The 72,089-nt window shown below is 41.8% G+C and overlaps 2 protein-coding genes and 1 long non-coding RNA gene across 3 annotated transcripts; 2 read left to right on the top strand and 1 right to left on the bottom strand.

The window, feature by feature from the left end:
- The first annotated feature begins 32,128 nt into the window (after positions 1–32,128).
- DEFB116 (defensin beta 116) lies at positions 32,129–36,725 on the top strand. Its single transcript, XM_028523892.2, has 2 exons — positions 32,129–32,246; positions 36,326–36,725. Exons 1-2 carry the CDS (start codon positions 32,180–32,182, stop codon positions 36,535–36,537), a joined length of 279 nt encoding a protein of 92 aa, XP_028379693.1. The 5' UTR covers positions 32,129–32,179; the 3' UTR covers positions 36,538–36,725.
- A 398-nt stretch (positions 36,726–37,123) lies between these two features.
- Positions 37,124–49,696, top strand: LOC118496908. The gene is made up of 2 exons (XR_004899467.1): positions 37,124–37,165; positions 49,393–49,696. It is a non-coding gene; the product is annotated as an uncharacterized LOC118496908 (long non-coding RNA).
- Positions 49,697–53,412: 3,716 nt separating this feature from the next.
- On the bottom strand, positions 53,413–55,263 carry LOC114506099 (beta-defensin 115-like). Its single transcript, XM_028523602.1, has 2 exons — positions 55,170–55,263; positions 53,413–53,567 (listed from the first exon to the last, which is right to left on the bottom strand). Exons 1-2 carry the CDS (start codon positions 55,261–55,263, stop codon positions 53,413–53,415), a joined length of 249 nt encoding a protein of 82 aa, XP_028379403.1.
- Between the last annotated feature and the right edge of the window lie 16,826 nt (positions 55,264–72,089).

Below are 72,089 nucleotides of genomic sequence, written 5' to 3'. Positions count from 1 at the left end.
TCACTCAATGCACCTTTAGATTCTTTCCATTTTTGGCTATTGCAAACACTGCTGTTACCCTAGATGATTTTAAAGGTACATTCTACTACTTTCACAGATGATCCAAGAGCTATTATGCACAAAATGTTCCAGAAAATAGCCACAGGGACTGGGAGTGTGTGGAGGAAAGTTCTCTGGGTCATTGTTTATGAGGCTGCTGTGTCTCTGTTCTAAAACCAAAAAATTATAAGTCCATTTTCTTTATAAATATAAAATTTAAATATCCTAAATAAAGAATCAATCACCCAAATTCAACAGTGTATGAAAATACCTCATGATCAAGTAGGGTTTAACTCTGAATATAGACTACCATCCAACATTAGAAAATCTTTTAATGAGATTCACCATCGTCATAAAATTAAGGAGATAAATGACAGAATTATGTTATTTAATGCAGAAAAATGATTTGGTAAACTTCAATGCTAAACCCTAAACTCTAGGCAAAGTGGGAATCGCAGTAATTTCCTCAATTTGGTAAAGGTTACGTATCAAATTCTAGAGCCAACGCTACTAATGGAGAAACTAACATCCAATAAGGTCAGGCAACAAAAATGCTCTCTACTATTGCTATTGTTTGAAATAACAGTGGAGGACCTGGTCAGTGTTTAAAGGGAAAAAAAGAAAAGAAAACAAAAGTATGAAGATCAGAAGGGAAGTGATAAATTGTCATCCATTCTAGCAGTTATGATTATAATAAAAAAGGAATTAACAAATTATTATTCAGTAGCACTTCTGGACATCCACAATAACTAACTAGGAAATATAATAAAATATATAGCATAGCTATTAAATATCTGATTTAAACTAAGGATATGTAAGACCTCCATGGGATATATTTTAAAATTCTAACAGAAACATGTGAGGTTGGGTGGAATACCTTAATTATTATATAGATTCACATTACCCTAAATTAATCCATAAATTTAATGCATTCCTAATCAAAATACAAATCAGGTTTTTTGGAGACTTTATTATCTTATTTTAAAATTGATCATGAAGAATAAAAACCACTGATAACTAAGATTACCTTTTAAAAAAGCAAGACGAAGACTTATTCTTCCAGACACTGACAGATTATAAAGTCACACCATTACAAAGAATAAAGCATTGTCACAAGAACAGAGAGACTAGTAGGACAGCACAGACAGCTTGAGACAGAAACGTGCTTAGGCGGAGAAGCTAGCATGCAATAACAATGGCACCGTGCGTCAATGGAGAGATTATTCAGCATGCAGTGTTGGGATGACTTGCTCACTCCATGAGGAAAATAAAAGTGGATTTACACATTCCAGCTGGTGACTTGAAGATCTAAACTTGAAAGGCAAAGCTAAAAACTTAGGGAAAAATAATGTCAGAGATTTCCCTTGAGACGGAAGAACGGGGGTGAACTTCGACAAAGTCACCAAGCACAACACACTGGGCAAACTACTGTTGAATTTGACTAGACCAGAATTAAGTATTTTTGTTCGATGAAGAGCATGTCATGGGCAAAGTTCACAGACAGTTCACGACAGATTGGGGGATAATATGCCCAGTGACTAAAGCTGACTAAACAATGATGTAAAAAATGAAGAACTCCTAATATCAACAAGAAGGCATTACCTACTCAGTAGAAACCATGGGAAAAAGATATAAATAATCAATTAACAGAAGCGGAAAAAGTCACTTGCTTATTAATCATTCAACAAATAATTGTCATCATTTTGGGTCAAATAAACTCTTACAACAAATATTCGTTGAGTTTGACTATATGCCGCGTGCTGTCCAACACGCAGGAGGATACATCCATCATGAAAATAAACTCAACTGGCTGCTCTCTTGCAGATCTGTCTTTTTAGGAGATAAATATGAGACAGTAAGAGAAGAAAATAAAACTTTCTTTCTGTTCAGTACAGGCAGGTGGAATGACAGCACAATGGAGGACTGTGAAGCAGGGAGGGGGGTGGACAAAGTCTATGGTGGGAAGGGAAGTGATAAAAGGTCTCACTGAGAAGGAAGGGAGTGAGCTGTGGGGTTAACCGGGGAAAGGGTGGGCCAGACAGAGAAAGCTGCAGGTGCAAAGGCCCAGAGACAGGGTCTACCCCAAAGTTCCTGAATGGCTATGAGGTGGCTGTACAGTAAGTTAGGTGGAGAATGTTGGAGAAATGTAATGGAGATTGAGATCGCAGAGGGTCTTGCAAGTCATTGAAGGGAAGCCTTTCAGATATTTTGATCACAGGATTAGATGAAATGCACATCAAAACAATAGTGTGATATTCCATCGCCATCAGATTGGTAAAAATGCTGTGTGTTGGGGGGATCACAGTGACGTGGTGAGCCTTGGGCACTACAGGCGAGAGGTGTGATATCCCTGTCCCTACAAATGTCACTGACTTTTATTCTTCTTCCTGAAATGTAGGGGCTGTCCAAGATAAAACATGAAGGCTTTAGGCTTCATCATCTCAACTACTCCCTCCAAGGGGGTCACCCCAAATGTATATCTCCTACCAGAACACTCAGACATGAAACCCCAGGACATGTAACATATCCTTCGCTACTGACATGCTCTGAGTCTTCATGATTTGTGGGCTGCTTTTACAAAATCTTGCACTTCCGTCTCATTCCTAGTCTCAACACCCCCATCAGAACTGAAAGCAGACACGAGCGACCCCACATAGACCGACAGAATTATTCCTGATCGTGTCTGGAATTGCAATGGAAAAATTTCTCAAAACCCCAACGGCCAGTGATTTCTACTGGCAGTATCGCGGAAGGCACATAAGGGAACTTCATGAAATAAAATGTTTTACACTTACATTTCCCTTGGCCTTTTGACCTCAAGAAAACTATTCTATTTAAGTCTTTGTCCTAGTATGTAAGGATGCTTATATAAGTATGCTCACTGGTATGTTGTTTAAAAATTAGAACAGTTTAAAATGACTGTACATTGAATTATCGTACAGTGGGATTTTACAATGAGGCAGATCTTACCTGATGCCTTGGAAAGATGATCACAGAATATTAAGCGAAAGAAGAGCGTCGTATAACCATTATAATGTGTTACTTTTTTATAAGACAGAAACACATAAATTCATTTGTATGACTTTGTTCATACACTGAAATGTATCTTGAGAGATACACAGTGCACTTTGAAGAAGAAACTATTCAGGTCCACGTCAGCAGCAGTTTCAAAGTTCTGCCCATAACTTTAGATATACTTTACAAAGCAGTAATTATTAAAACTCTAGACTTTCATTGCTAATTTTTCAGTGCAGCTCTACAGATCTTCTCTGACCTGTTTGCCAAATTCCGGAGTATGAAACAAGAGATCTCAGTTAAAGCTGTAACGGGACTTTTAGGACCAAGAAAACAGGAGGCGAGTGGGCTTTGCAAATCATTTTCCAGAGCTGACACGGCTGGCAAGAGAACTGAAGTGAAGCAAATTCTCACCTGTTTCCTTAGGTGCTAACTCGGAATTCAGACCAGGGACAACTTTGGATGTTGTGTTTGCCCCTGTCTATTGAGGAAGGGCTTGTCCTATCCTTAGGCTATGCCTGCCAGGGGCATCGTCCCAAGGGGGAACCATGGAGCCGCCCAGGTTAAGGGGTACAGTACCACAGGGAAGTTTCCATGGGCCAGAACCCCTTCTGGCAACCTCCATTTCTGCAGCTTCCCGGCCTTCTAATTACCTGGGATCACTTGTGGTAGGAGCGCAAGGGCAGCAAGAGTCAGGAACAGGAGCCTCATGGTCCTCGGGAAGCAGGCGGCAATGGATCTGGGAGTCCAGAACACTTTGTCCCGTGTGCATCTGAAGTAGCATTTTATTGGCCTCTCTGGGGTGGGGGCAGAGGGATTGGGTGCTGAACTGGACAGATACATAAAAGCTAAACCATGCAGAGCATTTGTCTACTGGCTGGCACATTGATGGAACATTTGATACAGGCACTAAAGGTCAAGCAGATGATTTTTAGTCACGGGCATTTAAGGTGTGTTTGGAGATGTGGAGAGGGAGGTCTTGTTTGCCAGGACGTCTTCCCTGGCTTCCCCAGGCCTTTCATCGGGGTCCTGTCTTCTCTACACACTGTCCCTGTCGCTCCAGCATAAGCCTGCTTTTCAACGGTCTATTCACTTGTCTGTTTACACCCGCCCCCCACCCCGGACTGTGAGGTTCCTGAGAGTAAGGACTGTATCTCTCATTTTTGAAGCCCAAGGCACAAAACATATTCTCAGGGAAGGTTTGTGGAAATAAAGGTCAGAACACATGCCAGTCTACAATCTAATCTCTTACGTATGTGTCCACCAAGGGAAGCGATTTGCCAGAGATAATAAATAGAGAGCTGGTTTGCCTCGGAGTTGGAGGGAGATAATTTACAGCAGGAACCAAGGAGAGATTTTATCCAAAGTCAGTGCTCCCAACCCAAGGCAGTTCCCCAGTAACTAGGGACATTACTTGTGACATGGGGCACCCTGGAGGCCACTGGAGGCCTGGGGTGTCTGTGAAGGCCTTGCCATGCAGACCTGCCTGTGGGGTGCACAGCCGTAATGTGACCTCCAGAGTCAGCCCCATCCTGCCTAGTTTTCATCACATTTTCACCCTGAATCAACCCTTGCTTCCGGCTTTCTCATGGCTGATTAATACTTCATTGTATATTTATACCACATTTTCCTTATTCATTAATTCTTCTTTTATTATTATTTTTATTTTTTTTAGAGGGAGAGAAACATCAATGTGTGGTTGCCTCTCATGCGCCCCCATCTGGGGACCAGGCCTGCAACCCAGGCATGTGCCCTGACTGGGAACTGAACCAGCGACCCTTTGGTTCATAGGCTGGCACTCAACCCACTGAGCCACACCAGCCAAGGCTATCCATCAATTCTTTGATGTTAGGTTGTTTCCATATGTTGGCTATTGTGGGTAATGCTGCAATAAACACGGAAGTGCATATATCTCTTTGATATCCTGTTTTCATTTCTTTTGGGTATATTACCAGAAGTGAAATCATATATGATATGATCATATATGATCATATGCTGAATCATATATGATAGTTCTATTTTTAATTGCTTGAGGACCCTCCATCCTGCTTTCCATAGTGGCTGAACCAATTGCCATTCCTGCTCCCAGTGCACAAGGGCTCCCTTTCCCCCACGTCCTCCACAACCCTTCTTTTGTCCTCTTGATAATAGCCCCTCTAACACATGCAAGGTGATATCTTGCTGTAGTTTTTATTTGCATGCCCCTAATGATTAGTGACATTGAGCACCTTTTCATGTATGTGTTGACCATTTGTGTATCTTTGGGAAAATGTCTATTCAAGTTCTTTGGCCATTTCTTAATTGGATTATTTATTTACATGCCGTTGAATTGTATGAGTTCCTTATATGTTTTGGGGATTAACACAAAAACTCAAGGAGTTTTTTACTGTGAGTTTTCTCCTAGGAGCTTTATGGTTTCTCTTAAATTTAAGTCTTTTACCCATTTTGAGTTAATTTTTGTGAGCTTTGTAAGATAGGGGTCCCATTTAATTTTTCTGCACATGGTTATTCAGTTTTCTCAGTACCATTTGTTAAAGAGACTATTGTTTCCCCATTGAGTATTCTTGCTTGGCTCCCTTGTCAAATATTAGTTGAATTCATATGCAGGGGGTTAATTCTGGGCTGTCGATCCTGTTCTACTGGTCTACGTCAGAGAGAAGTTTCCAGCCAAACATGAGTTCGTATAAATGCAATGCGTTTACATGAGGTGTCTTCTGTTTTATAAAAAACAACAACAAACCTCTTAATGTCCTGGAACCTACCGATCGAAAGGTCAGAGAGCTCCCAAACTCTCTTTGGAAAGCCAAAGGCCCAGATGGAGAGAACAGTGCAACTGACAAGGGACACCAGCAAAGCAGGTGCAAAAGGAACGGAAAAGTGGTTTTCTTGGGTAAAGTAATTTGATCCTGGGTGTCACAAACATTTTTTTGAGAATGTTTTCATGGGAAACACTGGAAAGTTTCTGGATTTCTTTCTAAATATTTAATTAGTTTTTCTTTTTTTTTTTTTAGAGTTACAAATTGATGAGATGGGACACTGTGGTATTTTCAGTATTTTGGGCACGTCAAGGTCTTAATCCAGCCTTGTGAGGACAGCAGAGAGGAGGTCTCGTGGTCTGATGAACCCACGGAAAAGAGCCTGGAGTTAGTCCCCAGACTGAGGAGCCCCCAGTTTTCCTGCTTCTCTCTAAATTCTTGCTGACCTCGTGATGATGACTGGAATATTCGCCCAAAGATCATTTTTTTTCGGATAATTATTAGAATTTTGGGACGTCCTGGTAGGTGCTTGGGTTGGTCTGTGTGGATGGAAATCTGTCTTGCCGGGGATGCAGCAGTAGTCCCCGTGTTTACATGGCCTCTTCATCTGCTCATGGGGTCTGCAGTCTTTCCTGCAGTGCCCTCTGATGAGCCAGCAGGACTTCCGGCCCCTGCAGACTGAAATGAGGAAAGAAAGGCAGTCTTCTCAACACAATGATGCTCATAGTCATAACAGTTAGGGCAACCCTACCTGTAAGCTTCACAACAACTCTGTGTTTATTAAGGAAGATTATAGAAGCCAAGCAAGGTTTGGTATAGACTATATTTCTAAGCATCTTATCATCAGTGCCAAAGGAACTTGCTACCCAGCAGGAACTGAGGTTATTTGGTAAGAAGTCATGTGATTATGTGAAACTAGCTGAGCAAGGTGAGCTAACTGAATTGCCATATCATAGGTATACGGATCTCAACTTGAACTGGATGCACAAAAGTCACAAAAATGATTTTCCTAAGAGGCAACAATGAAACAAAGTCAATGTCTTAGTTGGGTCCTCAGGAACGCGCCCCTGGTAGGTCATTCCTGTTTCCCACACTTGAGCATGCGTCACAGTCCTCCAGAGGACTTGTCAAGACACAGAGTTCCAGGCCCCACCTCCAGAGTTTCTGACTTCATATGTCTGGGATGGGACTGGGAAATTTGTATTTCTAAAAATGACAAGAGCTTGATGAAAGAAATTGAAAAAAGATGTAAGTAAATGGAATGATATCTTATGTTCAGGGATCAGAAGAATTAATATTGTTACAATGTCCATGTTACTCTAAACCATTTATAGGTTCGGTGCAATCTCTATGAAAAGTCCAATGATGTTTTTCATAGAAATAGAAAAAGCAATTCTAAAATCCCTACGGAGCCACAAAAGATCCCAAATAGCCAAAGTAGTCTTGAGAAAGAAGAACAAAGCTGGAGTCATCATGTTTCCTGATTTCAAATTATATTGCAAAGCTATAGTAATCAAAACAGTATGGTACTGACATAAAAACAGAAATATAGACCAAAGGAACACCATACTTTGAAATATGCACTGATTATTAATGTGCAACTAGGTGAATCATCGTAGAGGAAACTACTCATGTGACCAGCACTAGAAGACCCCTTCATGTCTTCCTACTGTCACTAATGTTCCTTCTCCTCTCCAAGGTAATCCCGCCCTGACTGTAAAAAAGGCCTCAAATATCCACCCCTTCTTGGATCCATATCCTTTGCTGTATAATTTTATGATGCACTTCATTATGGTTGACGAGAGGTGCCCCAGAGTCAAATTCATTTGACTCTGGCATATCCGTGTGACTTATTTGTTAGTAAATGTGATTCCTTGCTTAGGTCAAAGGTTATTTAACAGTATGTTGTTTAGTTTTGAAATATATGAATTCTTTGGTATTCTTTTATGATTGATTTCTAATTTTATTGATTATGTTGGAAACTATCTTTATGATATTATTTGGCTTAATGTAGTTTTCTTTGTAGTCTTATTTGTGGGATACTTTTGTAAATTTTTTATTTGTGTTCAAAAGAATGCTTACTCTCTGTTAGGCATGTAAATATCCTTATATAGATATCTACAACTCTGTCTCTTTACCTACCTACCTACCATAGCTGAAGCTTATTCAATAGATTGTTCAGATCTCCAGTGTGTGGTTATTAATGAAGTGTTAAAATTAGGTTAAAGACCCTCAAACACTATTGCTAACTTCACTATATTGTCACTTGTTTTTCAGCTTTGGAGGGTGAAATTGTAGGTGTTAATAGGTTCTTGCAGGTCAATTATTTTTTTTACCAGTATATAACCCATCTCTTTGTTAATTATTATATTTTTGCTTCAAATTACTTTTTGTCACACATTAAGATGACTACTTCAGCTTTCTTTCAGTTTATATTTGCCCAGTGTGGCGCTTCATTATTTTAATGGTTTCATATCTTTTATATCAAGCATGTCTGTGTTTTTCTAAACAAGATATTGTTCTTTTTTCTCATCTGAGAGCCAAAACCTTTACTTAGTAAGTTTAATCCATTTACATTTACTGTTATTAAAATTATACTTGGACTTATTTCTGCTATCTTATTTTACATTTTGTAGTTATTGTAATTTTTAACTTACTACTTTTAATTAGATGAATATGGTTTTTTCTCATCGGGTTTAAAATGCACTCATTTTCCTTCTATTCTTATGCAATTAACCAATGTCCATGATAATCTACCTTTATTCTTATCTATTTTTAAACTTATCTGTAATTATGTCTTCATCCTTCGGGCAAGCCCCTCCCCAGCATCCTCCTGTTCCTCGGTCTCCCCTCCCCTGGGCCTGGCCGGCCCTCCTCAGTCATGCTGATTGTCTGAAGTTTCTGGAAATTAGGAAACGTATTTTCTCTTTGTCTGTCCCCTCCAGTCTGGTTTCTTGTGAGTCAATTACAAAATTATAAATTAATTGATAATTCTTACCTCTCATATCATTTCCAACATCCTTCTGGATCTTTTTTCTCTTATTTTAATTCTTCCAAGAGTGTTTTCAAAGTGTGTCTTTGTATAGCAAACCTTCTGAGGCCCTCTGTGTTTGAGAATATTTTTGTTGTACTCTCCCTATAAACGGCAGTGTAAATGGCTATAAAATTCTAGGTTCAGAGTTCTTTTCCTTCACTATTTATTAATTTTTTTCATATCAGTGTTATAGTTGAGAAGTTGCCACGATCCTCATTCTTCTGACTTTATGTAAAGAATATTCATTTGGGTTTCCTAAAGCTCCTTTGCCCTGAAAGACAAGTGATTTGTTCTGGCCGTCTGGTCCAGAGGAGACATAGAGCAAGTGCTCACGAAAAACAAAGTTAGACACTTAGCCTACCTAGCAGACGGACCTCTAGGAATTTATTCAGGAATTTTTGTCCGTGGAAGTAAAACTATATGTGCAAAAAGTCAGTTGCAGTTTATTTTTGGTTTTATCAAAGATCCGGAAAGATTAGATTTTACCCTCGGTAGGGATCAGATGTACAAATTATGATGCCTTCACGTGATGAATAGTACGCACTGAGAAGCACTGAGGTCAATTGTGTGGGTTCACAAGGAAGATCCCTTCCATGCGTTGTTGAATTAAAAAACAGTTTAGAACAACAGATAGTTGCCTTTTTTCTTAAAAAACTATAGGCACATTCATATTCCTCTGCATTTACCCATGCATAGGAAAAAGGTTTCAAACATCAGACAGGTGAAGGGAATGGTATCTCATCTAAAAATTACTCAGGCTTTCATAAACAGTAATTTCAAAGCTCCCGGCCACATATTTGTGCAGTCTTATTATAAATCATTAACAAAATCATAGACTTTTGTAGTTGGAAAGGAGCGGAAAGGACTCTGCGTTCTTCCACATGACTGCTCTGCAGATTTCCCACCCCCCAACCCTCCCCCCCCACCCCGCCCCGCCCCGCCCCGCCCGGCCAGACTAGGAGAACAGGGCCTTCATAGGAGGGGATAGCAGAGCTTCAGATCTAAGAAAGGCTCATGGACTCGAGATTTAGTGGGGATTGGAAAGACAGCTGAAGTCAGGCAGCTGCTCTGTTGGGTCCTGGGGACACTATTAGGGCAAAGTGTCAAAGGTCATGTGGACGCTGAGGTCACACCTGAGTATGAGAAGGACTTCTTGGAAGATGCCCTGCCCTACTCCATGGCTCTAGGGGTTCTAGCCAGAAAAACTTTCCCAGTGCGGGGCCTCAGGTTTGTCCTGGGAGGAGTACATTCTGCTAAGGTCAAGCAGACTTCAGGCAGCCCTAATAACCCTGTTTGAATTGGCAGAAAGATATTAACCCTTCCATAGGCAGTTCCCCATCTTAGCTCTTTTCCTTCTTTTTTGGTTCTGGTTACCTGGCAACATCTGGAACAGGATGAAAGATATGGTAAGGGTCAGGAGCAAGAATTTCATGGTCTTTGAGAAGACTGTGGCAGATCCAGGAGTCCAGAACATTCTGCAGTGGGGCTCCGGACTCAGGTTTTTATTTACTTCCACGGGGCGGGGTTCAGGGGGTGGCTCATAAACAACAAGACTAAGAGAGGTATAAAGGGCCATTGATTCTTTGACCAGCGGCGTAAATTGACTATTCACTGCTCAGAGCCGGTACTGGGGAAGCCGAGGGGAGGCTGCAGAATAGAAGAGCAGGGGAAAAGATCGTGGACGTGTGTAAAGCGAGAATCACACGCCAGGAAGCCTTCCTAGTCTCCCACCCCACCCCACTCCTGGGCGTGCTGCAAGCTCTCTGCTCACAGCCCCTCCCCCTCTCCCTAGTCCTCCTCACGCTGCACTGGGGCCAACCACAAACTTTTGAGGGCAGAAACTCTCTCTGTACTGGGTTTCCAGGGCCGGGGTTTAAATGAAGAAAATAGTATTTTAGTGAATAAATAAACACATTTGCGTACAATACATGACATCCTGGGGACTCTGACAGTCAGGATTTGTTGGCATCCAGTAGGTCAGACTTCGCTATTTTGGAGATGGAATGCTGAGATCGAGAGAAACGGATGATTCACCTCCTGGGCGGGATGTGGCGGGACCCTGTGAGATTTTATCATGCTACTCAGGACGGCATGCAATGTAAAACTTAGGAATTGCTCATTTCTGAAATTTCCCATTTAATATTTTCAGACTGCAGCTGACCATGGGTAACAAACCTGGGAAAGCAAAACCACAGATGGGGGAGGGGGGGACGGGCTACTGTAACGATTTTTTTCTGCCAGTGAACTGGGTTCTTTGGTATGCATGATCTGGGACAACACCCCTATTAAATAAAGCTTTTTTAGTCTCTTAAATTAAATTCCAATATTCTTACTTAATTTCTGTTTACATGAACTAATAAAATCCTCTGTGTGATTAAGCATTTAATTAAATTCTCCTCATATTAGATTTTACATTATAAATTAATATTGTTGCTTTTTGATGATGCATCTATTTTATGACTACACAGTTTCTTTGTAGATTGTGGCATTTAGTTATTTATTTTTTAAATCTTCGCCCAAGGATATGTGTATTGATTTTAGGGGTGGGGGGAGAAACATCTACATGAGACAGAAACATCCATTGGTTGCTTCCCATCAGCACCCCAACCAGGGGCTGCACCTGCAACCCGCCCTGAGCGGGCAGGTGTGTGTCCTGACTGGGGTCAGAACCCACACACTTTTGAGGGACAGGACAATGCTCCAGCCAGCTGAGCCACCAGGCCAGGGCTGTGCCCTTTACTTTTATATAATATTTCACTTCGTCTTGACCTTGAATTCCACTTTGACTTTTGTGTTAATATAAAAATTGTATCTAATAACTGCCTAGAAAAATCATCATCCAGAAAGTATCGTACTGTACCTCCAACTTCCAGAATTGCAGAAGAGAAGTCTGATACGAGTTTGATTCTCTTTCCTTTGTTGGTATCTTGTATCTTTTGCCTGGAAGCTTCTGATGTCGCCTTTCTACCCTGGGAAAGCAGCTTAGTTTGTTTTGCCATCTAGGTCTAGGTGTGTGCTTCCTGCCACGAGTATGCCTGGGATCTGGCAGATTCTTTCAGTGTAGAAACTCATGTTTTTCTTCAGTGTTGAGAAACTTCCTTCTGTTATGTCTCTATAACTTTCACAGGTTACTCTGCTAATTTTTGAGCTAATTATTTGGAGAGACATCATGGAAGTGTCCTTTAAAATATATTTCCCTCTTGGAGTGTGCAGCAGCACTTATCTCGTGGAAGCATGAGTCCAGTCAGGAAGCATTCCCCAGGTCACGGTTTTCCCTTCATTGTGTTTAGTTCTCCCCGTGAGATATCCCTTCCATGTCATCAGATAGATCATCAGTGGAGCTCTTCTCGTGACATCCTTTGTTTACTTCAATATAATTTTAAACTGACCATATTGCTTTGAGTTCTAGAGGTAGTGTGTGTGTGTGTGTGTGTGCACGTGCGAGAGCGTTTGTGCGCGCTTCATTTTTATTTCCTTGAAGTCTTTATTATGGCAAAAATTTACATTTTATCTGATTCTTCTACCCGTTGCACTTCAGTGAGAATGCAGTGGGTGTAAACTGTTTTCCTCTGCACAGGGTGTCCCTTCTGGGAGCGGCCTCCACGGGTGGACCTGCTAATCTCAGGACCAGCTCCCCAGGGCGCTGGCGACAGCTGATGGGTGGTAAAGGGTGAACCAGTTTTCTGTGGGGAATTGGTATCTAAAGCTGAGAAAACACGCTGAGACTGGAGCTCGTGTATCTTCACCCTAAAGGGACTGAGAAGCAACACTGAGGCCTTCCCAGCTCCAAAGAGGGAGATGTGCTCTCTCGCCTTGTCTCATACGGGAGGGAATTACTCAAATATAAGTCAGTGCCCACGTGGGGCATCCAAGACAGATGGATGGCCACGACTGCCCTTCATGCGATGCGTCAGAACCATTGAGACCCATGGCTGCCTGAGTCAGAGCTTTGGGTCTTAATTACCATGCTACACTCCCTGTGAAACACCATTCCTTTTAAAAGAGAATGTCCTCCGCGCTGTGCAGGAAATTTTCACTTTGATGTAATCCCACTTATTTATCTTAGCTTTTGTTGCCTGTACTTTTGGTGTCAATTCCACAAAAAATATCGCCAACACAAATGTCAAGGAGTCTCCCCAGCCCCCTACCCTGCGATGTTTTCTTCTAGGAGTGGTGGTCACCTCCTCCAGTGTTGACCGATTGGCTTCAGGAGTGAGCCCTGCTGGGGACCTTTCCTCTGGGGCACCCACTCTGCTTCTCTTGCTCCTTCTTTGAGGGGAAGTCTTAGGACTATGGGCCTTCCCTCCATTTCTCAAAGCCAGGCGGAGTGCTGAACGCCTCGGTTGTTTTCCCAGGTTCAGTTTTCCGAGTGCGCTTAGCACATCCCGCAGAGACCTGCGCGCCCTCTGTGGGGAAACACGTGACGCCAGCTACAGAAGGGGGGGCGGGGTGTGTGAAGTGCTGGCGGGGCACATGAGTGGCTGGCTGGGTTTGCGGGTGCTGTGTTGTACGAGCTTCAGAGCAGGCCCCTTGGTGGGGTCCATGAGTTGGAGTCCATAGCCCTTTGTTGAGTCCTGCGCCCCAGTTGCTGTAAGCCTCACCCCTTTTCTTTGCGCATAGCTGTCATCAGAGCAGTCAGTTGTGCCGATGCCCTCAGTGTCTGGGTGGGGCGAGAAGGAAGTGGACCTTTTGTGCAGGGTCCTGCACAGCTGGCCACGCTGTGCACTCGCCAGGCCGTCACTTTCCCCCGGGGAGAAACTGCAGACCCAGGTGGTTTCTGTTGACACCCCCCTGTGTCGCCTTGGGGAAAGGGTGATGCAAGTAATTTAAAGCTCCTCTTTTCCATTGCACTTATTCTTTAAAAAAACGTTTTCTAATCCTCACCTGAGGATACGTTCATTGATTTTAGAAAGAGGAAACAAGAGAGCTAGAGAAACATTGGTGTGACAGAGAAACATTGCTTGCCTCCCATACATGCCCTAGCTGGGATCGAACCCACAACTTCGTTGCGCAGGATGAAGCTCCAGCCAACTGAACCACCTGGCCGGGGCATATCTATTCTTTTTTCTTCAGTGGGGTGTTGGGACCCCTCCGCTGGTAGAGCAAAGAAATGTATGTATGTATGTTAACTCATATATATGTACACATATGAAGGGGGACAAAAAAAACCCCAGAATTTATTTATTAAGACTGTGTATTTATTCTTACATATTTAAACTTCAGTCACCCTCAAAGTACTTTCCATTTGATGCAATAGACCTAGTGAGACATCTTTTCCACTGCTCCAAACAGCTTTTGAACTCATCAATTTTGATGCCTTTTAGTGCTTCTGGGTGTTTTTTTCCCCCATCCTCCACATCAGCAAAACATTTCCCTTTGAGGACTTTTTTCATCTGGGGAAACAAAAACAAAATTGCTTGGGGCGAGATAGGGTGAACAGGGATGGGGGGGGCATGGGAGTCAAGCAGTTTTTGGTCAAAAATTGCTGCACACTCAGTGCTGTGTGAGCAGGTGCGCTCGTAAATCACCCCTCACAAAACGGGCAAATGCGGTGGAAGAGTGTCCAGAAAAAATTCACGGAGGCCAAATGCAGCCTCTCACAACACCAGCTGGTGCACTGAAACAGGTGGCTTCCTAGGACGCTCACCTCGTGGGAGAAACCTGCGCTACCAGGCGCCCACCCTCCAGAAGATAATTTGGGGAGGGGAGGTTTGGGTCCCCTCTCATACAACAAGTTTCTTCTTCTCTGAAGTGAGGCCATAATATGTATACCCCGCGGTTGTTATGGGAAATCTAAGAAAATAACTAAGCACTCTGTAGGAATGCTTTTGTTTTATTAACCAAGTCAGAAATACGCATCTCCACGGGGACTAACCTCATTAATTAAGCGGCAGTGCTTATGTGCAGTTCTTTTGCCTTTAAAGACCCCCCTCGTTTCCAGAGTTATTTAGGTTAGCCCTTAGCCCCGCATCTCCTTTCGTGAGGTGGTTTCACATGTTTGTAACACAGATTCGAGTCTTTTGTGCCAGTCTGCATTCCATCCTGGGACCCCTTGATCTCCTGAGCAATTTAAAAAGTTTGTACACATTTATTTGCATACTGTCTGGAACAATGCTATGGGTTTTGACAAATGCACAATGTCATGTACCAACAACTGTTACAGTGTCACACGGAATAGTTTCAGCACCCTAAAAACTCTAAAAAGTACGCTTCACCTATCAGCCCTCCGTCCTCCCCCCAAATCCTTGGCAGCAACAAATCTTTTTACTGTCTCTATAGTGTTTGCCTTTTCTGAAATGGCATATAATTAGAATCATACGGTATGTAGCCTTTTCAGACTGACTTTCACTAAATAAGATGCACTTAAAGTTCACCCATGTCTTTTCATGGATAATAGCTCACTTCTTTGAATTGCTGAATAATATTCCATTCATCATTCTGCCACAATTCGTCCATTTATTTGCTTCTTGTAGGGTCCAGCAGTTGTTTCAAGCCCAGCAGCTGCCTGTGGGCTTGGAGTAACTAAGCTTTAAGATGAAGCAGAAACTCTGGGCCCCGGCTTTTGCTGTGACTTTCCTGAGGACAAGGTTGGACTTCTTCCGTGGCGGAATGGATGGAGTCGGGACAGAGGGGACCCAGAGGCAACCTTCCACACAAGTAAACCAGGCCACGCCACGGTCACCCATGCTTTCTGTGAGACCCATTTTTCTAGCCCTCTGGTCAGAGAGCCAGCTTCTCCCAATGGTATTGCTGCTTGTACCTGCTGACCGGAAGCTGGGAAATGAAAGAGGGAGGAATCCCAGAGAAAACCACCTCGTTATAGGCCATTCCTTATATGTCAGTGCTTATCTCCAATCCACCTACCATTTTTAAGTCTGTACTTTCCTCAAGTGGTCGCTTCTTGAATTTTTTCCAGTTATAAGTTTTAATCAGGGGAAGGGATAGGCTGTAGTGGACTTAGTTCAACTTGATTAGTACCCAAAGGCTCAATATTCTGTTTTGTTTTGTTTTGTTCTATGTGCAAATTGTCATCACTTTGGCCAATGGGTGCCCTTCAAATGGATTCCTTTGTCTTTTTAATTTGAGCCCATTAAATGTTGTAAGCTTCCTTTCTGAAACATAAAATGACAACTCCATTTTATTCATGATATGAAGACTATATATTTTTTGTACTACAGGAGGGAGATTATGGGTATTTCCTTATTCTCCACATGAGTGGAGAAAATAAATATTACAATGATTTTTCTGTTTCCTACGTCAACAAAGTTTTGAGAGACTTTTATCCCTGAAATTAGTAAATGACACCACGCAACAACACACTGGCTATAAACCAGGCAGAGAATGAAGCTGAGAACTATGTATGAGCTGCCAAAAGAAAGGTAAGACTTACTTCCAGTTGGGTCTGAAAAAAACATCAAAAGAAAACTTTCATCAAGAATCTATAAAGGCACTGGGAGATTTTTTTAAAATGTGGTCGTAGCTGACTGTGGACTTACGGCTCTTGTCCCAGGTCTACTAGTGAGCTGTGGGTAGGGTTTTGTATGAGAAGGCATCAGCGATGTTCTCCGAGAAGGGAAGAACCTGTCGCTGTCCTCTCGCGACAAATGTCTGCAGGTCTGATGTTGAGGAGTGTAGGATTTGCTTCCAGGCACAGGAGTTCTCTTTGTGAGAAGGCGCCTCTGCTGTTTGGGAACAAGGACTGGAGTACAGGAGATCCCAGAAACAAAACCTTGAACTTAAAATGTTACCTGTCCTCAGTATCAGGGAACTGCTGCCCCCTGGAGGTCAAGTTTTGATTCGCAGGAATCCCCAAGCAGTTTAGTGTGTTTTCTTTACCAAATAGATGTTTATTTTCTTTGAAAAATGAGGGTTGCTCTACAATCTCCAGCTTGCCCAAGAATTTATAGGTTGGTCTTTTGTGTGTGCCATTTCCCCTATGTGTGCGACCGCGTGAACTGAGAGTGGAGAATCCAAGTGGAACTGCACAGAAACTTCATTTCTTTAGCGTGAACTTTTTTCTTTCCTTTTGATTCTTACAGGCCTCAGCCAGCTGCCTGACTCACTTGCCTCCTCCTCCCTGGCACGCCCACTCCCTTAATTAAGCCCTCCGGATAATGAGGCTCTGCTTGGCAACACATAATCTTAGCAACAAAGCCTCAAGACCACAGAGACCGTTTCAATCAAACTAAAGATGACGCTCAGGGCTCCCTTGTGCTTCAGCTCCAGGCCCAGAAGAGCAGCCAAACCAGAGGCAGTGACACCATGGCCGACAGCAGGGCCAGATGCACTGAGCAACCGCTCCCACCCTAGTGCTGACCAATCAGTCGGGACCACGACCCTGACCATGACCCTAACTCCCTGAGTCATCGTGATGAATGATTTCCCCCTATGTAACCCACCCCCCGGAAGCTCCTGGAGATCCAGGACTCTGAGCATTAGCTCACCTGTGGGCCACTTCCTAAGTGTAAAGCCTCACTTTTTGGGCTGCAGGCTCCTATTTGTGTCTTACCGGGCTTCGCCACGTGCAGGCAAATGACCTCTTTAGTCCAGTAACACAAGAGGATTTTGTCCTTGAGTCTTTGTCTTTCTGGTGCTTCCTTATGCTACAGAAGTACAGGATAGTTGAAGTCACATACCTTGAATGCTGATGGAGACAGAACATGACTGAGGGAAAAAAAGGAGTTTCCTTTAAAAGTCGTCTATAGATTAAATAGGCGAGGCTGCCTATGGAGGTTATTGGAAAGTGTAAAGGTTTTATAAAAGCCTCTAAAATTTTTCAGACTGGCTGATATAGATTAGATTTCTGGGAGAGGTCAGCAACTAGATCAGGTATTAAATCCAGGTTTAGCATCATCGGCTTTAGCACAAGTGATGCCATTTTGGGTCCATGATTTTTCTCTTTAATGATAATAAACCGTAGTACATTACAGAAAAAGAAATTTGGAAAAAAAGAATCTAAGGTCATCTTCTGCAAATTCAAGTCTAAGGTAAAGTGTCAGTGGCAAAAGAGAGGGGAACTGTGAAGGCAAAACATTTAACATTTGTTAAAAATTTGCCTCTGATTACGTTTTAAACTCGCTTCTCCCTCCCCCTCTCAGCGATCATCAGTTCCAGCGCTCGTCCTAGAGACCGTAAATCCTGCTCGCTGCTGGTGAGATCAATTTCAACCGGATAAGGAGAAAATGTTCCCTTCTTTCAAGAAGTCCACTAACAAAGCAGAAAATATCCAGTTTGATACAACTATTCTCATGAAGACTAACGCTAACAAAGAATTTTTGTAGATCGTCCAGACTTCCAAATTTGTTGCTATGTCCTATAAAATTAACCTTGACTTCCAAGGGGTCTGTAATTCCAACTGGTTGCCACATTTATTATATTTGTGCCATTTATCTTTTCTTAAGATAAAAAGCCAGAAAGGATCACCAGATCTTCCAACTCCTCTCATCAAATGAAACAGGCAAGTAAAATGACTCTACAAGTTTCTTACCTACACCAAAATTTGAATATATTTAAATTAGGAATGGCTAATGAGAAGAATTGATTTAATAGTATCATTTTATAAATATCTCTTCTACTGGATTCCACCTTATCCTGTCTCTGAGGAAAAAAATGTACTTTGTTCAAGACTTCAGATAAATCTGCACTCCCACCCCTGTTCTCAGGAGCTCCCTGGCCTTGAGAAAGTTAACACCCCTCTCCGAACTTCCCTCTCCTATTTGTATCTGCCCCTGTTGTTGCGGAGACCAGAGCCTGGCACAAAATGCAGAGCATTATACTAAGTGAAATAAGCCAGGGGGTGAAATAGAAATACCACATAATCTCACCTACAAGTGGAACCTAATCAACAAAACAAACAAGTGAGCAAAATACAACCAGAGACATCGAAATAAAGAACAAACTTACAGTTACCAAAGAGGAGAGGGGAGAGGGGCCGTAGGGGAAGGGTCATCAGGGAACATGTATCAAAGACACACGGACAAAGCCAAAGGGGGTAGGTTCAAGGGTGGGAGGCTGGGATGGGTCGGGGCGAGGGGACATGTGGGTTGAAAATGCAGACAACTGTACTTGAACAACAACAAATAAATTTAAAAAACGGTACTTGAGAAATAGTCATTGATCTTCCCACCTTCCCTTGTTCCTTTTCCTTTTTCCTTCACCTTTGATTCCCACCTCCCTGCCTTCTCACTCCCGCAGTGCCTAGCAGAAGCCTGAGTGTGTGAGAAGTGCTCTCTAACTTGACAGAAGCGTAGGGACAATTGATTATTTAAAATTACTATTTTTGTGAATGGAAAAGGGGTTGTGTAATAAATTTGACAAGCCCAGTGACTAAAAGTAAGCTTGTAGGGTGATCTGATCATAAATTCTTCACTGGGCAGGTCACGGTGGCTATATATATATGCCCCAGGCCTATAAAAGGCTAATCTTCACCTTAAGCAACCCTGTTCATTGTTCTTGTGCATTTAGGCTAACACACCTTAAAATGACAATGTGGTCCTCTTTTCCAGGCCCCTCAGAGGTGTGACCCACCTCTGGGGAGTCCAAATCTTGTTCATTATCCTGAAGTCCAACCATAATTTTCCCACCGTGCTTCCTCCCACCTTCATGTAATCTTTATGCGCTCTCTTTAATTCCAAATGTATAAAAAGAACTGCAACTACTTTGAATAAATTAAGTATTTATCCTGCCCCTCTAGTAGAATCTGTATTTCTAGTAACCAAATAGCTTGAGTTGATAGGAAAAGTTCTGTTTTATGGAGTTGTATACAGTAACTCCTAAAGAATTTAGGCCAGGGTTGTAACTTGTGTTAAAACCACTAAGTGCATGGCTGACACAGAATCAGACATTTGTAGAGGCAAGAGGAGCACTGTACACAATAGATTACTTGGAATATAGATGGGGAACACCAGCACCACTCAATAAGAAGATCAGGCAGCCACCACTTTAGTTGAGAATCTGGATATGAAGTGATATCCACATATTAAGTGAGCCCAGATGTGTTGCAATATAAAGACCCCAGAGTCACCTCTGGTGCAATTTGGTTAAAAATAATAACCTGCATCACTAAAATCATTAGAACTAACCTCCTGTGTACATGGTACATGGGTGAACAAGCTGAAGAAAAACAGATGGAGCAGAGTGTGGGCCACCATAAGAATAACCGGTCCAATGTCTTCAACGACCAGTGCCTGACAAGTTGGTATATGCTAGACTGGCGGAGGTGAAGGGGTGTAAAACCACATACAGTGCTCCAGGCATGCAATGCTTTACAGAGTATTTTGCTCTATTATGAACAAATATGCATGATAAATTTGAAAAATACTTCAAAGCAAAACAATCCATCAAGAATAGCACTGGAAGCAATCCAAACCTGAGCAGTCAGTGAGCCGTGAAGACAAGGAACGGCGCTGAGAGCCTCCCCTCCTCCCACTAAGTCCCACGCTCACAGAGTATTAACACTGAGTTCTAGTTTGTTCTGCTCGGAACGGTCCTTGTTCATGCTCCTTTGCCCCAGCATAATTATTAATAATGCTCTCCTTCATTCTTGAATGTGTCCTGTTCATATTAATTATGCATGGATTATATGGCACCTCAGATCTTGCAAGCTTTGAGGGAACAGTTAATTCCTGTCTTACACAAGTTGTTCCAGAAGAAGGAGGAAATGTAAAAGCTGCCCGGATGATTTCAGGCGGTTAGTGTTATCCTGATTTCAAACACAGATAGGAACAATAAAGAGCAGGAAACGATAGGCCACATCTCCTCTGTGCGTATGTGCCAAAATTCCACATTAAATTGTAAATAACTAAATTTAATAATGTGTTTAAAATATACTATGATCAATTAATGTATATTTTAAAATGTGAAGGTGCTATAATATCAGAAAATCTAACAATGTAATTCTCTACATTAATAGAAAAAGAGGATGATAGAATTACCTTAGCACAATTTACAATAGCCAAGTGCTGGAAACAGCCTAAGTGCCCATCAGTAAATGAGTGGATCAAAAAACTGTGGTACATTTATGAAATGGAATTCTATGCAGCAGAAAGAAAGAAGGAGCTCCTATCCTTTACGACAGCATGGATGGAACCAAAGAGCATTGCGCTAAGTGAAATCAGCCAAGCAGTCAGGGACAAATACCATATGATCTCACCTTTAACTCAAACATAATCAACAAAAGAAAAAAGCCAACAAAATATAACCAGAGACATTGAAATGAAGAACAATCTAACAATAGTCAGAGGGGAGAGGGGAGGGGACAGTGGGGAGAAGGGTTTTCAGGAACTACTATTAAGGACACATGGACAAAACCAAGGGGGAGGGTGGAAGCAAGGGAGGGAGGTGGGTTTGGCTGGGGTTGGGGGGAGTGGTGGGGAGGAAATGCAGACAACTGTAACTGAACAACAATAAAGTAACTAAAAATAATAAATAAAAATAAAAAAGAAAGGAAGAAAGAATTACCTTCAATAAACCAGAAAAATTTTTTATAAATTTTACTAAAATTATAGTGAAATATCTTAAGAAATTAAGTAGAGAAGAGAACTTACCAAACATGCTAAACATTAAGTGCCAAACTCTTGGCAAAAATGTTATGCATTTTCAAGGAACTTTGGGTACATTTCCTTTAAAATCAGAAGGAAAACAAGGAGTCCCACTAATAAATGTTTATTGTAACAGTGGAGGTCCTGGTCCATGCTATTAGGAAAAACAAGGATTAAGGGCAAGGACTGAAAAGGCAGAGAAACAATTGTCATATGTGGAGAGGATAGCATCACTTACCTGGAGCAATCAATCACAGAACTAACTAATATAATTCGAAAGAGGGTCCAACAAGTTTTCTGGATATAAGTTCCACTTAAAAGGATCAATAGCATTTGTCTATGTTACCAACGATCAAGTGAAAAACATAATGTAAAATAAGATAATTTCCATTAGCAGCAAAGTCTTTAGACTTTATTCTGATCACACATATAAAAGACTTCTAGAGAGAAAACTCTAACATACTAATAAAGGACAGAGATGCTGAGACGACCGCGCTCCAAGATCACATGCCTTAAAACACCCACCTCACCCAAATAGATCTATGAATTAACACATTTCTAATACAAATTCCAAGTAGTTTATCAATACATAAACACATTCTCTCCAAGAATGCGGCAAACTCAACGCATTTTCTCCAAGATTTGATTGAATAGTAAAGATTCGTGATTAGCTAAGTCAAACTTGAGAATGAATAGGAAAGATTGTGTTCGGCATTAAATACTGTTCCTCAAACCTGCACATTTTACACACATACAGGTTTGTATGTAAATACAAAAATCCTACTTTTTTCATTGTATTACAAGTATTATCAAGATCTATACCAAGGTATGATATTACAAACATTTAATAATAAATATAGTAACATAAATTAATATGTAAGTCAGTATATGGATCAAATATTTTACATATCACCTTTTAGTTTCTAAGTAAACTTTATAATATTCAACAATTTACTATATAAGTTAGGAGGATGTACAGTCTTCTCACATAATCATTCTAATAATTTCCAAATCATTTGTTAATTTTCATAAATTACTGATCTAGTCTTCTGCGATGATTCATGGGACTGTTACAGGGTTCATGTTGTTTTGGTTTGAGCTGTGGTTTGGAATAAGAAATTGCATCAACTCTTCTCAAAGGGCCCCTTTAAAAACGCTAGTCACTATGACCCTGGTGCTTTGCTGAAGTCGGTGGGCATCTGGTGGTGCCCTTCTGGTCTGTAGCTACACTCACGTGCTACAGGGCACGGACTCAGGGGCCCACACCAGGCCCCTGACGAACGCTGTCACTGCCCGTGATGCATGATCAGCACTCTCCTCTACGGCTCCCAGAAACTAGGTTTTCTTGGGTCAGCTGGGGCAGCTACTCACGCCCCTGCTGCTGTGTTCTCCACTTCCCTGGAACTGCTGGTCTCCTCCCTCCATATCTGTGCCTGCTCTGTCACTGCTTTCTACTGATTCCACTGAGTGAAGCCATGTTGTACCATGCTATCTCAATAGCTAGAGAATTTCTTTTCATCATTTGGTTGGTTCTGAGATATCTTAATATTTGGCAACTGATGTGGCCAATCTGATGTGCGCTGCCTACTACTAGCCCGCCCAGTGCCAATGCTGGCGTGAGTCCCACAGGTTACCACCCAGGTGCTTGCAAAAGCGGATAGCACTCACAGATATCTTGAAATTTTGTGGAGAGTTCAGAAAAATCCTGAGTTCTTCACGGTGAACAGACTCTGCTTTTCTAAATTCATTTCCGTCAGACGTACCCACCGAGGCCAGCTATCTGTCCTCCTGAGCTTCTCGGTCTTTGGCTACATTTAATTTTCTGAGGAGCTGAAGACAACCTAGCACCATAGTCTACTTTTCAGTTCATTTCTGACAGCTGCTCTTTTGAAGGGTGAACAGTACTTGAGACCCAGTAGGTGCTCATTAATTGTTAGCAATCATCCTCACTACCCTTATTATCCTTACAACAACCTGGGGAAGTAGGAATTCATTCTGACCTATATGTCTTTGTAGAAACTGAAAAGAATCTACAAGTAAACTATCAGAACTAACAGGGAAGTTTATTAACTTTTCTGGATACCAAGTCAACAATAATCAAAAAATGAAGTCACACCCTACAGGAGAAACAGGAAGTAGAGTGGTGGCGGCGGCTGCAGGTGGGGGGGTGGGGGGTGGGGAGATGTTGGTGAAAGGGCACAAACCTCCAGTTATGAGATGAGCACATTCTGGGGACCTAATGTACAGCATGGTGATGACTGTTAATAACACTGTATCAGGTACTGGAAAGCTGCTCAGAGAATAGATCCTGTATGTTCTCACCATGAAAAAGAAACAGTGATGCTATGGCAGCTTGGAGGAACGAGCTAATGCTACTGTGGCAATCATTTTGCAATGTAAGTGCAGCAAATGAACACATTGTGCAGTCCAAACTTACACAGTGTTATACATCAATTATATCTCGATAGAGCTGTAAAAAAGTTATTAAGACCACCTAAGATAGTTTCTCCCTTTCTTATAAAAATGATTTAAACACATGCATCTGCATACTTGTCTCCTTGAATGGCAGGCACCTGTTAACATATTTGTTCCACGTCAGGAGAAGAGAAACTCACGTACTTAGTTATATTCATTCAATTTTCAGCAGTTTCAATCTGCAAATACCAGCTTTCAGCTTCCATACATATGATGCGATCAATCTTTTTACGTATCCTTAAATCTTCCCATAGGTAGTACTATGCCCAATACCCGATTGTTCTCAAAGTAGGTACAATCCTGTAGTCAGGACTAGTGAGTATATCCTGTAATCACTGAATAGCTAGTTGCTTGGTTGTACAGGGGAGGACTTGTGACATTTCTTTAGATATGTTTTGTTGCAACAGTATTTTATTTCAAGCTTTCCAATTCCAAACTCTCGATTTAATTCTAATTTTGCTTCCACTGCTAAATCCTGTATTAGACAATGATTCCATCTGTTTGCTTCTGAGTTGCATGTTTCTGCAATTGCCCCCGAGGTAGATGAAATTGTTTTCAGTATTTCCATGTCATAGAGTTTGTAGTTCCAGTCCCGGTTCTGATTTAGTACTAAATGTCTCTTTCAATTTGATCACGGCCATTTTTACCCTTTTGTAAAAATTTTTCCCAAATGGTTAGGTCTATTTATTGTATGCCAGTAAAATCATGCCTATGAGCAGCAGTAACATTAAGAGATATAGTTCATTTAATTCTACTAGGGGCCTTAAACGTGAGAACTAAAGATTATAGGTTATAAAAAGGGTAAACTTGTTTTTATAGAAAGATACATTTTGGACCTTTTGGGGAAACCAATCCCACCATTTGGGCTCAGATACTTTTTCTTATCTTTATATCCATCTTAAATTTTGTTAAATTAGGCTTCAATGGCTATAAAAGATAATGGCAGATGGAATCCCGTGGAATATAATCTGAGTATAATTATATTCAACCTGATGAATTAACAGTTCCTTGCAATTGGTGAATTAAGTAACACAATGGGAAGTGCTATTTAAGATTATATTATTTAATATTTGGGTAATATTGATTTCAGTCTGTGGGAAGATTTAAACTTTTAGATTCCCTTTAAATTTAAACCAGCCAATCAGTGGGTCTGCAGCGTTATAGACAAAGTGATCTCTTGAGGCTTTACTCCATATTCAGGAAAAATTTTAGTTGGTATAAAATTCATGAGGTTGAGATACTTATTTTTAAAAAAGGAGGAATAGCCCTGAGTGGTATGGCTCAGTGGATTGAGTGCCAGCCTGCAAACCAAAGAAAGGGTCACTGGTTTGATTCCCAGTCAGGGCACATGCTTGGGTTGTGGGCCAGGTCCCCAGTGGGGGGCGCTCGAGAGACAACCACACATTGATGTTTCTCTCTGTCCCTCCCTTCCCCTCTCTCTAAAAATAAATAAATAAAATCTTAAAAATAACAAAATTAAAAAAGAAAGGAGGAATAAAACTATAAGATCTATGTTTAACTGCTACAAATAAAAATTAAAATTATAATGACCAGGATTACTAAAAGAAAGTAGCAACAGTCTGTCTCTGTTGAAGAGTCCATAAGAGGCTCTTTCTCATCTTCACCTCGCATATACTTGTCAGTTACTCTCTGGAGACTATAACCTTCAGGTCCTTAATGGGAGTTACAACCCACTGAGTCATAGAGGCTGGTCTTACGTGTGAGGTGTGTATCCACCTGTGGCGCTTCTTCACTTTGATAGTGGTGTGAGTGGTGTGAGTTATTAACAATGTCTGATAGGCCCTTCCCAGCATGGTGACAGTCCAGCCTGCCCCTAGAAGACCTTAACATTGACTTCATCTCCTACACTGGCCACACGATGGTGTAATGAGCCCAAGGAAAAAAGCAAAGACTTTATAGCTATTTGCTAATGAATGTTTGGCAAATAAGGAGCTAGGCTTAACTCCTAAATTCACACAGCTTCTAAGCATTAACTCATGCTTGCTCAAGAAAATTGACCTCAGTTTTCATAGAACCAAGGTTAACTCCGTTGGTCACTGTAAGCCAGTGGTTTGATATAATTTAGTCAAAGAATTCTTTTGGGCAAGGTTCATTCATTCCACTTGTCCAGAAAGCTGGGGATGATAAGGGATATGACAGGGTATTGGCATTTGTAAGGTTTTAGGGAGCCCCTGATTTACCATAGAAACAAAGTGACTTCCTCTATCAGCTTCTAGATGTCCGGCAATGACAAAGATTGGGATGATGTCACTCGGTACGGCTTTGATCACTGTTTGAGCATCTGCGTTAGCCCGTGGGAATACTTCCGGCCATGCAGACATCATACATAACTTCACTAAACAGTATTTCCTGCCTTCTGGTGGCAGAAACTTTATGTTGTTCATTTGCCACCAGATCCTAGGTAACGTGGGCCTCTGTGAGCTCCTCTGACGTACTTGGGTGCATCCTGTAAGGAAATTTTCTGACAAACAGCACGTGTTTGTAGTATTTGGTCCTTATAATGGAGTGATATGCTGCCAAGAGTTTCAGTATGTTTATTTTGTCTGAGTGGTACTGCTGGTTAGGTGGCATGAAAAGCCATGCTTGCGCACAACTGGGGTGCAGGAATAGTATCACTGGGTAACCCCCATATTCCTATGGCACTCTTGTAGCTCCCCTGGATGTACAGTTTCCCAGTGTGGGGGGAGTTGCCTATGCCCAACACTGTGACTAGAAGTCCCCGGGTAGAAGTAACGGGACTTCGATTTCCCCAGCCCAAAATTAAATCCATATTTTTATGCATGTTCATTTCTTTTCAGATATTTCATCTTGATATTCAGTAGGAGTTCTGCAATGTATTACATAAATAAATCTGTTTGGGAAATTGCAAGGACTCTAATAAATCACCAATTTCCATGTGGTATTTTAGTTCTTTTTTGTATTCGATGTAATTTAATGTTTTTAATGTGCAGTAAGGTTTCTTTAAAAATAATTTTCACTTTTCAGTTACACTTGCTACGCACTATTATATTAGTTTCAGGTGTACTATTTTAGTTCATTGGCGTTAGAAAGCCTCTGTTCACCCAAATCGGGTCTGTAGTATGCAGACCTCACGCACACATTTACAGTCAGTAGAGACATTCCCTTCAAGGCTGGTGGCTAATTTAAAAGCTCTCGTAGTAGCTATGAGTGCTGCTGCTGGGCTGATTTTATATTTGTGAGAACCTAAGACTCTAAAACCCTCATGAGGACTATTATACTTTTATATAACATAATATGTTTTTATATCTCCTTGTGCGCCTCTCATACAAGACCCATTAGTGAGCTATATTCAGTCAGCATTGGGAATTAAAATACCAGATACAGCAGAGCCAGGTCAAGTATCTTTGGTAACTGTGAGGCAGTCACGTTCACTGCTTATTTAGGATCCGGCCATTGAACAGCTGGATTCAAAAAGTTACACTTGACCAGAACAACGTTAGTATTAGACAAACTCTGTACCCATTAAACACGAACTTGCCATTCCCCGCTTCCTGCCCCCTATCCAGACCCTGGCAACAATCATTCCATTCTCCTTCTCTATGAGTTTAACTATTCTAGACACCTCCTATCAGTGAGAGGTTTATTTCACTTACCACAGAGTCTTCAAGATTTTTTCATGTCATAGCATGCATCAGAATTTTTTCCTTTTCAAGGTTGAATACTATTTTATTGTATGTATATATAATATTTTGTTTATCCCACCTTTTGACTATTGTGAATAATGTTACTATAAACATGAGAGTACAAACGTCTGTTTGGACCCTTTCTTTCTTTTTTAAAAAATTTTTATTTATTTATATTTAGAGAGGGGGGAAGAGAAGGGGGAAGAGAGGGAGAGAAACATCAATGCATGATTGCTTCTTGAGCGCCCCCTACTGGGGACCTGGCCCACAACCCAGGCATGTGCCCTAACTCGGAACCAAACAGGCCACCCTTTGGTTTGCAGGCTGGCACTCAATCCACTGAGTCACACCAGCCAGGGCTTTTTTTTTTTAAAGTATGTAACTAGAAGTGAAATTGCTAGATCACATGGTAATTCTGCATTCATTTTTTTGAGGAGCCACCATATTATTTTCCATAGGAATGCACCATTTTACATTCCCATCAGCAGTGCACAAAGTTTCCATTTCGTCATTGCCAACATTTGTTATTTATTGACTTACTTTTTCAATAAAACCATCCTAATGTGTGTGAAGTGGTATCTCATTGTGGTTTGCATTTCCCTAATGATCTGTGATTTTGAGAATCCTTTCATATGCTCTTGACCATTTGTACATCATTTTTGAAGAATTATCTATCAAAGTTCTTTGCCTTTGGGGTTGTTATTTTCCTGGTATTGAGTTGTAGGTGTTTTGTATATATTTTGGATATTAATTCCTGATGGCATATATGCTTTGCAAATATTTTCTCTCACTTCATGGGTGGCCTCTTTACTTGTTTAGTAGTGTTTTTATGCAAAAATTTTATTTTTGATCAAGGCCAGCTTATTTATTTTTTCTTTTGCTTTTCTGTACTTCTGGTGTCATATCCAAAAAGTCATTGCCAAGTCTAATGCCATGAAACTTTCTTCCTATGTTTTCTTCTAAGAGTTTTATAGTTTTAGCTCTTATACTCAGACATTTTTAGAAAATCAAATATGAGGTAATTTTTGCATATGGTATAAGGTAGGGTTCCAATTTAATTTTTTTGGCATGTAGATATCCAGTTTCCCCAATACTGTTTATTGAAAAGACTGTTTTCCCCTGTTGAGTGGTCTTCATACCCTTGTTGAAAATTGTTTGAATATGTGTGTGAGGATATATTTCTGGGCTCTCTATTTTATTTAATTGTTCTATATGCCTATCTTTTAAAATGTGTTTGTAAATTAATTTTTAATTATAGTTGACATACAATATTATGTTAGTTTCAGGTGTATGACACAGTGATTTGATATCTAGATACCTTACAAAGTGATCACTACAATAAGTCTAATGACCATCTGCCACAGTATGTGCCTGTCTTTATGCTAGTACCACACTGTTTTGATTACCATAGTTATGTAGTAAGTTCTAAAATCAGGAAGTATGAGTCTTCCAACTTTGTTCTCTTTTGAGATTATTTTGGCTATTGAGTTCCCTTGGGATTCCATATGACTTATGATGAATTTTTCTATTTTTGCAAGAAAAGTTGCTGGGATTTTGATAGAGATTATATTAATATTTTTAAAATATTGTCTTCTAAAATAAATTGAAGAAGGTACAAATAAATGGGAACTTATACTGTGCTCATGGATAGAAAGAATTAACATCATTAAACTCTCCATACTACACAAAGCAATCTATAGATTCAAGTCAATTCCTATCTAAGTGCCAGTGATGTATTTCACAGAACTAGAACAAAAAAATCTAAAAACTTAAAAGGAACCACAAAAGACCCCAAATAGCCACAGCGGTCTTGAGAAAGAAGAACAAAGTTGGAGGTATCACTCAAACTGGACTACAAGATTATAGCAATAGAAAAAGCAGGGAACTGGCATAGAAACTGGCACATAAATCAGTGGAACAGAATGGAGAGCCCACAATAAACCCACACTCATATGGACAATTAATATTTGATAAAGTAAACAAAAACATAAAATAGGGTAAAGCTAGTTTATTCAATAAATTTTCTTGGTAAAATCGAACAGATACATGCAAAAAAGTTAAACTAAACCACTTTCTTATGCTATATATAAGGATAAACTCAAAATGGATTAAAGATTTAAATGTAAAATCTGAAATCATAAAACTAGAAGAAAACATAGGCAGTAAAATCTTGAACATTTCTCTTAGCAACATTTTTTTCTGATATAGCTCCTTGAAACAAAAGAAAAAAAATAAATAAATGGGACTACAACAACAGAAAAAGGTTTTGTACAGCAAAAAAATCCACAAAATGAAAAGACAGCTTACTGAATAAAATGGGATATTCACCAATGATACATCTGATAAAGGGTTAATATCCAAAATTTTTAAAGAACTCCTACAACTCAACACCCAAAAATCAAACAATCCAATTAAAAAGTGGGCAAAGGACTTAAGTGGACACTTCTCCAAAGAAGACATACAGATGGTCAACAGACATATGAGAAGATGCTCAATGTCACTAATCATCAGAGAGATGCAAATTAAAACCACAATGAGATAGCACTTCACATCTGTCAGAATGGCCATCATCAATAAATCAGCAAATAACAAGTGTTGGCAAGGATGTGGAGAAAAGGAACCTTCATGTACTCTTGATGGGATTGCAATTTGGTGCAAGTACAGTACTATGAAAAACTATGGAGTTTCCTTAAAAAATTAAAAAATAAAACTGCCTTATGATCCAGTGATTCCACTTCTGGGTATGTATCTGAAGAAACACAAAACACTAATTCAAAGGAATCTAGGCACCCTTGTGTTTATTGCAGCATTATCTACAGTAGCCAAGATATGGCAGTAATGCAAGTGCCCATAAGTAGATGAGTGGATAAAGAAGTGGAATATTACTAAAACTTAAAAAAGAATGGAATCTTACCATTTGCAACAGCATGGATGGACCTAGAGAGCATTATGCTAAGTGAAATAAGTCAGTCAGAGAAAGACAAATACCATATAACTTCACTCATCTGTGAAATCTAAAGAGCAATATAAGTGAACAAATAAAACAGAATCAGACTTACAGATACAGAGAACAGACTGAGGGTTGCCAGAGAGGAGGAGGGTTGGGAGACTGGGTAAAAATGGTGAAGGGGTTGAGAAATACAGATTGGCAGTCATGAAATAGTCCCAGGGATGTAAAGCACAGCCTAGGGGAATGTAGTCAATGATATTGTAACAACTATGTATGGTGCCAGATGGGTACTGGAAATATTAGACAGAACACTTTGTAAAGTATATGGTTGTACACTTGCAATGACTATAAATTAATATTGAATGTAAACTGTAATTGAAAAATAAACAGAAAGTCTTGTCAGAAAAATTCCAACATACGATTCATCTTATTATAGTGTCTACTCAAGTCCTTTATCCATTTTAAAGTTGGATTTTTTTTTCTTTTTTTCTATTGAATTGTGTGAGTTCCTTACATATTGTGGATATTAGCTTCCTATCAAATAGGTGGTTTGCAAATATTTTCTCACATTTTATAGGTTGCCTTTTCACTTCTGCTCTGCCTTTAGTTCAATGTCTAAAACTCTTTCTTTACCGTTCCCGCGTTATAGTTGCTTACGGTGGGAGGGTTAGTCCAGTTCCATTTGCCTTGTGTGGCAAGATGTGGAAGTCCTAACCTAGACTTTCAAAAAAGAAAAAAAACATTTCACTTATTTCCTAATGCTCATTCAAAACACTGGACAACACCCACCTGTCTTCCACAGGATTCATGAGAGTAAAAAGTCAATGTGGTGTCCTCTTAAAAAAGTCATTTTATTCCTTTCTCAAGGGATGACTGCTGGATTCCTCAGACTGAATTTGTTGTCTTGAATAGCAATTAGTTTCTGATATTTAGCGATTTGATTTTTTTTGTTGTCTTTAATTTTCTGCCCCTCCACTCACAGGAAGAATAAAAGAACCCCGAAGGCGTATGCTGTGAGACAAACATCACTTCTAATCCAGGCCCTGTGCATTATGAGACGTGAGGCGTGGGAATGTCGCACCATCTCTTCAAACTTTCTTGTGCTCATCTCGAAGGAGCAAACACCACTAACTTCCCAGCGTTGTAGTGAGTGTTCACATCTACACCGTAGCATTTAGCCCAGAGACTGACACGTGGTAGGTTCACAGTAAGTATGAGTTTCCATGCCTTTCCCTCCCTTCTTCCACTTATAGTTCCCCTTCGATTTTTCTTCCTCATCTTTGCTTTCACCATTGTCTTCTTTTTCTTAGTCTGTGATGCCTAGTACAGAATTACTGTCAGAAGGATAAAGACAATTTTTTAAAAATATCTTTATTTCTTAAATTACATATCCATTTTCTCATTGTTTGATTGATTGATCCACTGGTTCATTCATTCCGATGTGTCTCACACGATAGGCCAACAGGCTCTGATTTGCCTCTTCCCGGGAAGGAGGCCCACCTTGACATGCTGCTGCTGGCAGGTCTCCCAGACACGTGAGACGTGTTATCCTCCTGCCTGGCTGATTCCAGGTGCGCCTCATCCTTCTTAGCTCACTGCGCACACCTCTGGCCTATGTCCAAAACCAATAAAGGTGGGGAGGGCACTGTCCTGCTGTACAATCTGTATTCGGTCCCCTGCTACACAGTCCTCCATGCTCTCAGGACATGTCAGTCATGAAGCCCTATTTAATGACCATTTCCATCCTTCTGATCCTGGTCCATAAGACTCCAGGTAATTCAGGCCTCTCTCAAAAGCTCTGGGGTCTTACGTGTGCTATTGGTATCTCGGTGACTACACATACCTAAAGCCTTTCTTGTCTCAGATAAGGTGTGAATGCTAACCCCAAGGTTCATCTCATGTAAAGCTCTCCCTTGGTCCTGCTCTTCCAAGACCAATTTAAGAGGCTTTTGTTTCCTGGGGTCGTGGAGTGTTGAAGCATAAGATGTTTTAGGTAGTGCTGTTACCGGGATGGAAGCCTGATTCACGTACCAGGTGTGAGAGAGCTATCAGAGAAATCAACAGGAGTTTGGAGTTTGGAGAGTGAGTTTTGTGAGAAGAGACGTGGAGGGAGTGAGCAATGCTATTTATAAAATTGGGCTGGACTAATGTTTCCATGTAATTTGGAGAGGGAATGGTATTTTGGTTGAATGGAATTGAGGGTGGAGTTGGGTAGAACTGAGAGTTAGGGTAGATTAAAGTTTGTAGTTGGTCTGTGTTTTGGCTGTGAATTAGGACTGAGTGATGTGGCTAGTTCTATGCTTCTGTTCAGGTTTATAACAGCTTTAGGTGCTTATCAGGAGAGATAGGGTTGGGAGTCCGGGTTAGAAATTTGGTTCAAGTAGGAGTCGTCTTATTCCAGCAGGACATACGTGGGGTTTATCTGGGAAGTGGTTGGCTTAGACCAGTTTTGGGGCTGAATAAGTTTGAATAAGACAGTCAAATTTATCATAGCAGAGCTGTGGCTATTGAAATGGGGGGAATGAACGCTGGATGAAAAATATCCAGTGATATTTTCAGATTCTTAAGAGTTTCTTTAGTGTGATTTTCAGGGACACTGGAAACAGTAGATATAACTATCAGTAGAGAGGATAAATAATATCTGAAGTCTGGAGTATCCTCAACGTCTCTGTCGAACCTTGGCACGTACAGAGAGACGTAGGAGCCATCTCAGCCCAGCCCTATGGAAAACCAAAATTGTTTCTCCTTTTTTGGGACTGAGTTCAGAGTTACTGTGTCTAGTGTTTTCTCCTCCTCCCCTTCCTCCTCCCTCTCCTTTTCCCCCTTTCCCACCTTCTTCCTCCTTCACATTCTCCTACACCTTATTTCTTACCCTGGCTCATCTTTACTTGAGAGACAATTCTTCTCCTGTCCAGAAAAGCTCAGTTCCCACATCAGAATGGTTGTAAAAACCGCAGGTGGGTTTGGGGGGGGAAAAAAACCACCACACACACAAAAGGAAGGCAGCACTTAATGCTTCAAAAGTTGTACAACGTGTTGCTTCCTTAATAACTATTTGATATTTATGCCTGGCAGAATTTATGGGCAGGAACTGTTCTGGACAAACTTTTCTGGGACAATCAAAGTCATTTTTTCCTTTCATCACCCCAAACATATGCATATGAAATTAAACTCTTTGAAAGCCAAGACTCTGCCTTTTAAGTTTATGTATTCCTGGTGTTTAACTGAGTGCTTGGCACAGAGTAGGTGTTAGGAAATGTTTATTGAATGAATGAATTTTAAATGACTTATGCCTGATAAATCCACACAGGTAGGGAGAACCTTAGAAGCTGGATGGGAAAGGATCATGTTTGGGGTGCATGGATGGCAGAGCAATTGTGGAGCACGTTGATCGTGTCTCTAAAGATTGATGTGAGGACACTTAGCCCAGTCCCCAGGTTATTACAAAGCACGACATACCTTATTGACCTCCTCTTGCACAAACACAGCTGAGAGTTTTCTGACCTGGTGCAAACTCCCCCATTCCCATTTCTCCCATGGGGAGACTAGGACAGAGGTCCAGAAGCTCAGAGGCAATGCTGGGGTTCAAAGGCAGGTCTTCCGTGATTTCAATTGGAAGATGGAGGGATCATCAAAGGTGACATTAACTTGATGTAGGCGTTATTGTTTGTTGTGACACGAGGCAATATAAGGGTTGAACAGCTGCAGGAGTGAGAAGTCATAAATGTCTGTGCCCTGGCTGGGTAGCTCAGTTGGTTAGAGCATCGCCCCCATACACCGAGGTCGAGGGTCTGACCTCGGTCAGGGCACATACAAGAATCAACCAATGAATGCATACATAAGTGGAACAACAAAATTGATGCTGCTCTTTCTCTCTCTCTCTCTAAAAATCAATCAATAAACTTTTTAAAAAAAATGTTTATGACAAAACCCTTGTTGGTTTGTTTTTGTTTGTTCGGTCCCCTTAAACAGAATCCTCCTGGGATGGTCTTGACCTGCTTTCCACGTGGAAAGAGTGAGGAAAAGGCAGCCTGCCTGATCCTTCTGCTCGGCATCTATGTTCCTATCAGTCTTCTAGTGTCTCCAAAGTCGGAACTTTGGGTGCTCGGCTTCCATGCATTGTGTTCAGGAGAAAAGGAAAATCCTCCGGTTCAGATGTTAACCAGAAGAGCATGTGTGCCACTCCGGGGAGGCCCCCTGCGGGTCTCCCTTCCCCGCAAGTAGGCAGGTTCATAAGTGGCGGTTCTCAAAAGAGAAACAGGTTCCGTGATGAGGGTGAGGGTCCATGGAGGAAATGCAGTGGCACCATGACGCCGGGGTGTGAATGAAGGAGCACCATGGCTGGTCAACCAGCAGGCTGGCTGAGGTAGCCGCTGAGCACCCCCTGTGGACCGCAGTGCCAACTTGGGGGGTAGTTGGTACACATACCAGCACTGCAGGGCTGTGGGATGTCTGCTTCTGAAGCATTTCTTCTTTCTTTTCCACCCCACTCTCTAACTCCCCTTACACTTGAAAAATGTTACTTTGTCTTGCCAAAAAATTAACAAAGTGGTTTTTTGTTGTTGTTTTATTTTTTTTTTTTTGCCATGCAGGAAATAACATCAAACTTGCTTTGGCCAGTGCTTACTAGTGTGGGCGGGCATTGAGACCTATCCATGCTTAGCACTGACTACGTGGCGTGCCCCAGAGTGAGTGCTGGTAAATGGATGTGGAATAAGAGGATGGGTGGGTGGTGGAAAGCGTTCTTGAATGCTCAGCTATGAAAGGTGGAGTATCTATTGAAAACTGTAGATGCCTCAATGCCTCTAGACATCACACAATATGTCACTTCCTCCTAGACATTGTATCATGTAGAGAAGCAATGTGACATTGAGAGGAAACAGTTGGGGCTTAATATCATGTGGACCAGAAACTGAATCCTGGCTTGGTCAAGCATGAGCTACAGGAATATGGACAGAGCACAGCCTCTCTGTGAGCCTCGGTGTCTTCATCTAATGAATGGAAATAACAGCAGGCTTTTGCAAGGGTTCAGTGAGATGTTATTTGTAAAATGTCTGGTACACAGGAGATGAGGGATACGTGGCTGTGATTGGTAGCATCACTTCCTTTCTAATGCCTCCTTTGTCTTTGGAAGTTCCAGTGGGTAGTTAATACTATACATGACTAATATTTATAGAACGCTGACTTGTCGCTGGTGTATTTTCAGGGGAAAAGCCTGTATACACACAGACATGTGTAGATGCCTGATACATAGCTATTAATGGTCACAACTGAGCTTTAGCCCTATGTAGAAAATGTGTGTAGAGATGTGTACAGTGAGCCCTTATGGTATGTGTTTGCTCAAATGTTTTGAAGGACAAAGGCGATGCAGGGCTTGAATACGCACCCGTTCACTGCCTCAGAGTAGATCCCGGCTGTCTCTGGTGAGAGCTGTGCGTGGGAACACATCTGTCAGTGGACTTGGGACAGGACCAATAGGCACTCACAAGGGCAGCCCTTGAAGCCCTGGGACCCCAGGAAAAGACACCCATATCAACAACATTGCGTAATATTTGGTTTTTATTACTTGTCTGAGCATATTATATATGCTAATTTTATCATCATCACAATGTTAAGAAGTTGGCTCAGTTATTATGCCCAGTGTGAGGATGAGGCAATGGCGGGCTGGAGAACTGAAGTGACTTGCTCAGGGATGAAGAGCTTTAATGGCAGAGCCCAGATTTGAGCTGAGGTGGTTTTGACTCCAGATCCTGTGCTCTTAATGTTCTTAGGGTTTGTTCTCCTTAAACCATGCCTCCTCCCTCCTGTTTTCCTTGCTGCATAGAAGCTAAACATGGCTATATTTTTTCCAGGTGGCCTGTTCCGATCCTACTTTGGCAGGAGCCAGGAGCCTTGGGATCCATGTCACCTTTACCATGGCATGTGCAGAAACACCTGCAGGAAGGAGGAAATTCAGTACCTAACCTGCCCCAATGACCAAAAGTGCTGCCTGAAACTTCCCGTGAAAGTAACCAGTTCTAACAATGTGAAAAATAACTCCAGCCTGTCGGTTACAGACACTTAAAGCTACTTGGAAATCTGAGTATCACCGACCACATGCCCTCCTGGGGTGCCCTCCCCATAAAAATGCATTCCTTCTCACGTGTGTGTCTTTCCTCTGTGGGTAGTTGTCACTGGGCAGGGAAAGGTCATGCTGGGAGCTGGAGAGCCACGGCGTTTAGGAAAGGGCACTGGCAAAAAAGAAAAAAAAAAGGCAAAGCAAATGGGATGTTAGGATAGCTCAGTAGATGCTGAGGGTGCCAGGAGATGATGCTTCTGCCCTGCTTGGTGTGTGAGGAGGGCTGTGAGTTATTCTGGAAAGCACAGAGAGAAGGTGACAACTGGATCAAGTCTGGGTGATCCGGTGAGCGTGCAGAGGAGACCACTGAGTCCCTGGGGTCAATACTGTGGGATCAGGACAGGGACACCAGGGTTGCCTTTGATATCCAGAGAGCTGTCCTGGTGTGTTTGGTATGATGTGGTGTCCTCAGGAAGAACCAGAACCAGGTGGGTGGATAAAACGGAGTGTGGAGATCTGTTGTACAGATGAGGGCAACATTTTGTAAGTGGTAGAGCTATTGGGAAGTAGAATAAACAGCCTTGTCCCTGTCCAGCTGTGAGGCTGGAGGACCATTTCTGGATGTGGGACGGAGGTGATGGTGGTCACGGTGTCAGGGGTTTGGAACAGAAGCTGGACATTGTACTTCATAACCTTCAAAATCTTTTCATTCCCGAGAATTGAGGAATATTGTTTTCTCACGCCAAACTTAGTGACCACTAATGTTTGACATGCTGTGGAATTTTCACAGTGTTATCAATACTCCTCTTCTGTGGCTAATGTCTTAGCTCTCCCCCTTTTCGGAGCCAAACTAACAGAACCAGTGTTCCCAGCTACACTCTGCACGTTCCACGTCCCCAGTTTCACCCCCTGAGAAGAGAAGTCTGGATTTAGCGCTTATCACTTCACTAAAAGGGCCCTGGTTCACTCACCAATGCCTTCATTGTTGAAAAACTTGAGTATTCTTTAGGTTTTCCCATTGACTTTGCCTCTAGCTACTATTTTCACTGCATTGCTCTCAATCCTTCCTTTTTTTCCTTTACTCACTTTTTATCATTGTTCAGTTACAGTTGTCCCCAATTCTCCCCTTAGTACCTCTTTTTAAAAAAGATTTTATTTAGTTATCTATTTATTTTTAGAAAGAGGGGAAGAGAGAGAGGAAGAGAGGGAGAGAAACATCTATGTGCAAGAGATTCATTGATCGGTTGCCTCTCGTACACCCTCAACTGGGGTCCTGGCCGGCAACCCATGAACTGACTGGGAATCGAACCAGCAACCTTTTGGTTCGCAGTCTGGCACTCAATCCACTGAGCTGCACCAGCCAGGGGCAGTCCTTCCTTAAAAATCTTTGTTTGCCTTCACTTCTGGTCTCTGGGTGCTCTTTATTAGTCCCACTTGGGGTTTCTTCTTCTGCCACTTACCCCATGATGTGTGTTATCTTCCCTATTTTTTTTCTCTCTTTCTCACTATGGACATTCTACCTGCATTTCTCATTGTTAGACAAATGACGATCCAAGACTTAACCGATGGACAAGAGGTCACACACTCAATAAAAAGTCGATAAAGCTGGATTTTTATTTCCATGGAATTTAGAGGTCTGATGGAAAAACTGAATGATGTTTATATCTTTGTGATTCACGGACACTCAGACACATTTGTCAGATGGGACGGGGGCCTGGTAGAAACCAGGTTTCAAGAAGAGTCGCAGAAATTTTCTGGCACAAGCAGCATAGTTAGACACATACTTTAATATTTGGAAGAAAGGGTTCAGCATTGTAGTTGAAATATATAATATTTCCAGACTTCCTGTGTCAGCAGTATTTGTAGAGTGAAGGTGGTTGCGGCATGCTAGATTTAAAGCAGAATCCCACTTCCCTGGTTTCTACAAGTCTTAGAAAGAAACACGACTACGGAGACAGAAGGGTTTGTGCCCTGCTTCCCACCACTGCTCAGAAGCTGTGTGATCTTGGGGAAGTTCTGTATTTATACATTCAACTCAGACGAGGTCCCAACTCACATATTAAATTACATATTTGTTATGTCCTCCTGCATTTCAGGCTCAAAATGTCCTAGACTGAATTCTAAATCTGTTTGCTTGCCTGCAAACCTCTGCCTTTGCATTTCAGTAATTGACATTTACAATTTGTTCTGTTGCTCAATTCAGAAACCTAGAGCGAGTCATTCTCGATCCCCCCTCAGCCCCCGGATTCATCTCAAGGCACCACGTCTAAGCCATTAACATGTGCGTTTAGGTACATGTTAATGTACCTAAACTGATCTCAATTTAATGATTTGAAATCAGCCTTTGCGCAATTTTAAGTAGAGGATTCACTATTATTACAGTGTCATTCTCAACTAGTTAAGAAACCCTTCACATTTTTTATTCCCTTGAATGTACATTTTGACTCCTTTAGGAATTTCCAATGTCATATTCCCTTTCTTCTCAAAAGCAATGTGATTTCCTTTGTTTCCAAATGCATATTTGCCTATCTTAATTTTTTTTTAAAGACTCGCCTTTATTTATTTATTTATTTATTGTTAGAGAGGGAAGGGAGGAGGAGGAAGAAGAAGGAGAGAGAGAGAAACATCAATGCGCGGCCGCCGGGGATCACGGCCTGCAACCCAGGCATGTGCCCTGACTGGGAATCGAACCCGCGAGGCTTTGGCTCGCAGCCCGGAGCTCAATCCACTGAGCTACGCCAGCCAGGGCCCTATCTTAATTTTGTTATCAGTACTCCCATTAAACAGTGTCTTTGACATCTGCAGTTTTGTAAGGTCTCCCCCATTCTCACCAACATCAGTTTTTCTCCTATTTTCCTTCTCCAGTTTCGCTTTTTCCACTGTTTATCAACACAAATCTTATAGGAGTTTTTTGAGGTATATTAAACTATAAAGGAAAGCATGTAATTTTGATATGTTAAACAGTGGGGTGACGTGAGTCCCATCCGCTAGCTGATGGGCACCCTCCTCCTTCGTGCATCGGGTTAACCCTCAGGCTGGCTGACTGTTAGGGCTGACATCAGCCACCATGTATGAGCGGCTGTGTGACTGCTGACCACATGGAGCAGAATTTGCCTCAGCAGGATCTGGAGCGTGTCGAGGGCTCGCTTTCTATGTGCCACTCGTAAAGCTAATTAAATCCTGTTTCAATGTTGCCTGGAGCTGGCCACTGGATTTGTTGGTTCTGGGGCCTTTTAAGAGGGACTCTGGTGCAACCAACGTCAGACACTACCTGTGACGGGCCCTGGGCAACCCGCGTAGAGATACAAAGTGATCCACAGTCTGTGGCTGTCTCCGCTGGGGCTGGATGTGCGCAGGAAGGACCAAGCTATGCACCAAGGCCCGCTTCCATCAGCACCAAGTCTGGGGAGAGGTCATCAAAGGCCCAAGGCACCCCAAAGTCCACCTCTGCTTGCTTCCATCTGCCTCCCCCTTCCAACTGCCCCATCAGCTCAGTCACTAAAAAAGCCTCTGGCAGTTCTCAGGTTGTATAGGGTAAGTTCTCAGCGAGTCAGCAGGTAGGAGCAAGGGGTATTCACCAGGTTGGTACAGGTTCAACGTTGGTGCCAGTGCTGGGTCTGAGGCTACTCAGCAGATGCCTCCAGCCTTTCTTGTAAGGCAGGTCTAGCGATAATGAACTTCCTCAGTTTTTCTGTATTTGGAAAAACTTTATCTTTCTTTAATTTTTAGAGGATAATTTTGCTGGGTACGTATTCTTGTAACAATGTGGGCTCTGGACTCCTTTGTTACCTAGAGTTAGCAAGGAAAACACTGTAGGGGTCCTTAGTGGAGAAAGCTTCATGTGTTTTCCGCAGTGATGAGGGCTCTTTGGTCCTTTGGTGGCAAAGGCTGCTGGGGTTTTTTTCCTTTCCTTTTCCAGTGCAGACAGAGGTCACTGATGAGGGACCTGAGCTTTGCTGGGCTGAGGTGGGGTGATACTGGTGAAATGCTTCCAACACTTTTAATGCAGCCGTCCCTGGTTTTTGTGCTCCACCGGGTTGCTGTAGATTCTTCATTATGCTCTGTGGCTCCCCCAGAGCCATTTTCACTGATGGACACTTAAAAAAAAATTTTTTTTTGGCAGGGAGGGAGAAATACTGGGATCTTGGTTTGCTGTTTCACTGACATTATTACTTCCTGACTTGTTTTTCACCTTCCGTATTGTATTTTTCTCCTTTTTTCCATCCCTCAGTTTCCCCACATCGTTTTTTTTCTTTCCTTTTATCTCGATGGATAGTACATTGCTGTGTATACAGGAAGTGCTGCTGATTAATGCGGTATACTCCTGCCATGAATGTAAAGAAATATATTTTTAAAGTTGCTTGATTTCTCATAACAACTTACTAGCTTTTTTCATTGTTGAATTGATTAACTCTCTCATTTAGTCCAGTTTGTCTTACACAATATATAAACTGGCTTTAATGTTACTTTGTCTCTTACTGGAAGGAGGGCCCACCTTGATGTGGGTACGGGCAGAGCTCCTACATGCACATGGAGTTCCCCGAGGACATGTGTAACACATGTTATCTTTCTGCCTGGATGACCTCAGGCGTGTACCATCTTTCTTAGTTCACTGCCCACAACCCTAGCCTCCTTCGGAAACTAATAAAGGAGGGCACGGCCCTGCTTCAAAGATCTCTGTTCTGCCCCTTGTGTGTGCCCTCTGTCCTCTCAGAACCTGTCAGTTATGAAGCCTTATCTAATCACCATTGTCATCTTTCTGATTCTGGTTCATACGACTTCAGGTAACTCAAAGTACTCTCAGAGGTTCTGGGGTCCTGCCTATGGGTTTGCAGTTTTGGTAACCTGATGTCAGACAGCTTAGGGATGCTAGCCAGCCTCAGGTTCTTATTATGCCAGGATTCCACTGGCCTCATCCTGCCATGATCCACTTGAAGGTTTGGTGCCCCTGGATGGAGGAGTTGTGGAGAATATGGGGCATGGAGCATATTAGAGTGACAGTGTCATTAGGATGAGAGCTTCGGACATGGGTTATGTGTGGAATTAAGTCCAAATTGAAGCTTTTATTTATTTATTTACTTACTTACTTACTTACATATTTATTTGTAGAGAGAGGGGAAGGGAGGAAGAAAGAGAAGAGAAACATCAACGTGTGTGGTTGCTTCTCATGTGCTCCCAACTGGGGACCTGGCCCACAACCCAGGCATGTGCCCTGACTGGGAATCGAACCAGCAACCCTTTGGTTTGCAGGCCAGCACTCAATCCACTGAGCCACATCAACCAGAGCCAAATTGAAGATTTATAAGATAAATCAAGGTGTTCCTTTGGAGAGTGGGAAATGAGTTGTGGTGCAGAGAGGATAGGGCCTTTTGGTTGGAGTACTGGTAGACAATAAATAGTAATTAGCTGCAAGTAAGTGATTGTATTTACGGAATTAGGCTGGACCAGTGGTTTGGGAGAGGCTGGGCTGGAAATAATACTTGCAGTTGAATGGATGTTGCAGTGAAGTTGGGTGAAACTGGGAATTGGAGTAGATAGGGTTCCTATGCGGGGTTGTTGTTGAGCTGAACCTGGATATTGGTGCTGCGAGGTTTGATTAATGTCGTGTTTGTCTTGGGACAGCGTAGTATGGAGGCAAGGCTGGGATTTGGAGCTAGATTTGTCAGGTGCTTGTGTGAAGGAGGGTGAATGTGAGGTTGATAGGGATAGAATTTGTATTCACTTTGGGTAGGGGGCTGGCTGGACTTAAATCAAACACCTGAGCCTTCCTGCATTTATTTAGATAATCTCAGTGATGAAACCCCTCAGCTTTTGTTTGAGATAGTCTTTATGTCTCCTTCAGTCCAGAAAGAAACTTTGCTGGATAAGGTATTTTTGGTTGGCAGATTTTTTTTTTTAATTCTGCACTTGAATGTATCATCCATATTTCTATGGCCTACAATGTTTTTGTCTGTTTTTTAAAACATCACAAAGAAAATTGCTGATAGCCTTCTGGGGGTCCCTTTATATGTGAAAAATTTTTTTCTGCTGCTTTAAAATTTTTCTCTTTGTCTTTGACTATAAGCAGTTTTATTATAATGTGTTTTTAGGTTGAACTTTTAGGTGACTCATTAATTTCATGAACATGCACGTTTAATTCTCCCTGTATTTAGGGAGTTCTCATCTGTTATTTCTTTAAATAAGCTTCCTGCTCCTATCTCTCTCTCTCTCTCTCTCTCTCTCTCTCTTCTTTCTAGGACTACAGTAATGCACAGGTGATTTTTCTTAATGGGAATCCATAATTGATGTAAGCTTTCCTCATTCTTTTTCATTCTTTTTTCTTTTTGCTCCCCTGGCTGGATGATTTTAAATGACATACCTTATAGCTCACTAATTCTTCTGCTTGGTCAAACCTGCTGTTGTAGCTTCCCATTGAATTCTCCTGTGCAATCATTGTATTCTTCGCCTTCACTAACTCTGCTTGTTTGTTTTTCTTAATGGTTTATATTTTTTGTTGAACTTATTTTGTTCATGTAGTGTTTTTTTCATTGAGCTGTTTGTGGTTTTTTTATAGCTCTTTGAATTTTTTAAAGAGGACTATTCTAAATGATTTGTCAGACAGCTCACAGATCTCCATTTCTTTAGGGTCAATCATTGGAATTTTACTAGTTTTTTATGGTGATGTCATGTTTATGTGATTATTCACTATCCTTGTGGACTTGCTTTGGTGTCGGTGCATTTGAGAAGTGGGTACCGCTTCCAGTCCTTACAGGCAGACTAACTGTGGAAAGCAAAGGCCTTCAAAAGTCAGCCCATTCAGAGATACTGGGTGGGCCATATGCTGGTATTCCTAGGAGGGTTTGGTGCCAGAATTTTGGGTGCTTGGTGTGTCAAATGCCTGGGATGGCAGTAGTCATCCTGGTCCCGGGTCCCGTCAGAACCCTATGTCCACATGTGCCCCCTTGCAGCCTGGGTTTGCCGGTGTTATTGGAAGACTGGGACCTCAGGAGACAAGCCAGCACACACATCTGCAGGAGACAGCCAGGACTTGTGCTGAGAGCATAGTCCTGCCAGGGTCATCTGGGCCCTCTGGAGCCAGCGGGTCCTCTGGTGAGAAACATGGGTTTACAGAAGCCCACTAGCATTCCAGTCCGATGGAAGTGGTTAGTGCTGGGGTGGGTTAGGAGTGTGGCTTTGTCAGAGTTCATTGGATCCCAGGACAACAGAAGCTGCCTGGATCCATGGGAGCCAGAAGGTGCTATGTTAGCTTGAGGGCCTGGGTTCAATGGGGCCCTCTAGGACCCTGGAGCCAAGGATGCTTTCTGGAGTGGTGGTAGCCACCTGGGCCTGCTGAGCTACCTGATGTCGCTTGAACTGACAGGCACTTGGGTTTGTAGGGACCTGTGGAGAACCTGAAACTGAGGAAGCCAGCTGGAGCCACTGGCGATGCCCGGGGTCACTGGTAGCTGCCAGGGTGAGTTGGGGCCTGGATTTTCAGGAGCATTCTGGGAGCCCAGTGCTGCCAGAGCTGCCTCAGGCATAGAAGCCTCCTGAGACCACTAAAGCCAGCAGGTTTCAGGGTGAGCAGGGGGCCTCAATATGTGGAAAGCGGTACATGGTCTGGGGCCACAGAGCCTGTGGATGCTGGAGGCCTAGATTCATGGAAGTCCACTGGGAACTTAGTGTCATGCATGTCACCTGGGGCAAGCAGGAGCCAAGGTCACATGAGGGCCCGAATTTGTGGAAACCCACTGGGACCTTGGTGTCGGTGGGAGTCATCTGCAGCTATGAGAGCTGTCTGCTTCTCCCTTCAATTCTGTCGATGCTTGCTTCCTGCATTTAGGAGTCCTTGTCCTGAGGCTCCCATGGGACCACAGTCCCCTGAAGCTCTCATAAGCAGCTGTGCCTACCACTGCTTCCAGCAGCCTCCAACCTGACACCAAATGATACCCCATGTCTGTCAGTTCACTAGGTCAAACAAGACAGAAACTAGCCCCTCAGGTGCTCTGAACTAATCCAGAATTTTGTAAACAAACTCCACTTTCCTCTTCCATCCTGATGGAGCCACTGAGAATCGGGCAGCTTCCTCATCACCGTGCCGTGTTGCACCAGAGAGTGGATGGGGCAAAAGTGAGCAAAAAAAAAAAGAGAGTGGATGGGGACAAATGTTCCCAACATTCTTTTTTTAAGTATACTTTGTTGATTATGCTATTACAGTTTTCCTAATACTTTCCCCTTTGTCCTTCTCCGCCTAGTACCCCTCTTCCTCCAGCAGTCCCCCACCTTTGCTCATGTCTTTGGGTCGTGCATGAGTTTTTTGGCTTTTCCATTTCCTATACTTTTCTTAACATGCCTCTGTCTATTTTGTACCTACCGATTTTGCTTTTTAATCCCTATACATTTCCCCAACTCTCCCATTTCCTCCTTCCCAGTGATAACCCTCTGAATGATTTCTATATCTATAATTCTGTTCCCGTTCTAGCTGTTTGCTTAGTTTTTTGTTTGTTTGTTTTTCTTTAGAGAGGGGAAGGGAGGGAGAAACAGAGAAACATCAATGTGTAGTTGCCTCTCGTGCGGCCCCCACTGGGGACCTGGCCTGAAACCCAGGCATGTGCCCTGACTGGGAATCAAACCTGCGACCCTTCGGTTTGCAGCCCATGCTCAATCCACTGAGCTACGCCAGCCAGGGCTGTTTTTGGTTTTTAGATTCAGTTGTTGATAGCTATGAGTTTGTTGTCACTTTAATGTTCATAGCTTTGATCTTCTTCTGTTTTTTTTTTTTAAAGATTTTATTTATTTATTTATTTTTAGAGAGGGAAGGGAGGGAGAAAGAGAGAGAGAGAGAAACATCAATGTGCGGTTGCTGGGGACCGTGGCCTGCAACCCAGGCATGTACCCTGGCTGGGAATCGAACCTGCGACACTTTGGTTCGCAGCCCGCGCTCAGTCCACTGAGCTACACCAGCCAGGGCCTTCTTCTGTTTCTTAAGTAAGTCCCTTTAACATTTCATATAATAAGGACTTGGTGATGAACTCCTTTAGCTTTATCTTGTCTGGGAAGCACTTTACCTGCCCTTCAATTCTAACTCATAGCTTTGCTGGACAGAGTAATCTTGGTTTTAAGTCCTTGCTTTTCATCACTTTCAATACTTCCTGCCAATCTCTTCTTGCCTGCAAAGTTTCTTTTGAGAAATCAGATGAGAGTCTTATGGGAACTCCTTTGTAGGTAACTCTTGGCTTTTATCTTGCTGTTTTTAAGGTTCTCTCTTTATCCTTAATCTTTGGCATTTTAATTATGTGTTTTGGTGTGGCTCTCTTTAGGTGCAAATTTTTGCGATTCTGTGTTTTCCGGACTTTTTTTTTTTGCCAAATTAAGGAAGTTTTCTTTCATTATTTTTTCAAATAAATTTTTAATTTCTTGCTCTTCCTCTTCTCCTTCTGGCATCCTTATGATTCAGATGCTTACACTTTTGGAGCTGTCCCAGAGTCTTCTTATTCTCTCCTCATTTTTTGGAATTCTTTTATCTTCATTCTGTTCTGGTTGATTGTTTATTTTTCCTCGTGTCCCAAATCGTTGATTTGAACCTCAGCTTCCTTCTCTTCACTGTCAGTTCCCTGTGGATTTTTCTTTATTTCACTTAGTGTAGCCTACATTTCTTCCCTTTTGCTTTTGCCATAGTCAATGAGTTCTCTGAGCATCCTTATCACCAGTGTTTTGAACTCCACATCTGATAGGTTGGCTATTTCGGTTTTGCTTAGTTCTTTCTCTGGGGTTTTGTTTTTCTCTTCCATTTGGGCCATAGTTTTTTTTAAAAGATTTTATTCATTTATTTTTAGAGAGGGAAGGGAGGAAGATAGAGAGAGAGAGAGAAACGTCAATGTGTGGTTGCTGGGGGTCATGGCCTGCAACCCAGGAATGTACCCTGGTTGGGAATCGAACCTGGGACACTTTGGTTCCCAGCCCGCGCTCAATCCACTGAGCTATGCCAGCCAGGGCTCTGGGCCATACTTCTTTGTCTCCTCAATTTGGCAGAATACCTGAGTTTGTTTCTGTGTATTAAATACAGCTCCTTTGACTCCCTGTCTTAGTGTATCAACTAAGTTGTAGGGGGCAGAACTTTAGGTATTTGCCAGGACAGGGCAGCCCACTTTGGGAATTCACTGCTTTGTGGTTCTGTATGTGGGGGAGGAGTCAGAGAGGGGACAATGCCACTGAGGCTTACTCACTACTTGCCCCATTTCCAATCACTTCATCCCCTTCCTATATTTGAGTGGTGCTCCTCCAGCTGCTGTCCCGGTGGTGGTTCCCAGAGTGGGTGGTTTTGCATTCATTATGGGCCATGCAGGACCTTTAAACAGATTTTCCCAAGAGACTGGCAGTTTCTTCCACTGCTCCAACCCCCACTGGTTCTTACAGCCAGAAGTTATGAGGCTTTAGCTTCCCAGTGCTGGAACCCTGGGCTGCTCGGTCTGGCCTGGGGCCGGGATCGCTCACTCCCAATGCATCCCTCCCAATTTTATCCTCCTGTGAATGTGGGACCACCAGTTCCACTGGCCGCCTCACTGCCTTGGCTTGGCTTGCCGCTGCCATGCCACATCCTCTCCATCCCTGCTCCCCAGCTCTGCCCCTCCTACCCATCTAGATGAATGTGGCTTCTTTAAATCCTTGGTTGTTGGACTTCCATACAGTTCAATTTTCTGGCTGTTCTGGGTGATTTTTGGTTTGCAGTTAGTTGTGATCCTTCTTATTGTTGTGCGCGGAGGCAAAGTGTGTCTACCTATGCTTCCATCTTGACTGAGAGTTACCTAACATTTTTGAGTGTAGATGTTTTTTGGTTAGGTGTTTGCTTCGTTAATGCATGTTCTTAACTGGTTTTGTTACCGAACAGACCCCGGGTGTGGTGAATGATATACTATTACTGAACAGACCCACCCTTGTGCTCTGGGGGTCCCCTACCCCATACTAGGTCCCCCTTGCCTGCTTCCAGGGAAAGATGTCTCTCAGTGCCAGACACTGGTGAAAGGGAAAGGGATTATTTATTTAAAGAGTTATACAAACTTAAGAGTAATGACTTAATGTCTTCATTGAGATCCCAACGTCCTTTAGAATACCCACAAACACACAGTCCCTCCTTCCCCCTCTGCCCAGTCTGGGGTACCATATCTCAGAAAAAGAAATAGAAGTCCATAGTTCTTCTCTGCTCAAGCTGTGTGGTCCCAAAAAGACGCTGCATGACTACCACTCCTGGGTTTAAATCCCCATGCCAAGTTTCCTCAGCCACACCATTTCCAACTCCTCCCACAACTCGCCACAGCTGCCAGTATTCCCATATTTCTCCAGCTTTACTAGGCCACCATAGTAAGTCTGGGCAGGTATGGCCCTGTGGTATGAAGCCAGTCATCTCCAAACTCTTTCACAGGCTCTGTAACCAGGGGGAGTTGCCTCCCAGTTACATCATGGGTTGAAGCCACTCCCATCCCCTGGCTCAATGCATGGCCACAGCTGTTTAACACATCTATGAAACCAGTTAAAGGTTATAGATATGTTAAAGGACTGTTCTAGAGGTTGTCTGAAAAACTGTTGCTATTCAAAACTACTCTCAATGGCCCTGCTCCATGCGTCCCATCCCCCAGCTCAGACTTGTGGGGGTGAGGACATCCTATATATATATTTTTCTAATATTTCCTGGACACCCTGAGTTCTGGACCTCATTACCAATCCCTTGGCTGCCCTTTGGGCCCCCCTTGGCTGCACCCTGTTGCAGTTTCTAGAGTTCCTTTCCACAAAGTTCCTTTGGTACCCATGTTGTATATTTCCTGTTTCTATGAGGGAAATGAGGACTTGAAGCTTTCTCGTCTACCACCTTGCTGATGATGTCACTCCTGCGTTCTGAGTCACGTAGACCAGAACTGTAACTGTAGTTCTCTCCCTTACCAAATTGGGGGCCTCAGCAGAAACATCACATCTCTTTGTGCTATACTTTTCTTGTGTTGACAAATGGATACGATGATAGTTTTCATTGAAGCAACATGCAAAATTTCTTGACACAAGTGGTGTTAAATGTTTGCTAGTAGTTCTTATTTTCTTTCCAAAGGCCCTATTTTTCCAAAAACCCAACTATTACTCCTGATTAATGCTGATAGAATGCTAGCTATATATGCCAGGAATTGTATCACATGTGTGTACACATATATCCTTTGCCTGAAAATACTTTAAACCATATATATGGTTTGCTTGTCTGTATATGGTTGTGAACACACACCTATACACCTGTGGGTGTTTATTGCAAACACATATGTCCATGTTCAGTTTGTGTATGATTGTGGATCTGTGAATAAATTGAAATGACCACATGTACCCACGCTATTGTGCCCATTGTTTATTATTTCAAAACACAGAGGCACTGGTAAATATGTGTATGCCCTAACTTGGAGTAGACCCTGGCTATCTCAAAAAACATTGAGCATTAAGAACACAAGTTCAGGCCAATTGGAACTTGCCCAATTTTGTAGTCTTAAATTCTCAGAAAAATACCTTTATCTGATAATAATAACAATAGAAACAACAACAATAATAACAAGAAGGACTAAGGTTTAGTTATCTCTTAGTAAGGTTCTTATTCTAAGAACTCGCATATATAAACTCATTTAATAACCACAAGAACCGAAGGAAGTAGTCTCTTTTATTATTACTGCTGTTGTACAGGTGAGAGCAGTGAAGGGACACAGAGCTGATGTTCCTTGTCCAAAGACCAAGATCCGGTAAATAACAGAATGCAGGTTTGAGCCTAGATGATTTTGATTCCAGTCCTGTGTGCTTAACATTCCATGTCTTCTGTTATCATGGCTGCGTGGAGTCTAACCAGGGCCATATTTTTTCCAGGAGGCATGAAAAAATTAATCCCCAAAATTAAGATACAGAAATTTGCAAACACATGTGAGGGAGACGAAGGAGTGTGCAGAAAGAAATGCAAAGAATCTGAAACTGCATTGCACTACTGTTTAAACAACAAAATATGCTGTGTGAAATCAACTTCAACCGTTCCTACCAACGTTGTTGTGGAGGACACTGAGTGGAGGAGATTTGTCACCACCACAAGTCATCCTTTTTACTGAAGAGCCTCAACCTTTTCTCCTTCTTGAAATCTTCCTGTCAAGTATCCCCACTATAAAATTGCATTCCAGCCTCTTGTGTCTGTCTTTTATTCTATGAAGATTCACGATTGGAGGAGGAAAGCTGGGTGGGAGCTGTAGAATTTGGTAAGAAGCTCCAGTCAAGGAAACAAACTGCTGAGATAGTGTAGAGGAAGGGAGAGTATATTTTGCCTTGCTCACTACAGACCATGAAAAAGACATAGACAGGTACTTCCCAAAACTGGATACTTAAATAGTCACTCTACATGTGACTGGGTGTCAGTACTCATTACTTATCAAGGAAAAGCCTACTACAACGTCAATGAGCTCTTACTCAGCATATGCCAACGTGGCTGAGCACATGACAATGCCACACGCTGTAGGGGATGGAGAGGAACTGGCGCCCTCATCTTCTGCTGGTAGGTATATAAATGAAACATCGAACATCTGCTTCACCATGCCCACTTACTTTAAGCATATACATGTAGAAATGTATACATATATGCCATGTCATCACATTGTATATCAAATTATCATGCCTTAAATGATACAATTTTTATTTGTAAAACAAAATCAAGTAAACAAAGAGATCTCTCTGGGAGGATAAGGAATGAATATACAAGGCCTAGAGCAGGTAAAAGTACTGTTCAGGTGTTGATTACAGAGAACATAAGTCTGGTTTGCAGGAAGACTCTTCCCTGCAAAGGGGGAAGCCTATGAAAAAGGGGGAAAGAAACATGAATTCTTAAGAGCACAGGTTGGTTGTGAGGCCCATGGTGGGAACTGAAAGGGAGATTCCCAAGGTGGGCAGGAAGTTATCATAGAGTATAGAGCTGATTTCTTTAACCACTGTGCAGCTGAAGGGTTTAAAAGGAAAAATTGAAAATGGGTTTTAGCTATAATGCCCTGGCAAGTGAGTAGAAAGAATAAAGCGAGTCAGAGTCATAATGGAAAACAGAGAGAGCACAGGATGCGAACGTCAAGTGCGTGCACTAATTCGGTAGGGCTGCCATGACAAAGTACAACACGAGGCGGCTTACACAACAGACATTTGTTTTCTCACAATTCTATAGGCTACAAGTGCAAGGTCAAGGTATTGGCAGGGCTGGTTTCTTTGGAGACCCCTCTCTTTGATGTGTAGATGACCGTCTTCTCTCTGTGAAGATGTGGCTCCCTTCCATGTGGCTTTGTGTCTTCTTCTACTAGGGATGCAAGTCCCGCTGGGTTAGGGCCCACCCTGATGATTTAGGCCCGCCCATCTGGCTTCAATTCCAGTCCTGTGCACTTAACATTCCATGTCTCTGTCCTCGTGGCTGCACGGAGTCTAACCACATGGTTAGACTAAAGGATTTAACATAATTACCTCGTTAAATTCGGACCCTATCTCCAAATGCAGTCTCATTCTTAGGTCCTGGTGATTAGAGCTTCAACATACGGATTTTGACATTTTGAGGGGATACATTTTAGCCAGTAATAGTGAGCAAGGAGAGGTGATGCTGGAATTAGAACAGCAGAGGCCAAGATGGAGAGCAGGGGCTATGGAGGCAGACCTGGGAAGCCTTTGCGGCCAACATGATAGGGGGGCAGGGAGGAGCAAGGAAGTGTGTAAGATGTATTTTAGGGTCATGGTTTGAATACTCGGGATGGGGCCACGTTCCTGTTTCTCAGTCTCTCTTCATCTTCTGTATCTTTGCCTTCTAAGGTGGCATCTTCTAAAGTCACAGGTAGAGAGTGGATTTTCACCAGTATTTCAAGAATGCAAAAGGCTTTAAGTCTTGAAAGGCATATGGAACTTATAACCTAGTCCAACACTTCCATTTTGGGGATGGGCAAACTAGTCAGGTGACTCAGCAACATCCTATTAGTGCATCTGGATTTTCCCGGCACCCTTTTCACTTCTGGACTAAGGGCCTGGAGTCATGTTTACTCAGCTCTCTAAGACCCCTGGGCCCATTTGCGGGCATAATTTCTCTAACCAAAAATATATAAACATTCTCGGTACAAGAACAGGAAGCTGCTAAGGACTTTCTGCATCCACTGGTGTGGTCTGGGTTGAAGCTGAAGTATTAACTGGAATCCCAGGGTTTGGGTAATCTGAGATCCTGACTGATCCACTCTCTAGGTACCCCACACACATTCTTTTAGGTGTGAGACAGAAATGTTACTTTGTAGTATTACAGTGGGGAAAAACGAGAGAATTGATGTGATAGTATTTTGAGAAATGGGTTAAAGGGTAAGGTGCAGCCATTATTGTGATGACTATACCTTGTCTTTCAACCGTGTTGTCCAGGCAATGATGTCAATAGGGGCTAGAGATAATTTTCAACTTCAGACATGAGCGGCCTTGGCCTCTGAACTAAGACCATCTGCTGAGTGGAAACAACTTCCTCCTTAACTGCAACTCAGAATAATTTGTATTTGTGCCTGGATATACCAACCGGCTCTGAGCTTGTTACATATTTTAACCACAAGGGGGCGCACCGAGCTTTCCCGTTCCGCACACCTTCCACGTTCAGGAAGTGCGTTCAGGGGAGGAAGCGCACAGGGAAGCTTTTCTTACCGCAGTGATCTTTTCCACGTGGAGGAAGCACCAAGCCTGAACTCGGGCACCGTGGGCTCAAAGTGCTGCCACTAAGCCAGCGATCTGCGCCTTCGGGGCACGTCATTTAAACGCTATGAAGTTGAGTTTCCTCTTCTGGAAAAGGAACATACCTTTGTTTCACTGTGCTTCGCTTTCTCGTGCGTGCTTCCCAGATATTGTTTATTTTATGTTTTCTTGTGACTGGAGGCTCCGTAGCAACCCCCAGCAAAAACAACTATGATTTCCTGAAGGTTCAGATAATGGTTAGCATTTTTTTAGTAGTAAAGTGTTTTTTAACTAAGGTTTTTTAGACATAATATTCTTGCACAATGAATAGCCTACAGTATAGTGTAAATAGAACTTTTACATGCACTGGGAAACCAAAAACTCTGTTTCCCTTTTTGCAGGACTCACTGTGTTTAGGTGATCTGGAACGGAACCTGCAGCATCTCTGAGGTGTGCTGTAGTTTCGCCTCATGAAGCAATTGTTAGGACAAAATGAGGTTGTGTATGTTAAGTGCTTAGGACAAGGCCTCACACACAGAAAGTTCTCAGTAAATGTTGGAGATTTTTGTTTGTCTTTTACTATGTTTCCCTTCCATTTGGTTGGGGTGGACATGGTTGCCCCCTGGTCAGAAGGCATGCCAATCTTTGGACAGCAAAGTACGACTAGGAGATTAGGTAAGGGATAAATTCTAATATTGAGACCATGAGACAGAGCCTTGGGGTAACCCTTGAGCTAAATAGGCAAAGGCGACCTCTGGATCACACTAGCCTATCTCAACAACCCAGGGTGAGGCATTCGATTCAAACGAGGGGCCAAGGTGGGATTCGCATTAGTGTGGAAAACTCCCCCAGCCTGAGACCTAGTAGCACATAGTCAGAGGTTTAGGAATACAGGATCCAGACCCTATAAAACTGTCTTACCGTGAGAACCAATATTATCAAACACATCCTGGGACAATCCAGAGATATTAAGCTACCCAGGACTAGAGAGACGACATAGAGTGATAGTTAGAATGAGCATATTTTTCTTTAATGAACTATGGGAATACTCAGCAGGTATCTAAAATCTAAGGAGCATGCAGGTGCCCTAGACAGTCATTTCACTTGCTCATTATAAAGTTTGTTGACGTTCTTTTCTCACGCATCTTAAAGAGACAGTTGTACTTGCCACAGTCTTACGTGTCAACTGTTGTGTCTTGAGAACACTTGAGATTTCGGCTTTTTTAGAGGGATGCAGCAAACTTTTTTTCCTGTACATTTTTCTTTCTCCTTCTCATTTTCTTTGCAAGCTGTCCTGCATTGGCCAGTATTGTAATTGCACATGCGGACCCATCCATCTATCAAAATAAACAGAGATGAATAAACAAATACACAAAAAAGAGTTAAGACTATTATCCTAAGGGTGTTGGTCATTGTAGTGATAATGGTGCCTGTAGAATGCCGACTGCTGGTCTCCGTGTGTACTAGAGCTAAGTGGTTATCTCTCTTCCTCCAACTGGACTTGATGTCTATGCTTATGATGTTCCCACTTCCAAAGTTTTTCACAGGCTCATCAACACTGGTTTCTCCTTGTCCCCAAATCCAGGTGCTTGCCAGGGAGTGGACCTACACCTTCAGTTCCCCATCCCCCCCCCTTCATTATTTGCTCATCAGTGATTCGTTGGGCACTTGCCATGTGCCAGGCACCGTTCTGGTGCTCCAGGTGATGCCTAGAGCAGGACTTGGAACACTGAATGATCAATTTACATTGCTGACCCAGAGGCTAATGTTCTGGGTGGTGTAACACTGCCCTTATGTGATTTATCATTTCTGACTTAGCCCTACCTGGGTCAATACAATACAGAGCGCAGACCCCACTTCCCCAGCACGTTGGGTTCAGTTGAGAGATCATAGTATCTTGGTTTAAATTACACATTCTCTCTGCTCGTTTTTCCCTCAGACTCCCCTCCTGGTAGGGAGTTTCCAATTCTCTCTTTCTCACCAGGATGTTCAGACCAGAAAAATCAAAGTCAAGATGACTCTGATTCTATCAGTCAATGTGCAGACACATTCTCCAAAGTGTCTTTTGCACCTGCAACTCCCTCCTCTCTTTGAGTTGCCCTCGCCAGAGTTTAAGGCAGGCTGAGATCAACCCAGGGTTAGTCCAGCATTACCTTCTTTTGCTTCTAGAACAACTGAGTGATTGGCAAAGACTTTCAGTTTGAAAATCTGATCCAAGAGAAAAGGCAACTTCCAATAGCAATGACCGAAAGGAAAACCACAAAACTAAACATCATAAACTGTAGAAGCACCAGGAAGCCTAAGTGGAAACATTTCCATTAGAACATTGTTCCACCACTTGGCCATGAAGCCTGTTGTATGGTTAGAGAGCTCTGGCCATGTTTGGTTTGGTATCCAGAATCTTCTGCCCTCACTCCAGCACCACCTGGGAACCATAGATATCCAACATCAACCTGCATATTTTTCACTGTATACTCAAAGACAAGAGCAAGATCGCACCTCTGATTGCTCTAAAGGAGCATTCAAAGCCAAACAAGAATGGAGAGGTGAAATAATGAGACTGGTTCCTGCAAGAGGTGCTGTCAATAGGAAGTGAAACTGAGGTGGAAGGTGCCTGGGTTGAGATTCTGTTGACACCTGGGCCCAGGATATTAAGAACATTTAGAGATGTTGGGGTCGCTTCTGCATATAGAAGGGACTTCATACAAGACGCCCTGGCTTCTGCTGATATTCCCCAGGTTCCCTGATGAGAAGCACCATCAGGGTTGAGGGCGACAGACTGCCCTTATTAGTGGAGCATATTCATTACAAGGCTTCTCACCGAATCTCAGCCATCCCTGTGAGCTGTCCTCACTCCCACACGTTTTCAGTTTTCCGAGGATTCTATGAGTAAGACCCCATTCTTACTCCCTTTTCCCTCCTCTCCACAGTCTGGTTACCTGGGGAAGCCTGAGGCAGGACCACAAGGACGGCTAAGGCCAGGAGCAAGAGTTTAATGTATCTTGAGGGGGGCGAGGAAAGGTCCGGCAGCATACTGAACGTGCTAGGGAAGGCAGGTCTTCCCTCCGCATTTTATTGCCTTGGGTAGTGCTGAGTCACGGGCAATAAATCAGAGAAGAGCAGAGTGTTCCACCACGCAGAACATCAACCTGCAGGTCAGCGTTGTAAATCAATCATCTAACTCTTAGAGTCCTTCTCTAGATGTCATCTGGGAGGGTGGACGGCATCCACAGAGGGTGCGCAAGGCCTTCACAAGTCGTGACATTGTGAAGAGAACAGGTCTACTTTCTTTTTTGTTCCTTTATTTTTATTGTTGAAACTAATACAGATGTCCCCATTTGCTCCCACTTTAACCTCCTCCACCTACTCCCTCCCCCTTGCCTTCTGGCTGTCTCCACACTGTGGTCTGTATCTATGAGTTATGTACCTGTGTCCTTTGGCGACTACCTTCACCTTCTTTCATCTGTTCCCCCCTTGTCCTTCCAGAGCTGTCTGTTTGTTCCATGGGTCCATGCCTCTGTTTCTCTTTTGTTCGTCCGTTTATTTTGTTCACTAGTGAACAAATGGGTGAGATTCCACCTATGAGTGAGACCTTATGATACTGTCTTTCTCTGACTGGCTTCTTTCACTCAGCGTAATAATCTCCAAGAGAATGGACCACTTTCCAAGGAGACTTCTTGCTCCTCTTCTTGGGTATTTAACTCCCTCCCTTATGTTCTCACACCCTCTCTCCATCCTTCTTTCTGGCATAATATTTATCATGATGAGCTGGAATGAAGCATTTTCCTAGTTCATCTCCCCTATAGGGTTAACACCATTGAGGGCAACTTTTAATAGACAGAGAGACCCCTGATGGTGGAAACCCCCGGAGGCTGGGATTTCTGTCCTCCAGGGCATGCAGAGAATCTGTGTTGAAAACAGCAACTGGATGAACACATGTAGAGTCGTCCCTCGTATCGTGATGGATCTGAGAATTGGCATTTCTCAGTTGACAAAATGCAGGCCCAGAGAGTGACAAAGCGTTGTCCAGGGTCATACTGTTGGCAAGAAAAAAACAGACAGAGAGCCCGCAGAACCCGAGTCCTAGCCCAGCTCTTTCTAACTCTGCATTGTCCTCCTTTCCTCCTACCCCAGCTCTTCAATATTAGCTGCTTCTGGGTCTTTCTTGGACTCCAGCCTCAAAGGATAGAGCAGAAACATGTCGGGCAGGTTCCCTAACAAAGAGGGCATGGAAGGGGGCGCTGCCGGGGCTCCAACGGGAGGTTGGAGTTCTCTGGGCTTTCTGTTCTGGTCCTTGGTCTGTGTTATAGTTACTTTACACCTTTCAGTGGGTCCAGCGCTCTTCTTTTCTACCCTCTTCTCCCTACATTCAGCAGGTATTAGGGACAGCCGGATGTGGGATTGAGAAAACCTTTTTCATTTTTGATATCCAGGTAGTACCTTCTCCAGAACAGCAGTGAGCACGTGGCCAGGCACTGAACGCTCACATGCGTGACCCCCAGAATCCTCACAGGGTCCCTGATAGGCAGATGTGATTTGTTCAGGGTGACACCATGCTTCGGAATGATCTCCGGATTCAGATCTGGTTTACCTGTCCTCAGAGGTCTATGCCTGAGTAATGACGGAAAGGAAGACCTGTTCAACCTGAAAAGCAGGACTGGGCTGTAGACAGTTGTGGTCCCTGTCTTCAGAAAGGCACGTTCCGTGCACGCTTAGAGGGCAGAACGAAAAGTCTGGGGTGGACATTGCAGCGGGGCAGGTTCACACTAATTGGAAGGAACTCAGAAAATCAGAACCATGTGGGAATGGCTGTCCTGTCTGAGAGAGGCAGTGGCCCCCTGTGCCCCAGTGCTCTGGACTGAGCCCGTACGACCACTCCTCTCAATTCTCCAGGGAGGACTGCTGAGTTGGCTGAATAGGGGTCTGTGCCCCAAGGCACAGTGCTGGGCACTGGGTCTAAGAGGAGGAGAAAGAAAGTCCTGCCATTCTGGTTAGGGAGAAAGACAACAAACCTAAAAGGCCAGGTGGTAGCAGTGCTGTAAATAAACACAAGCCCTGTCTGGTGTGGCTCAGTGCATGGAGCACCTGCCTGTGAACCAGAAGGTCACAGGTTTGATTCCCACTTAGGGCACATGCCTGAGTTGTGGGCCAGGTTCTCGGTTGAGAGTGTGCTAGAGGCAACCACACATTGATGTTTCTCTCCCTCTCTTTTTCTTCCCCTCTCTCTAAAAATACATAAATAAAATCTTTTTTTTAAAAAAAGGTAAGGGACAGAGAATAATATGATGTGTGTGAGTGTCTGTTTTGAACAGATTACTCAAAACAGACTCTCTGAGGAAGTGGCATTGAGCAGAAACTTGAATGTGCTGAGGAAGTTAGCCAGCCGCATGGGTATCCAGACTCTTCCAGGCAGTGAGAGCAGCGAGAGCAAAGGCTCTGAGGAAGGAAAGTTCTAGGTATCCTAGGAAGAGCAGGAAGTCAAGTGTGCCTGGAAGAGAGTGAGGGAATGAATGAAAGGAACTTACATTACAGAGGCAGGCAGAGCTACCTCAGCTCAGACCCGATGGGGTCCTAACAAGGACTTTGAAATTTACTTGCTATGTGATAAGAAACTGCATTCTACACCTTAAGAGACCTTCAAATATGAGCATTTGTTTTTGCCTTTTTGTCTATAAGACATCACTTTCCTCATCTGTAAGGTAAAGTATCTGGGCTAAAGTAGGGTTTCCTGAAACGTGTGACCCTTGTCCCTGGTGGTAGGAGTGACAATTTAGGTGGCAAAATAAGTACATATTTTAAATAATTTTTATCTTAATGTTCATTTGAGAAAAAATATCACTAGTCCTTGCAGTGTTGAATTTATAGATAGCCTCATTTAGGATATGGTCAAATATGGACTTAAGTAAATGGAGTATGTTCTATAAAAATATTAAGCAAATGATACTAGAGCTTATCAATGATCTGGTAAAAAGTTTGCAAGATAATACACAAATGGCTGAATTTTGTGCTAGAAAATTGATAAAGGCCATTCAGTGGAATAGAAAACTGAGGCTCAGAGAGGTCAATTGATTTTCTTAAGGTCACACAAGTGGTAAGTCACGGAGTCGGGAGTGGATTTTAGTCCATCTGACTCCAAATCCACCACTCCTGGCGCCAGGGAATGTACTGTCTCACCAAACACATAAATCTTTTGCCAGTAACTGTGTCTTCATTTGTTTATTTTGTTAACTTTCTATTTTGAAATTACTATAGACTAACAGGAAGTTGCAAAGAGAGTAAAGAAATCCTGTGTATGCTTTCTCCAAGTGTTCCACTTTGAACAGCTATAGTACAGTGTCAGAACAAGAAAAGTGAGCTTGGTACAATGCTGATGTGTCCTTCGGTGTCATTCCAGCGCAGGTGTGGATAGAATGTAAGCACTCGACACACAGAACTCTTCAACCACCACAGAGATTTCCCCTGTGCTAACCCTTTGCAGTCACACTAGCCCCTACTTCCCAGCATTCCTACGCCCCGGCAACTAACAATTTGTTCTCTATTGCTCTAATTTTGTCGTTTTGAGAATGTTGTCTAAATTTACCCATACAGCGTATGACCTTTTGAGATCACTGCATCCATCAGCAGTGTGTTCCTTTCACTGCCGCATAGCCTCCCATGCTGTGGGTGTACCAAAGTTTGTCTAACCATTAACGTATCAGAAAACCTTTTGGTTGTTTTCAGATGTGGGTTATTACAAATAAACCTGCTATGAATGCTTATGTGCAGGTTTTTCTGTGATCGTAAGTGTTCATTTCTCTGGATAAATGCCTAGGGGTGTTATTGGTAGATGGTAAGATGTTTGTAAGTTTATTTTTATTTTTTTTAAATGCCCTGGCTGGCGTAGCTCAGTGGATTGAGCACAGGCTGTGAACCAAAGTGTCGCAGGTTCGATTCCCAGTCAGGGCACATGCCTGGGTTGCAGGCCACGGCCCCCAGCAACCACACATTGATGTTTCTCTCTCTTTCTCTTTCTCCCTCCCTTCCCTCTCTAAAAATAAATTTAAAAAAAATTGTTTTTAATAATTGTTTAAAAAAATTGTCAAACTATTTTTCAGAGTACCCATACCCTTTAACATTCTTGCCAGGAATGTATGAGACATTCTCATCAGCATTTGGTATCGTTATGGCTTTTAATTCTAGCTGTTCTAAGAGCTGTGTGGTTGTATCTCACCCTGGTCTTCGTTTACATTTCCCTTATTGCTAGGGATGTCGAACATCTTTGCAGGTATGTATTTGCCTCGTGTGTCCTCTTTGGTGAAATGTCTGTTCATTTGCCCATTTTCTTTTTTTAAAAGATTGTATTTATTTATTCATTTATTTTTAGGGAGAGAGGAAGGGAGGGAGAAAGAAAGGGAGAGAAACACCTATGTGCGAGAGAAACATCAATTGGTTGCCTCTCCCACACCCTCAACTGGGGGCCTGGACCGCACCCCAGGCATGTACCCCTGACTGGGAATCAAACCAGCAATGTTTCGGTTCACAGACCAGCACTCAATCCACTGAGCTACGTCATCCATGACTTGCCTGTTTTCTAAGTGAATTATTTGGTTTTAACTTTTGAATTTTGAGAGCTCTTTATATTTCAGTTCTTTGTTGGATATGTAGTTTACAAATAATATCTCTGCCTATATTTGTTCTTTGAATCCTTTTCTTTTTTATTTATTACCTGTTTTTGGTTCTTTTTTGTGGTGAAAGTACTTAATATAATTAAGTACAATAATAGTCACATTGTGCAATAGACCTTCAGAACCTTTTCATCTTGCATAACTGAAACTTAATACCCCCTGACCGACACCGGCCCATTTCGCCCTGCGCACAGCCCCTGGTGACCACGGTGTACTCTCCACTTCTCTGAGTTCGATCACTGAGATTCTGCATGTAAATGAGATCATGCGGTATTTTTCTTTCTTTCTCCAGCATTTCCCTCGGCATCATGTCTCACAGATTCAGACATGTTGTCACGAACGACAGGATTTCTTTCTTTTTAAAATGCGGATTAATATTCTCCTGCATGTATATACCACATTTTCTTTACCCATTCATCTGTCGACAGACATCTGGGTGGTTTGCATACCTTGGCTGTTGTTATAAGTGCTGCAGTGAACACGGGAGTGCAAATATCTCTTGAAGACAGTGATTTCATTCATGCAGACATCCACCCAGAGCTGGAATTGCTGGATCATATGTGGTAGTTTTCTTTTTAATTTTGTGAGGAACCTCCATACTGCTCCATAGTGACTGCACATTATCTTCTATGAATGTATCTGTGTCTTCTTCAATTTCTTTCATCAGTGTTATACAGTTTTCAGTATAGAGATCTTTCACCTCCTTGGTTAAAGTTATTCCTAATATTCATTCTGTTTGTTGCAATTGTAAATGAGATAGTCTCTCATGAACCACTCCAACTATCAACTAATTCTAATACTAACTAGTTCTGCCCACATTTATCACAAGGTAAAAATAGCAAATCAAGGAAGAAACAATTTCTAATTGAATTAGTACAAAAATATGAAATATGTGCAATGGCTTTATAGAAGAGATGAGGCTCTTTTCTGTCTTCCCCTCCCCCACACTGCCTCCTTCAAACATGAGGTGTATTCACACTGAGATTATTGTTAAGTTTATTACATAAATGCTATGCTAAGTGTAGATACTCAGATAAATAAGATCGTTTTGCTGTAAGAGAGCCTAGGCCACAGGCCACTGGTGTGGGCTGTGAAGTAAAGAATTAATTTAGCACACTCGCATCTGCCCAAACTCGATGCATTTCCAGTCTCAACAGATTGGCCCTTGATCAGCTTCTGGCACATGTTTAACTCCTGAGTCTTTAAAATATCCTACCTGATAAAGTCTGAGGCCTGGGCTACATCGGATAGTTTGTGCTGACAAAGTGATTTATGATAAATGACTGATTTTGTGTGCGTGGGGCTTTAGCCCGAGCTGCATAATCAGGGCTATCCAACCCTTTGGCGTCCCTGGGCCACACTGGAATAAAAACAGTTGTTTTGGGCCACACATTAAGTACACAAACACTAACAAAAACTGATGAGCAAAAATAAAAAGGTCCATGCATAATTTTTGTGATATCCGCCACCACAGAGAAGCAAAAAGTCCTCACATAATAACCCTAATGATGGAGCAGCCCTTTCAATAATCTTTTAAAATCATTGAGCAGCTCCCAAGTTTGTGATCACTAATATAGAAAATGTATATATCTAAGTAATGAAAGTTAGTGTGCAATGAAACTAAGTAATGTTTTAAGTCAATTTACGATTTTGTGTTGGGCTGCATTCATATCCACCCTGGGCTGCATGTCCGGCCACGGGTCGAACACCCCTGCATCTGTGTTTGAAATCTGGGAGCAGGGCCTGAAGACTGAGTAGCTAATTTCAGCCATGTGGTTGTTCCATGCTTTCCCCCAATAAACTTGACCCCCAGTAAAAATTCTGGATACCAAGGCTCCAGTGAGCTGCCTTGGTTGGCAATGCTCTGCACGAATTGTCCCACACTGTGCCCGGCAGAATTTAGCTGTGACCATATGACTCCACGAGGAAAACACGAGTGAATTTCATACCTGGCTTCTTCGGGACTCACCATATGTGTGTTTTTACTTTTCTGAGTTCAGTCTGTATCCCTCAACTGTAATAAACTGAACCCATGAATATAATAGATCTTCTGGTTCTGGTGAGTTCTTCTAGTAAATCCTCAAACCGGAAGGGCCCATGGGAACCTCCCCAAAACCATTAGACCCTAATGTAGACCAAATGTAGAAATGTAACAGAATTGAGACCTTAGAAATAAACCCTAAGATTTATGTCAATTAATATCCTATAAGGGTGTCAAGACAATTCAACAGAGAAAGAACACTCTTTTACAGTTTTGGGAAAACTGGAGAAAAAAACCTACAGAAAAATGAATTTGGACCTCACCATCTATCATGCAAAAATTAAATTAAGATGGATCAAATAGCTACACATAAGGGCTAAAACTATAAAATTCTAAGAAGAAAATACAGAATAAATCCTTATGACCTTGAGTTAGGCAATGATTTCTTAGATATAATACCAAAAGCAACAGTGATTTTTTATAAAAGGTAAATGGAACTTCATCAAAGTTAAAAACTTATAGTTTAAAACACATTATCAAGAAGTGAAAAAGAAACCCAGAGAAAGGAGGAAATACATATTGAAATGCCACATAGGTAACCTATCAAACTACGTATCTACCATGGACAATGTAGCTCAAGAGACGGGGAATTTCACACTGGAGCTGGAGACTAGACAAAAATGAATCAAATGCAAATACTATGTATATAACTTCATGCATGAAGTAAGCAGCAATTTAGACATCAATCCCCAGGTAGAGAAGTGATGAGTTACTGAGCTACTGGGAGTCCTGCAATCAATGACAGAAAGAAAACAGAAGTCAGCCCAGTGCAGCCCTGGCCAGGTGGCCCAGCTGGTGGGAGTGTCATCTTGTACACCAAAGAGTTGCAAGTTCAGTCCTTGGTCAAGGTGTTTACAGGAGGCAACAAATGGATGATTCTCTCCATCTCTCTCTCCCCTCTCCCCCCATTCCTAAAATCATTTAAAAAAAAAAAAAAAAAGTAGCCCTGGCTGGTATAGCTCAGTGGATTGAGCACGGGCTGGGAACCAAAGTGTCCCAGGTTCGATTCCCAGCCAGGGTACATTCCTGGGTTGCAGGCCATAACCCCCAGCAACCGCACATTGATGTCTCTCTCTCTCTCTCTCTCCCTCTCTCCCTCTCTCCCTCTCTCTCTCCCTCTCCCTCCCTCTCTTCCCTCTCTAAAAATAAATAAATAAAATCTTTAAAAAAAAAAAGTATGTCCTCAGGCAAGGATTTAAAATCTCTTAAAAATAGTCAGCATGCTGCATAAAGGAGAATGCCTTCATTTATGGAAAAGGAAAATCTGGGGATTGCAGAAAAACTGAGTGATCAAAGTAGTGGAAGGACCATTAGCAGTCGGCATCAGAGAGTGTCTGAAACCTCTGTCAGCTTCAGGAGTGATTGTCAAGCATTTAGTTTTGGAAGGTGTGTTTGTCATACAGAATTTAAAAATAGTAGAGAAAATGTTTCACCATGAATCTAAATCATAAAAACATACCGTTATTGGGTATATCGTAAATATTTTTATGTAAAAAATAAGCTTTAAGTATATCCATTGGTATCAGTGTATAACAACTTGCTAATGACAATCATCCATTTAATACGTATGCAAAGAAGCTTTTCTTTAGCAATTAAAAACATTACATCACTTTTCCTTTTTAACCTTTTATTCTACTAATTTAAGTTTTTATGCCACCCTCTCCACAGAATTGGATCTTAATGTAATATATTTTCATGTTTGAAAATTTATTATTAATCATTCTACCATATTTACCTGCAAAACATGGATATATATTATAACTTATTATTGTAAAATCTCTGCAGATTTGAAGCTCTAAGTGTTTAACAGCTTATTATAGATTGAGTTATCATTGCCCACTCGGAACAAAATTGTTATATTTAGAATAAATTAAAATTAAAATCACATAAGCATATTATCAAACATGAAATATAATTACTAACCAAAAATGACTTTTTTGTTTTACTGTAAATGCATCTAGTTAGTAAATAAATGATGTCTTTTATTAGTTTATGCATACATGATGAATATTATTTTTAACTGAAGTAGATGAAGGTCAGTATCAATTGTCATTCCAGTTTTTGTTTTGAAAAACGTGAACACTGAGGGATCTTATTCACACAGTAGGTAGACGTGACAGTTGGAAGATTGGGCAGCAGACAGATGGATCACACAGTTCTTTCATCTCCTTACAAGGTATACAGTAAAAATTCCATAGTGGACTATCATTATTTAGTAAAAAAAAAACAAAAACAACTTAAAGTCATTTGAATTTCCAAAGGATTTGTTATCCAAAGTCTATTACTCACATTCTGAACATCAATATCAATATTTCAATTATCCACTGATTTGAAACCTGAAGGTTTTTCCGCTCTGGGTAATCCATGACTGTCAGGTAAAAGATGGTGAGAGGTAAGCTACCTTTAGGGAGTAGGGAAAAGACATTGAGAAAGTAGAGGCAGAAAAGAAAAGCCTGTTAAGAATGCTCTGAGCATCATAAGAAATTCAGAAATTAAGGGTCTACAAAATTGATTCCCTTAAAACGTCAATGTGCATATCTTGGAAAAATCTTTTGTAACTAGTATCTCAGTTTCAATACTACTGATTTATATTGTGTGACTTTCTTGTATTTATCAAGATGATTGCATGAACAGCAGGACCACATGTACATTGTGGTGGTTATGATTGGCCATAAATAAAGAAATAACTCAGTAATTCAGAAGGAAGACAAAAAATATACAAAATAACTTCCAAGGGTTTAAGTGATTAGAAAGAAAATAATACAATAGAGTAAGGAGTGGTCATGGCCAAGGATTATTTCTACTGAGATGACATTTGAGGCACAGGTGTGGGAAGGGTACTCTAGGATAAGGCAGTCTAGAGAGGTCTGTATGGTGAACTCTGTGAAGATTTGACATGTGACCAGAGTGATGAGACGTCAGCTGCACAAAGAAACGGAGAAGAGCAATTTAGGCTGAGGTACACTGGGAAACAGGTGACCAAATTGTCCAGTTTGCTAAAGACTTTCCTGATTTGGATACTTTAATTTCCATGATCTGGAAAGACCCCAACTCCCAGGCAAACTAGGAAGGCAGGTCAACCTGACAGGGGGTCAGAGATCTATTGAAATATGAGGTCTATGGAAAGATAAGAAGTCTGATTACAGCCATGGTCACTGGCAGCTTTATCTAGACCAAAATAAAAAGAATTAGAGAAATAGACCTTGATTTTGAAACATTTAGGCATCGAAGACTCTGGTTCTTGGTAGCACTCCAGCCTTAGCCCAACACATTAATAATTAATTGACCTTATCATTAATAACTGCTTTGCTGTGATATCAGAAAGCAAACTTGCTGGCCCATCAGTTGCCATGCAAATGGCACTCACATGCACGTAGACACACACGACACTGTACCCTACACACAACTAGCATTCATGGACACAGGGAAGATCGGGAAAGGCCTGCTATGAGATCACCATTGCTGGAAGTGGGACTTTTGAGTGGAAAGAACATTGGGAAGATAAGTAGAATTTGTGATTTGGCTTTTAATTTTATATGATGTGCTTTCAAGGCAAACCCACTTTCATCTCTGTCTAGTTAAGTCAGTGTTTGTGCCGAATGAGGTAGTTTTTAACTTTAATTGGGTTACTTCCTAGTTGAAGCTGTAAACAAAATTCGACCTCATGATACAGACAGGAATTTAAGTCAGGGCTTATAATACAAGTTGAGGGAATGGGGAAGGGAGGACCTGTCTGGAATTTTTTATGTGCCTTCATAGGTTCTTTTGTATAGGATAGCGGTGGTGCAGGCATTACTAAAATCAAAATCTTCATCTGGACCAAAAAGGCAACTCCACACTGTGGCTTTCATTGGCAGGGAGAGGACATGGGGAAATATACAGACACACAAATGTTCACTTGAGACCAAATATTAGACTATATGTTTTAATACACATGAGAAAGACAGACAAAGAATTTAAGCCCAATAAAGAGGATCTCCGTATCACCTATACACTTCTCTTTTCACGTTTCTAATTGTCAAGTGACTCTTGGCTCTTGTCTTGGCAAGTGGCATTGTGTCCATTTCCATGCCATCCAATCCCCAACAGAAGTGTCTCTGGTGAAATAAGATCAATAGAATTGGCTCCCTGGATATTATTCCCAATGGTTATCTCTAGTGTCCCATAGCCGGGAGGAAATGTTAGTTAGTTGTGCCACCACTGCTACTAACAAGAGTTGTCAAACGTTGTGTAGTTTTCTTCGTGGAAGGTGTGGTCTTTGTTACTGAGGTAACTTGGGTTACTGAGGTAACTTGGGTTACTGAGGTGACTTCGGATAGGTCAAATGTTACTTGATCATTGAGTGTAACTCTGGTGGTACTAGAAGAAACATCCCCAGTAAAATCATCAGTAAAATCTTCTGTAGAGAATAGGGAAGGTAGTGGCCTTGGAGTGTATTCTTCAAATTTTATGGGAGTGCAACAATTTAGCTTGTTCATACAAAGGACTTTGTACCTTTCAGAAAACAAACATCGTCTTCTACAGTGTCCTACATTATTCTTCCAGCATTTTTGGACTCCCCAGCCAGCTGTAAGAAATAAATAAGTAGGTCAAGTTCTTAACTCTAGCAACAACATGATAAAGCATATATTGTGACATATGCCACAAAGGAACCAAGGAACCAAGCAAACTGCAGGTGGAGAGAAGGAAAAGAGGAGGAGGAAGAATAGATAGAGGGTGGATATACTAAGAGCTGATATTTAAGCCACGAAGGCAACAAGGATAAAAGCCAGCAAGGTACACAGGAGGCAAAGATTATTTCAGGAAAGGACCAGCAAACATTCAGTCCCAGTGCTGAAAAACTGCATAGTGTCTTTCAGGTACATGGAGAAGGCTAAGGAGTCTGAAGCATAATGTACAAAGAGTGAAAGAGCAGGGGCTAAAATGAGCTTGAAATAACAGTGCCATCTCCCAGTCATTTTAGGGCATTATTGAGCATTTTTGTTTATTTCAAAATATAATACAAGCTAAATTAATTTATGTTTCAGATAGCTAGTTAGGATTTCACATGAATATTCTATTAGAAAAAGGAAAGAATAGAATCAGGGACACATGTTGGAGGCTTTGGCCAGTAAAGACACAGTGGTGGCTGGAACTGGGGCCATGCGAGTTGTGGGAAAAAGATGACAGATTTAAGGCATCTACCATTTGTATATAAGGTCAGAGGAAGATGGAGAAGTCAAAGTGCTTCACTACATTTCTGAATTGAGATAGGGAAAATTAGTGATATTTGCCATTAACAGAACAGTAAACGGAGGAAAGAACAAGATTTGGAAGAAAAAGGTGGGCTGTATAGGAAAGAAGGAAGATGAGCTTACAAGAGAAATATCGTAGGATTTCTTAGCAGTATGATAATTCACTTGCAGGGTGAATACAGGAATCTAAAATGAAACTTGTCTGGTCCATTGTATGATCATTTATCAAGCAAACTACATGACCATCTTTCTCAGAAAACCCCTTGAGAAGTACCAAGTTCAGTGTATTCTTGTCATGGGGACAAATCTCAGTTTCTTAAACAGTAGTTAGCATAGGTCTTGAAAGAAGATGACAATTAAGCAGTGACTTGAAGGAGGCAAAGGAGTTAGCCACACTGGCATCTGGGGCAAGTACATTCTAAGCAGAGGAAACAAATAGGGCTCTGTGGATTGAGCAAGCCTGGCATGTTTGAGGAAGAGCACTGAGGTCAGTGTGGGTCTAGCAAAGTAAGCAAGGACTAGAACCATAGGAGATGAGATGAGAGAGGTCATAAGGGCCAGATTATGGAGGGACCTGGTTATTGATCTCAGTGAAGAGGGGGCCATTGCAGAGTTCTGAGCAGAAAAGACATATAAACTGATCTCCAGCATGAGATGATCATGCTCTATGCTATCTTGACAGTAGACTGCAGGAGGCAAGATAGGACCGACCTGTGAGGAAGATATAGCAGTAACAAGTGAGAGATGATATTAACTTGAATCAGAGTGGTAGCAGCGGAGGTGATGAGGTTGCTTGGTTTTGGATATAATTTGCAGGTAGATGTAACAGACTTCCTGATAGATACGGATGTCACAGCCAAAAATATTGAAGATATTTTCAAGAATATAGTTTAGGAGACTTCTGGTCAAGATGGAGGTATAGGTAAGCACAGCTTGACTTCTTGCACAACCACAGCAAAAATTACAACTAAACTACAAAATACTTATCATCCAGAATCATCAAGAAATTGAGTTTTATGGAAGTCTGATAACCAAGGAATTAAAGAAGTCACATTCATCCAGATGAGTAGAAGGGACAGAGACATGCAGAGTCAGAGAACAGGCAGTCCCACACCCACATGTGGTGGATAAAAATCAGGAGGGATAGCTCAGGAGTGAGGGATCCCAGCCCCACACCACACCACCCAGCCCAGGGTTCAGTGCCATAATGATAAGTCCTCATAACTTCTGGCTGTAAAACCAATGCGGGTTGGGGCGGCAGAAGAAACTGCAAGATTGCCTCCTCTTAAAGGGCCTGCAATGGTCTTAGGACTTACACAGACTCACTGCCTGTGAGCTCCAGCACTGGGGCAGAAGCTATAAGGGCACAAGTGGCATACGGGGAGAAACTGAAGTGTCTGGCATCATGGTGAGTAATGGGGGACAGCTTTCTCCCAGACAAAACTCCAAAGGCCAGGCAAGGCATTGTCCCCTTTCTGAGCTCTCCCCCACACAGAGCCAAGAGCAGCAACACTGTATTGGAGACTCCATCAACCTGGTTCACACGGGTTGCCCCACCCTGGCAATTACCTAAACCTCTGCCCCATGTAACTTACTGATGCACTTTTCTACAATAGGCCATGCCATGAAGGCAGGGAGTTAATGTAGCTCTACCTAATACATAGAAACAAACACAAAGAGGCTGCCAAAATGAGGAGGCAAAGAAATATGGCCCAAATGAAAGAACAGAACAAAACTCCAGAAAAAAGAAAAAATTAAACAAAATGGAAATAAGCAATCTATCAGATGCAGAGTTCAAAACACTGGTTATTAGGATGCTCAAGGAACTCACCAGGTACTTCAACAACACAAAAAAAGACATAGGCAGAAATGAAGATTACAAATGAAGTGAAATAAAGAAAAATTTACAGGAATCCAACAGTAGAGTGGATGAAGCTGAGAATCATATCAATGATTTGGAACATAAGGAAGAAACAAGAAAAAAGGATCCAAAAAAACAAGGATAGGCTAAGGAGCTTCTGGGAAAACTTCAAACATACCAACATTTGAATGATAGGGATGCTGGAAGGAGGAGAGAAAGGGCAAGAAATTGAAAACTTATTTGAAAAAACAATGAAAGAAAACTTCCCTAATTTGGTGGAGGAAATAGACACACATGTCCAGAAAGCACAGAGTCCCAAACAGGATGGACACAAAGAGAACCACATCAAGACACATCATAATTAAATGCCAAAGGTTAAAGATAAAAAGAGAATCTTAAGCAGCAAGAGAAAAGCTGATAGTTACTTACAAAGGAGTTACCCTAAGACTGTCAGCTGATTTCTCAAAAGAAACTTTGCAGGCTAGGAGGGACTGGCAAAAAGTAAGAGTAATGAAAAATAAGGACTTAAAACCAAGATTACTCTATCCAGCAAAGCTATCATTTAGAATGGAAGGGCAGATGAAGTGCTTCCCAGACAAGGTAAAGCTAATTTTAAAGCTAAAGGAGGAATTCATTCATCACCAAGCCATTATGATATGAAATGTTAAAGGGAATTGTTTAAGGAAAAAAAAGATCAAAACTATGAACATTAAAATGGCAATAAATTCACAGCTATCAACAATTGAATCTAAAAAACAAACTAAGCAGCCCTGGCTGGTGTGGCTCAGTGGATTGAGCTCTGGCCTGCAAACTAAAGGGTCGCCAGTTCGATTCCTAGTCAGGACACACGTCTGGGTTGCAAACCAGGTCCCCAGTGCAGGGTGCGTGGGAGGCAGCCACACATTAATGTTTCTCTCCCTTTCCTTCTCCCTCCTTTACTGTCTCTAAAAATAAATAAATAAATAAAAACAAAAAATTTTAAAAAATAAAAAACAAACTAAACAAACAAGCAGAACAGAAACAGATTCTAGATATGGAGATCATTTGGAGGGTTATCAGTAGGGAGCGGGAAGGGGGGAATGAGGGGAAAAGTGCAGGAATTAAGCAGTACAAATTGTTAGGTACAAAATAGGCAGAGGGATGTTAAGAACAGAATGGGAAATGGAGAAGCCAAAGAGTTTATATGCATAACCCATGAACATGAACTAAAGAGGGGATTGCCAGGGGGAATGGGGGTACCAGGTAGAGAGGGGCAAAGGGGAGAAAATGGGGACAACTGTAATAGTATAATCAATAAAATATATTTTAAAAAAGAATATAGCTCAAGCAATGCAATGATAGTAATTAGGAGTAATCTTTAACTTAATGTAATTTTTTAATAATAACAGTAGTCATTTTTGCAGAACTCCTCAGTCTGGAATTACTTTGTTGTTAGGACCTGTGGCCTCTATCACCAATATTTCAAAATCATAAAACTAAAGTATATGAATAACAACTGTATTACTTCAGACACGTAAGCCACCTAGACGAAACATTACCCCTTGTGTGAGTTCTCTCTAAAACACAGCAGATGCAGAATCAGATAGCAGCAGCTTCAATACAGTTATTCACAGCAGTCTGTCGATGGAAAACTTGGCTTGGTAAAAATTTCTGTATAAAAACCACAAGATGCTGTCTCACTTGAAAACACAACAGTAGTCAAATACATTACATAGTTCAATTTCAAAACAGAACCTACAAGGGAAAATTAACAGAAATAAAAACTATCCCCAAAAATAAAAGGGAAAAATAGGCTGAACCACATAATTTATAGAAAAATTAAGATATACAATAAATATATTTTTTAATTTTGACTTTTCCAAAGCAAAGAAATGAAAAAAAAAACATTTAGGTATTTTCCTTCATTTTTAAAATTTGCAATATTCAGAAATTGATATATATGCTGGCTGAGCAGACAGGAATAAGTTGCATTTCTAGGAATTTTATGTTGAATGGTATGTCTAAGAATAGTTATATAGAATAAATTGTATGTTAAACATAAATATACTTATTAATAAAGATAATGCTATAAATGACCAATTATAAAATTGGATAAGTAATTTACACATCTATACCAAAATATTTTATGCAATTACTTAATATTCAGTTTTTGAAAAATATTTAATATGTGGGAAAATACCAATGATGTAATAAAAAAATATCAAGGTAGACTACATATTTTTCTCCACTCACCATCCAACAAATCTGAAGGAAAGCAACAGAGAAAAATCTTATCTTTACTTCTTTACTAATTCAAAACTTTACAAAATTCCAGCAAATGATTCATAATGAGAATTGAGTGTAGATATTAATCTCTACCTCACTAAATCAGTGTGTCTCCATGTAAATTAAGCTACAAGATCATAGGCATACTTATGTCCATTTCATGCAAGTGAATACCTTTCTAAGCAAAACATAACATCTCCAAAATTTAACAGTCAATTTTCTTAGTACATAGTGAACTCTTAAAACCAAGGATGAGTTCAGAAATCCAAAAGGGATACATATATTCAAACTCACTTATAGTTAAAGTGATAAGTTTAAACAAAAAGAGATATTTTCATTCCTATAAGGGAAATAGTCAAAAGAATCACAGAAAATGTAATAATGACTGTGTGAGGAGCTGACACCCCACACTAGAGATAAGAGCAACCAGCAGTGCAGCCCACCACCTAGTGGGTTGCTTCACAGTCTTGGGTGTGTGTTTGCATGTATGGTCATGAATAAGAGACTTCTACTTACAAATCCTTCTTACTGAATTGTTTCTGACAATGAAAACTGGTTTTCCAACAGTAATGGGTGGATTAAATTAAGTAAGAAAATTCACCCATCCACACTCTGTAAGTTCTATTTATGCATTAGTAATAAAGTTGGCTTATATATTGATAAGAAATATTGAAGACACATTGCTAATGCATTGCAGAAGAATTCACATGGCTTATTTATACTGGATTTTTTAAAAATGTAAGAGAGAGAGAAATATATCATACATATATATTGACATCTCTGTATATTATGCA

Source organism: Phyllostomus discolor, chromosome 9 (genome assembly GCF_004126475.2).
Source record: "Phyllostomus discolor isolate MPI-MPIP mPhyDis1 chromosome 9, mPhyDis1.pri.v3, whole genome shotgun sequence".
Lineage (NCBI taxonomy): Eukaryota > Metazoa > Chordata > Mammalia > Chiroptera > Phyllostomidae > Phyllostomus > Phyllostomus discolor.
The sequence above is the reverse complement of the archived record's forward strand: the minus strand, read 5'-3'. Positions and strand labels throughout refer to the sequence as shown.

Excerpts from the sequence above, each read along its gene's own strand:
- DEFB116 (XM_028523892.2), top strand. The coding sequence starts at position 32,180 with ATGTCAGTCATGAAGCCCTATTTAATGACCATTTCCATCCTTCTGATC. Across the intron at positions 32,247-36,325 it reads CCTGGTCCATAAGACTCCAG|GTGGCCTGTTCCGATCCTAC; the intron begins GTAATTCAGGCC and ends TATTTTTTCCAG.
- LOC114506099 (XM_028523602.1), bottom strand. The coding sequence starts at position 55,263 with ATGCTGCCGGACCTTTCCTCGCCCCCCTCAAGATACATTAAACTCTTG. Across the intron at positions 53,568-55,169 it reads CCTGCCTCAGGCTTCCCCAG|ATGGATGGGTCCGCATGTGC; the intron begins GTAACCAGACTG and ends TTATTTTGATAG.